Source organism: Gastrolobium bilobum, unplaced genomic scaffold, assembly GCF_033153095.1.
Source record: "Gastrolobium bilobum isolate Gb01-03AN ecotype WA unplaced genomic scaffold, APGP_CSIRO_Gbil_v1 utg15312, whole genome shotgun sequence".
In the NCBI taxonomy this organism is placed as follows: domain Eukaryota; kingdom Viridiplantae; phylum Streptophyta; class Magnoliopsida; order Fabales; family Fabaceae; genus Gastrolobium; species Gastrolobium bilobum.
Genome location: NW_026900152.1, coordinates 40,977 through 113,065, shown reverse-complemented (window position 1 = coordinate 113,065; position 72,089 = coordinate 40,977). Strand labels below are relative to the sequence as shown.

Sequence of the window (72,089 nt, the reverse complement as noted above, 5' to 3'; positions counted from 1 at the left end):
TATACTTTCCCCAAGATCACACAAAGCTTTGCCAACATTTGTGTTACCAATGGCAATAGGAATATTAAAACTCCCTGGATCATGACGCTTAGGAGGAAACTTCTTCTATATTATCGCACTACACTCCTCAGTGAGTGTCACTGTTTGGCATTCTTGTAACTTGTGTTTTCTTGACAAAAGGTCCTTCATAAACTTGGCATAATTAGGCATATTAGCCAAGGCTTCAGGAAAGGGTATATTAACATGCAACTTTTTGAAGATATCAAGAAATCTGGCATATTGATGCTTCTGAGCATCTTTCTTGAATCTTTCAGGATAAGGTGCCATGGCTCTCACATATTCAGGACTCAACACAAATTTCTTCTTTTCAGCAACAAACGATTTCTCTTCTTCTTCACCTTTCTGAAGAGGCTTCTCAACAGTAGAAGGAATTACCAATTCTTTTTCTGGCTCCTTAACCTCCTTAAACTTCTCTTCAGCTCCTACATTTATGTTTGGCCTTTCTGGAGCTGCCACCACTTTACCACTTCGAGTTATGATAGCCATACAATCTTCTTTTGGATTAGTAATTGTATTACTAAGGAAGGTACCTGGAGTTCTATCAGCAATTTGCTTAGCCAGTTGGCCAATCTGATTCTCCAAATTTCTGATATATGCATTTGTATTTTTGGTATTGGCCCTAGTCTCTTCCATGAAGGCGTCGGAATGTTGAGCCATTTGTCCAACTAACCTCTCCAAATCAGAAGGTTCCTTGGTTTGGATTGGTGGAGGCTGCAGATAGTTGTTTGATGCGAAATCAAGACCAGTGCCTTGAATCCTCCGTTGATAATTACTACCTCCAGCAGAAAAATTCTGACCTCGTTGAACATTTTGTTGTTGAGGTCTCTGATCATACCAGATGCCATTCACTTGCATTTGTTGCGGAGAATCAGAAGCCATCAAAGAAGGACATTCATTAGACTTATGATTGTCCTTGCAATATTCATATACAACAGCAGCAGCTTGAGCCTGAATACTAGAAAGTTGCATCTTGTCAAGCCTTGAAGTCAAGTTTGCTATTTGCTGAGATAATAATTTGTTTTCAGCTAGCACCACATCATTACCTTCCAGCTGAAGGATACCTCTCTTAGGCTTGGATGACAAACCTTCATTTTCATTTGCAGCCATTCTTTCAATCAGCTCAAGAGTCTCATTTGCCCTCAACGATTTAATAGTGCCACATGTTGCACCATTCAACACCATCTGAACCTCAGGTTTACAGCCATTAAAGAAGATTTTCACTTGATTACCAGCAGACAAGTTATAATGAGGACACCTCCTCATTAAATCCTTGAATCTGTTCCATGCTGCACACATAGATTCACCCTCTGATTGAGTGAAATTGGTGATATCATTCACCATCTGATTGAATCTCTCCATCGAGAAGAACTCAGCAAAGAACGTCTGAGATAAATCAACCCATGTAGGAATGCTGAGTGCAGGATGTCTTTCCAACCAACTAAGAGCCTTTCCCTTAACAGCAAAGGGAAACAATCGCAACTGGATTGCATCATTGGACACTTGAGGATGTTTGGTTGAATCACAGATCATCAGGAATCTATCTATGAATCTGTGAGGATCTTCATTCTTCTCTCCTCCAAACTGAGCTCTCTCCACCAATTGAATGTTAGAAGACTTGAGCTCCCAAGTGTTGTTAGCAATAATAGGCTGAACAATGCTCGAGTTAGGCCTGTTAAATGCTGGAGTAAGGACAATATCCATGAATGGATTGTCTGCATCATTATTTTCGGCCATGATTTGTGGTTCTTCAGGAAGAGTCTTTAACTCGTTGAATGCAAGCTTCTTCCGAGCGAGTTTTCTATTTCTCTTTTCATTCTTTGTAATCTCAGAATCAAATGGGAATTCTGCAGTTTTGCCTCGCATACAACTCAGAAAAGAGATTAGTAGCACTTTTCAAATAAAAATAAAAATAAAATAAAATAAAAGTATTCACAAAATCCAATCTTAAAGATCAAGATTATATGATATAAGAAACGCCATTCCCCAGCAACGGCACCACAAACTTGATGCTCACCGGCAAATGTACCGATCACACAAGTAATACAGTGATAAGAAAAGTATCGTCTCCACAGGGATTGAGATCAAATATCAAATAAATGTTCCTTTTAAGATGGGAAAAGTTCAAATAGGTGTGACAAATATTGTTGATGTGATTAAAAATAGAAATAAAAGCAAGAACGTATTTTTGGAATTTTTGTGATGAATAATAAAAATAAAAATAAGGATTGATTTGTAAAAGTATGAGAAAACATTGTAGCTAGAGTGCACTTGTAACGCTCGGCCGCTTCAAGAATAAATGACTATCCTCACATACCAACACGAGACTTTTAAGTGTGTTTTTTCCTCACTCGCACACTTCCCGGGAAAACTTTCCAGGAGGTCACCCATCCCAGAATTGCCCCAAGTCAAGCACGCTTAACTATGGAGTTCTTCCATTCCGGGCTACCGAAAAGTAGATGCATCTTGTTAGTATAGGTAGTACCAATTAATTCTTATAAACTATTCTCAATTGTACTGTCCCATACCAGCACAGTCTCTGGAATCCCTCTCTTTCGGGTGTTGATTCGATTCATTCATGTACCCCCGGCGCTGGAAGCCTGCCAGGAGCCGCTCTTTGTCCATGCCCTTTCGCACCAGCGATCATTCTCCGTCCTCGTTAGCGCCCGAGATGTTACATGCCCACCAGTTTCCGCCTAGTTCATCCTCGAACCACACCGTACTGGAAGAGATGCCCTGCTCTGATACCACTTGGAGTTCTTCCATTCCGGGCTACCGAAAAGTAGATGCATCTTGTTAGTATAGGTAGTACCAATTAATTCTTATAAGCTATTCCCAACTGTATCGTCCCATACCAGCACAGTCTCTAGAATCCCTCTCTTTCGGGTGTTGACTCGATTCATTCATGTACCCCCGTCGCTGGAAACCTGCAAGGAGCCGCTCCTTGTCCATGCCCTTTCGCACCGGCGATCACTCTCCTCCCTCGTCAACACCCGGGATGTTATATGCCCACCAGCTTCCGCCTGGTTCGTCCTCGAACCACACCGTACTGGAAGAGAGGCACTGCTCTGATACCACTTGTAACGCTCGGCCGCTTCAAGAATCAATGACTATTCTCACATACTAACACGAGACTTTTAAGTGTGTTTTTTCCTCACTCACACACTTCCCGGGAAAACTTCCCAAGAGGTCACCCATCCCAGAATTGCCCCAAGTCAAGCACGCTTAACTATGGAGTTCTTCCATTCTGGGCTACCGAAAAGTAGATGCATCTTGTTAGTATAGGTAGTACCAATTAATTCTTATAAGTTATTCCCAACTGTACCGTCCCATACCAGCACAGTCTCTGGAATCCCTCTTTTTCGGGTGTTGATTCGATTCATTCATGTACCCCCGTCGCTAGAAGCCTGCCAGGAGCTGCTCCTTGTCCATGCCTTTTCGCACCGGCGATCACTCTCCGCCCTCGTCAGCACCTAGGATGTTACAGCACTCACCAAATGATTCCCGCTTCTTAATTTGGATTGATTTACAATACTCATTTATATAATTACTCAGATAAATTATTATCTAAAAATATTAAGTAGTTAACCCTCAATTCCTTGCAAGATTAACCCTTTAACCCCAATTGGAACCCTAATTTCTTGCAATGTTCCTCATGGCATTAAGCAATGAACCCAATAATTTAAGCATCTACAATCAAAAAAACATATATTCCTAGCATGCATATACATTGTTATCCTACCCCCTTTCAAGATCAAAACCCCAATATTCCTATCTAGGGTTCTAACCCTCAAACTATCATCAACTATTAGATTGATCAGTTCTAACAACGAAGACAGAAATTACGCACAGGGTAGAGATAAAGATAATTATATAAACGAATAATTATAAACCAATCTGTTGTAACAAGGGTTCACATAAGGTTCGTGACCCTAACTACAATAAAAAGAACCTAGCCAACCATGATCATGGCTGAAATATCAATATTCAACATAAACTGATAAATGGAATTGGAAGAACAAGATGAACAAAATCTCCACCGGAATCCCTCTCCGAGCGCGACGGCTGATCTCTTTCCAGGCATGGAATCGTATCGTTCTGTCAAAAACAGCCTTTAAATAGCCATCCTTTTATTCTCCCGAAACTGCCCTTTTAAAAACACGGTACTGCAATTCCCGCAAACTGGCGCGGGTCCACGCCATTGTGGCGCAAGACTGCGCCAGATCTCTGGAAAAATGGCCTAGCGAACTTTGATGCATCTCAGGAGCATCAATACGGCGCAAAATCGCGCCATTGCAGCACAAAACCTCGCCGTTTCTCTGGTATTTGGCCTATGCACGCGACGCTAACTTGGGCCAGTGTGGCGCTAAGTTGCGCCACTTCTTTGGAATTTTTCACTTCTTTTACCTATTTAATCATAACAAATAGGTGAGAAATATCATTGAAATGAAAAAGTCAATATAGTAAGCAAATATGTATATAAACTGCTCTTTTATGACTTAATTCTTATCATTTTCAGCTTAGAAAACTACATCTGTCAGAGTCACATCATGCATCTATGGCAGTCCAACCTGTTCAGCAAAAGAAAGGACTTCTACAACTGGAGAACAATGATGCGTCATTAGCTGAGCAGAAGGTGATTTCTTAACAGCTAGCCAATATGAATGCCAAGCTAGATAAGATGCAAGTCTCAACAGCTCAAGTTAATTCAGTTAACTGTGAGTACTGAAAATGGGAGCATGAGACTAATGAGTGCCCAAAACTCATGGGAGCAGAACCATTTCAAGTCAATGGAGTTTGGTATGATCCAAGGCCACCACAGAATACCCAAAATTTTCAAAGGAATCAGAATAATGCTCAAGGGAGCAATTTTCAAAGGAGAGCTCAAGGTGGCGGCTTGGATTACAAAGCCAACAACTATTTGTAACCTCCACCAATTCTGCAGAGCCAGACTTCTGATTGGAAAAAGCATTAATGCAATTGACAAAGACTACCACAGATTACATGCAGGGCATTGATGCCTTCAGGAGTGATACAAGTGCATTCTTTCATAAAGCAAGAACGTCCTTCAAAAATCAAGATGCTTCAATCAGAAATTTGGAGACTCAAATTGGACAACTCTTAAAGCAACTAGCCGGGAGAAATCAATGTCAATTCCCAAGTAACACCATAGTTAATCCAAAGGAAGACTGTAAGTCAATTGTTATAAGAAGCGGAATTTTGATTACTCCTCAAGAAAAGCCAAAGGCGGCTCAGAAAAAGAAAGTTGATGATCAAGTTCTCGAACCTGAGCACGAAAAAGAGGTGGAAACACTTGCAAATGAGAAAGAAGTGCCTGTGGAAAAAGGAAAAGAAGAGGCAAAGGAAAAACCTGCTGAAGCTCCAAAGAAATTGATGGATTATTCTCGTTTTGAGAAACCTTCTTATCCTATGAAGCTCAAGTAACAAGCACAAAAGAAACAATATGCCAGGTTCTTAGATATGTTTATAAAGTTGCATGTTAATATTCCTTTTGCTGAAGCTTTAGCTAATATGTCTAACTATGCTAAATTCATGAAAGATTTATTGTCTAGAAAGCATAAATTGCAGGATTGTGAGACAGTAGCACTTACTGAGGAGTGTAGTGCCATTATTCACAAACCACAATTATCCTTAAATCATTTTTTTTAATCCAACAAGAGAAGAATAGTTATAATAAATTCGGTGCATCAATCCTCGTGGAGACGATACTCTACTTACCCTTTTATTACTTGGACCGATCGGTACACTTGTCGATTGCACAACAAAGCCCTAATCACTTAATGGAACCATGGGAAATGATTATTGATGATTAATTATTGCATAAACAGACTGTGATTGTGCTGTTTGGTGACATTGAGCTTGTGTGGACTTGGCTTGGATTGATTGCTTAAAAGGTAAGCTTTCATGTCCTCGGTTTAGCCATTGTTGGTTCCACCATACCCCATAGGGGATGGTTTATTTGCATGATGTGTTTTCATGTAATGATTTTGAAATGCTATTGAGCTGTTATATGCAAGTGCTTATAATATGCATGTGTTATTCCACCTAGACGGTAAGCCTGTGTACGTAGGAGACATGCCATAGGGTGATTCTGTGGGTGGGTGCAAGTGGTGACTTGCACTGATTGTAGGTAATAGACGTATGTAAATCTTGCATTTCTCTGGCCAGTAGAATAGTTGACACACATGACATGATTATTCTGCTGCATTGTACTGATTTTGGAACTTATATTGTTTCACTGCTTTTAGAACTTATATTGCACATGTAAGTGAGCTTGGGGTGGAGAGATCCTTGAGGACCCCTTGTCTTACTGAGATTTCTTTTTAAAGATCTCACCCCACATTTGGGGCACATTTTCAGGTTCAGGTAACTCGGGGGTTGATACCTCAGGCGGCAGGAGGCCGGAGCTGAGTTGAGATTTATGTTTTATGACGATATGCTTGGATGCTGACTTGCTTTATATTTATTATCATGTTGTTGTTGTTGTTGAGACTCTGTTGGGCTTGTTGCCTTATTTGGTGAGCATGAGGGTTGTCCATGCCATATTGATTAACTCTGTTTTATTTTAGTATTGGGTTGTATAATTGTATCAGGATTATGGTCCGGACTACGTGTTGTAGTTCCGTGACTTAGATACTCACTTGTTTATATATTGAGGTTATTCAGTGTAGATAGATGTCTATTTTCAATTTACATACAGGCATTGTTTTTGAAAAAGGATTAAGTAATTAACTTGATAATGATAATGACGTCATAATTGAAAAGAAAAAGTTAGTTTCGCATTTTTATTAAGCGCAGCTTAATACGATGATATGATAACAAACCAGGTATACACGGGGTGTTACATAAGTCTTCAATCAAAGTTATTGAAACAACTTCTAATTTTATGTTGATTGATGAAAATTCTAGTGAGGAGTGTAAAGGAACTGATAGTGCAGGGTTATATAGAAATGAAGTTACAAATGAGGTTGTTAAAAATAAAAACCTGAGTCCTCCTAGTCATATTGCAGTGGATGAACAACATTTACAGAAGGAAGGCATTGTAGTTGTTTATCAAGGAGTTTATGGAAGTGAAAAAGGAGAGGTCTGTTCAATCCAAAATAATAGCTCATCTTTAACAGTAAGTAAGTATCCATAACAGGGACATCAGATACTTGATTAGTTAAAGATGCCAGCGCCTAAACCTCTTGATGCTACATCTAGCAAAAGAAAGCATCAAGATGGGAAAGGAAATAATGTTGCTATGGCTCGGAATCAGCAGGTTTCAAGTACAGAGAGAAAAGTTCAGCAGGTGCAATCTAAACCTGCTCCTTCCCCTAAGAAGTTTTAATGTCATTGATTTTCTAGAATTATAGAGGAGCGGTTAAGTCCAATTTAGGTTGTACTCTAAAGACTATAGTGGATAAAAACAAGGTTTGTGTGGTTGTTCTTATGGAGACTAGAACTAGTAGTGTGATTAGTAGTAAACTTTTGAAGAGGATTAATTTTGATAAGGTTATTGTTGAGGAAGCTATTAGGTTTGCAGGTGGAATTTGGGTTCGTTGGGACTTTAGGAAAGTTATAGTCCAGCTAATTAGCAGTACTACTCAATTCATTCACATGAAGATGGAGCTTGATGATAGTAAGAGTTTCTTATGTACTGCGGTTTATGCAAATCCCAATGAGGAGATTAGACACGTTATATGGGAGGAAATCATGCAGCTGAGCATATCAATTGATGAACCTTGGATATTGGGGGGTGACTTCAATGATATAAGGTGCAGTAGTGAGCAGAAAAGGGGATCTAAGCCTGATTTAGCGAAGTGCAGTAGATTCTAGCATTTCTTAGATACATGCTGAGTTGAGGAAGTTGGTGGCTTGGGATCTAAATTCATATGGCAGGGTCCTAAATGGCATAATTTAGACAGGGTCTTCAAGACTTTGGATAGAGTATGTGCCAATGTTAATTGGAGAATCTCTTTTGAGGATACTGATGTTAAGATTCTCCTTAGAATTTTGTCTAATCATAATCCACTGTTGTTGTCTACTTCAAATCCTGTGGCACATTGAACTAATAGACCTTTCAGATTTTTGGCCACTTGGTTGGACCATCCCTGTTTTGATAGCTTTATGGATGACAATTGATTTCTAATCTTTTAGTCAATAATATGATTTTGAATCTTATTTTCCCTCCTAAGAAATGGAATAGAGAGATCTTTGGTGATATTAATAATTGTAAGAGAGACTTGACTCAAAAAATTTCTAGCATTCAAGATCAAAGGGAGGAAATGGACAGTCCCAGGTTACAGGAAGTTGAGGATTATCTTCAAGGGCAATTAAATATTACTCTTGATCAAGAGGAGTTGATGTGGTATCAGAAGTCTAGGCACAAGTGGTTGATTGATGGGGATAAAAACATAAGGTTTTATCACCTTAAGACTGTCATTCGCAGGTCTCATAACAAGATTAATAGGCTTCGCAATAGTACAAATGGTTGGATTGATGACCCTACTAATTTAAAAGCTCATGTTTGCAATTTTTATAAGAAGTTGTTTGAGGATGAGGTGATTGATTGTAGATGGATTACTTTAGAAAATATGTAGCCGGTTTTATCACAAGATGATTTGAAGAGAATGGTTATTCCTCCTAATGACTATGAGATCAAACAGAATATTTTTTCAATGGGAGCTTATAAAGCCCCTGGTTTTTATGGTTACCTGCCATTTTCTTTCCAAGAAATTGGAATAGAGTGAAAGCTCAGGTTTGCTCTGCTATTAAGAAAATGTGGGCCAACCAATCTTCAATTGCAGAGGTCAATTCAACTCTTCTTGTTCTAATTCCAAAGGTAAAGAAACCTGAATTTATTTCTCAATTTCGTCTGATTTCCCTATGCTCGGTTGTCTACAAGCTCTTTTCTAAAATCATTGTGTGTCAGCTAAAGCATATAATGGAAAAGGTGGTGTCTCCATATAAGGTAAGTTTCGTTCCAAACAGACAAATTCAGGATAATATTACAATTGTTCAAGAGTTAATTCATTCTATGAGCAAGATGAGAGGATAGAAGGCATATATGGCAATTAAAATTGATCTTGTAAAGGCTTGATAGGGTGAGTTGGCAATTCATGCGCAAAACTTTATAAGAGCTTCACCTTCCTGAATCTTTTGTCAACATTATCATACAGTGCATCTCTTCTACTTGTATTAATGTACTTTGGAATGGGGTAAAATTGAAGAATTTATTCCTACAAGAGGTTTGAGGCAGGGGGGACCCTCTTTCACCATATCTATTTGTTCTGGCTATGGAGAAATTGACCCATATTATTATTGCAGCTGTAAATGGGGGATTGTGGAAGCCTATGTATGTTGGAAAAGGTGGTCCGGAGATATCTCTTCTTGGTTTTGCAGATGATCTAATGATGTTTATGGAAACTTCTGAAGATCAAATTCAAATTCTTCTTAAGTGCCTAAAGATTTTTGAGGAGATGTCTGGTCAAAAACTCAGTGTAGAAAAAGCACGTGTGTATTTTTCCAAAAATACTTCTATGGAGATAATGGAGAGAGTTGTTCAAATTAGTGGATTTCAGCGTGCTAATAATGTAGGAAGGTATCTTGGAGCTATGATGCGTCAAGGTAGAGTCTCTAAGAATTTATATGGAGGGCTGGTGGAAAAAGTTAAGAGCAAGCTTAGTAGTTGGGAGCAATAGTGCCTTTCACAAGCGGGAAGGATCACCCTTTCACAATCTGTTTTGGCTGCAATTCCATCTTATCAGATGCAAAGTTGTAAACTTCTTTTAATGGTGTGTGAGAACATAGAGAAGCTGCAAAGAAACTTTATTTGGGGAGATAAAGAAAATGCCCGTAGACATCATTCCATTAATTGGAATACAATCACATCTCCTAAACTTCATGGTGGCCTGGGGTTGAGACATTTAGCTCAGATGAATGATGCTTTTCTGGCAAAAAATGCATGGAAAATTTATACAGAGCCAAATTAGCTATGGGTGCAAGTACTTCAAGATAAATACAAGGCTGGTACTAGGAAAAATTCTCTTTTTGTTGCAAGAAATTACGATTCCAGTCTGTGGAAAAATGTGTGCAGAATGTGGCATGTTATGGAAGACAATATGGTCTAGGAACTTGGCAATGGTAAGGAGGTTAGATTTTGGAAGGACAATTGGCTTCCAGGTTCCTTTAGATTGTAAGAATTTGCTGAAGATGAGGACACAAGTTGCTCGAAAATTTAAAGGTTGTTGATGTAGTAAATCAATCAAGTGAGTGGGATTTTACTAAGCTGAATAGTTGGTTACCAATGAATATTGTTGATATTATCCGAAGTTTTTTGCCTCCCATGGTTGAAGATGAACCTGATAAAAAGAAATGGGGGATCCAGAACTCCCATTATGTTTCTATTAGTGCTTTATATGATTGTCTTTCTAACAATGAAGTCATTGATGATGCCATTAAGAAGACTTGGAGTAGGCTTTGGACTTGGAAGGGACCTCAAAGAATTAAAATTCTTATATGGAAGTTGCTTCATCAAAGACTATTAACGAATAGTAAGATGTCTGATTGGAATGGTGGAGAAGGAAAATGTACATGTGGTAATGGTGAGCTTGAAACTATTATTTATTCCTTAAGGGATTGCAACAGGGCTAAAATGGTATGGGATTTTATTATTCCATCTTCTCATGGTGCTGATTTTTATAATGCTACAATAGATCATTGGCTTGCAAACAATTTCAGCGATGATTTCATTGATAGTGGTCATGATAGGTGGTTGTCTACTTTTATGGTCACTTGCTGGAAAATTTGGAGTTGGAGGAACATGTTCAATCATGGAGAAGTGGTGCCATCGATTGGGAGTAAAGTAGAAACAATTAAAAACTTTGTTAGAGACATTGATATTGCCGTATCACATCAAAATACCTATAGATATAGTCCTCATATCAGCAACTTCACAGTAACTTGGATCTTTCATGAGGAAGGCTTTGTGAAGGTGAATACTGATGGAGCTTCCCGTGGTAATCCTGGCATGGAAGCTTGTGGAGGAGTAATTAGGAACTCTCAAGGTATTTGGTTGGATGGTTTTGCTTTTAGGTTGGGTTATTGTTCTTTTTTTAAAGCTGAATTGTGGGGTATTTTGAGAGGTTTGGAGAGGGCTTGGAGCATTGGATATAGGAAAATTATTTTAGAAAGTGATCTGCTTATGGCAATTATTGTGCTCACCAAATGTGGTGTAGCAGTCTATGAGGTGCATTTGGTTTCTCGGATACGGACGTGGCTTGAAAAGAATTTGCAGGTTCGTTTTCAACACAATTTCAGGGAAGGCAACACGTGTGCAGGTTGGTTAGCTAACTTTATGTTAGATTCTTTTGAGCAAGCTGATCATTGTTTTTTTAGTTAACATCTGTATGGTGTTCATCCCTTATATCTGGGTGATCTTGCTTCAGTAGGAAGGAACCATGTTGTGGCACTCCTGGGTAGTTTTCTTTTGTATTTTCCTTTCTTTGGTTTTTCTTGGGCTTTTAGTCCTTTTATTTATAAAAATAAAATTAATGATACAAAAAAAGAAACTATATGTAATTAGTTGAAAAAAAAACGAGAAAGAAGAAAAATAAAATAAAATGATTATATTTGAGACCGTTAATTTATATTTAATCTAACAATAACAAAAAGAAATAAAAAAAAGGGGAAGAATATTGTAACAACCAATTAGTGTTACTACCAATGTATTACCAGTCAATTTTATCGTTAGATCGATTATGTTGATCCAATGGTTATATTTATTTCCATCTTTATATGGTTATGATTCCCTATATTTAATACTTTATATTTATTTTTACTTTTGTATAGTTTTGATTTCTCATATTTAATGCTTTCACATTAAATATAGGGAATCATAACCATACAAAGATGGAAATAAATATAACCGTTGGATTAACATAATCGATCCAACGATGAAATTGATTGGTAGTAACATTTGTAGTAACAATAATTGACTGTTACAATATCCTACCCCTAACAAAAATAGGTAAGAAATATAACCGATCTCCTTATCTTGCATCGATAAATATTAAAAAAAAACCACCAACTGAGTATGCACATCTATTTAATAGTGGTGGTTTTCACCATTACCATTACCCTTTTATATCTGTTATTAAATCTAAAAATTTCTTGCTGTGTTGTAAAATATAGATGTCTTAAATCATACTTAAATCATGTTATTGTTACGTTACCGTTGGCAGTAGTAGTATAATTATAGATGACGTTACTGTTGGCAGTAACTAACTATCTCTCATTCATGATTATGTAACCACCGCATTAATCGATCATTACTCTACTTCTTGTTGTCTTCTCTCTTGCATTTCTCCTCCCTCTTGCATTTCTGCTTTTATTTTATAACACGCACGACGCTCTAACCAATTGAGCACGATTATCAGCACGACACTCTAACCAAATGAGCACGATAATCTCTACCGCCTCTCTCTATCTCTCTGTGTGCTAAGAATACCAAGAAGATGTAGTTAAACACATCCACCAATGCACAAACTGACCCTGTCAACAAGAAGCGTTCTTCTTCGTCTAAAAAAAAAAATTCGAAACCCTGTCACAAGAACACCTCCATAACGGATGCTCTCTTCGACGAACAGGACCGTCTCCACCGCCTGGCCGCCGGCGCCTCCTCCATGTCTGTCGATCATCTCTGCCGCTTCCTGACGAAGCACTGTCACCACCGATTCCCGTGGACTCACCCCTTGAAATCTTAGCAAGGTGAGTTCCCTGACTGTTTAACTTAATTTTGTGATTCATATTGTTGAATTTAATATATTCGCTTTACGAATGCATAATTTGATGGTTAGATCTGTTAGTGGTATTTAAAATCATTGGTGAATTGAAACTATAGTAGTGTAGCTACATAGGCGGTGGTTTCTGTTGCTTCTGGAATGAGATAGTTATTATTTAATCATGTTTGCAATTTGAGTTAAATTATTTATTATTTGCTTATAAAAAAAAATGTGAAGTAAAAAAAAAAAAAAACCAGAAACTACGTGAATGAGATCTGAAAAATTCGGATTGTCTTTCAGTAAATTCACATTAAGTTATTAATCAGATGTCTTTTATGATTAATTTTAAGATAATTATATTAAAAGTTGATTGATCAAATTTATATGAAGCTTTTTTTAAGGTCTAGAAGAGGATAAAAAGAGAGAGGAAGGTAGTCAACCTAGCTAGCATCATGGAGAAGAAACATGCGAAGAACTTGAGATGAGTGATGAAAAATCGCAGTGAGTAAAACTGTAGCTGAGTGATGGAAAACTTAAAGGCTATTGGATGAAATAAAACAGCACCGGTTATTATTATTTAGATTTTTTAAAAATTAGAATGAATAGAATGGGATGTGATAAATTTGCTCTATTTAATTCTATTTAGAATTATCATTTTTCTCCCTCTTGATTCGGAGGATGTAGGATGCAACTAACTCCAGTGAAGTTGTAACTCTTAATATTTTAATTTGTCCATTTTTAATATGATGAAATGAATATCTTATTTTATTCTATCATAAAATATTTAAATAATGCATTAGGAACTGGATATTTTGTCCTTTTAGAGATACACTAATTTTATCAAATGATATTTTATTCTATTTCATTTTTTTTTAATTTTACTTCAGTGATTATTAAATATTTCAGCACATGTAAAGAGTCTAATTGAAATAATCAGTGTCTACTATTGCCAAATAATTTCAACATTTAAAATGATCGGTGAAATCTCACATTAATTAAAAGTATATCGTATAAAAAACATATAAGTGGGAAGATTCATAAATTTAATAGCTTAATATTTTAGATTAAAATGAATTGTGTAAGCCACTAGGATTGATATATCAGTGGAAATGGATTTAGTTAAATTATAATAAATGTTTAATTTTGCGGATATGGGTGTTGATAAATTAAGTTCTAGAATCATCTTCATATAGAGGGTCCTCTGTGGGTTTTGCAACGTTATTGTGAAGCTTTGAGTTTTCATGTTGATCTAATGGTGGAACTGTGTTAATGTTATTGTACTTGGTCTCGAGAAAGCTGAACATTATATGAAAGGTATATATTCCTTTAAAAATGATATAGTCGAAAATATTTGCTAATTTTTGTTAGTGGCTGTTATATTCTATATATATATATATATATATATATATATATATATATATATATATATATATATATATATATATATATATATATATATATATATATATGCATTCTTCTCAGTATTTGTGAGTTCAAAGCATCCAGAAATTCTTGGATTTACTTCTTGGCAATGTCATGAGAGATTTCATGAAGTTATTTTCTGGAATCTGGGTTTTGATAAATATAATATGAAACTGCCTTGCAAAATTTGAAATGCTTTAGTTTATTGAGCTTTTCTCATGAGCTATTAGTGTGGTGTTTGTAAACTCATGCTTTCGAAGACTAGTTTACAATTTCTATGGGTTTGGCACTGTGTGTTAATTTTTGCAAGCAATTCTGTTATGTATAAAATAGTATATACTTATGTGAACTGTAAAGGCTTATAAACAAGGTTCATATATGCAACTTTATGTTGTCAAAGTTTATCTCTGATGGCATTTGATGGAAGATCTCTAGAAAGAAAACTAAGATTTAGTTTCCATGAATTCACAACGAATAAATCAAATCGAAATGGGAATACTAATTACTAAGCAAGTTGAATAGTATATTATCAATATTTTAAATATAAAGTATTAATTAGAATATATCCTTGTGGATTATTTAAATTCTCTTATATCCGTATATTCTAATATATTATTGAAAATTCTTTATTGGATATTTGATAAATTATATCATTTGATAAATTATAGCAATGAATGTTTTGACAACAATCCTTATTATTGATTTAAAGATTTTTCAATATAGTATTATATCAGACATTGGAAAAGCCATATTTTTCACATCCTTGAAGTGAGTGAAAATAATTATAATTTTATACCTGTTGGATAAAAAATATTGCCCGGAGCAAATGCCAAATTTATGAAAAACTAACTATTTTGAGGGCTATGAAGCACAAATAATGATATAACCCTGAAGGGACAATTGAAAATTCAACTTTGGGTCAAATCATGAAAAGGGAAGGAGCCAAACTAAAGTGGCTAATGAAATGAATATGGCTGATTGAATACAGGCAAGAATGGTGAATCTCATGCCATTAAAAATATGCCTACATTATATACGCCTACCATTGAATATAGTTATATGCTAATTGATTATGAACCTGATGTTCACTAGCTCATATGCTTTTAAGCATGCTCCCCTCTTGAACTTGTATGTGGATATGAACATGATGTTTCCCATCTGCGCATTTTTGGTTGAATTATATATGTACTTATGTCATTAGAAGGTTTGACATTTATATGAGTTTTTTTTTTTTTGGAACTCAATACAGAATCAAGTATTTGGTGTCCCTGATGGGCGAATTGTTTAATACACAATTCACTTATTACATATTTACAGGGATATTTCTCGGCATTAGGGAGAGAAAGCCAGAAGCTTGAAGAATCCCGGGAAATTATTTTAAATGAAAAACCAAATGAATTATTATGGCTGATGTACAAGTACAATTGAACTTGAAGTTCAAAATATCATTAGCTTGCAATCATTAGCAAGAAAAATGTCATGTATATTTACTGATCACAAATGAGTGACTAAGTCTCATACCCTTGCAGAAAATGAGCCACCTATTGTGGAGAATTTAATGACATAAATTTTGTTTGAGTCTAGACAACGTCGAAAGCGTGAATGGGACTAAATACATAAATCCGCGAAAAATGAAAATAAGTCACTCATCGCGCCTCTTGAAGAGGTTAATCCTGAAGAAAGCGAACCCGCTAAAATAAATGCAGCGCTGGTAACCGCAATAATCCCGGGAATACGGAACACCCAAATCTAAATGTCATGGGAAACGACAAGGATTTGGTTGAGGTTGAGATAAAAGTTAAAATACACTATAGTGGTATGGGAGAAAATATGATAATATCATCCGTCACTGGTGATATTAGCTAACCGCAATAATCCCGGGAATACGAAACACCCAAATCTAAATGTCATGGGAAACGACAAGGATTTGGTTGAGGTTGAGATAAAAGTTAAAATACACTATAGTGGTATGGGAGAAAATATGATAATATCATCTGTCACTGGTGATATTATTGTCTTCTCCGTAAGTCTTGCTGTCTCAAGAGATAATCTGGATTCAGAACCGTAAACCATTCAAGAATGCCAGAAGCATTCAAATGGGAATGAATGGAAGGAGGCAATTAAGAATGAACAAAGGTTTTCGCAGAGACCCTACATCAATTGTGATGTTTATTCTCCCGTAATGAATTCTATTATGTTTCGTTACCTGATCAATATGGCAACTACAAAGCATATTAAGATGCATTTAATGGACGTTGTGACTGCAGTGTCACTTGATGATAATATTTATATCCCAAAATATCCCTAAAGGATTCTCTATAACTTGAATGCCTAATAATGTAAAGTCTGTTGGATATAAAAGGGTATTTGTCCGAAAATGAAATAAGAAAATTAGGTTGCGAAATATAAAGTCTGACTTATTACCCAAAGATTCTCTCAGAGTCTCGAGATTGATTATGATGAGACATATTCACCTATGACGATATAATTACAATTTGTTTTTCTAATTTTCCTAATAGTCTTTGAAAGATTGGAAACACGTATTATGAACGTTTTGACAACATATATATGGCTCATTTGATGTGATATTTATCCCAGAAGGATTTCCTATATTACATGTGGAAAAGAATGAAAGTCACATGTTTAGCATCGAGCTCAAAGATCATTATATGTCTCGACCTGCAGATCGAGCATCTTCCAAAATGGTTATTTCACCAATGTTAATATATAATTGACCCAATGATGGCTCATTCAATAAAAGTGAATACAGATCCATTTAGACCAAAAACAAATTAATGAGAAAATATTAGGACCTGAAGTTCCTAATCTTAAGCATCACAAGGAACTCTACTATACTCTGCAAATTGCAATCAGACTTGATATTACATTTGCAGTTAAAGTTCTAGCTAGACATAATGTTTCTCCTTATGACATTAGAATAAAGTTAATAATATTTTTGAGGATATATCCATGATATGAAGATTTTACATTGGTGAAATACTTTGGTGTTGACTATATAATCACAAAGTAGAGATGCATTTCTCTGTGGAAGCACTACAATGTTATGGAAGGCTGTAAAGTTAAGCTTAGTCGCTACTTCCTTGATAGATTATTTTCATCGGGACGAGCGAATTAATTATGATTATCCCTAAAGGATGGAGCCCTGAAGCGTATGACATGTACTCTTTTTCCTTCGCTAGTTTTTCCCACTGATATTAGCACAACGATATCCATATGAAATGTTATAAATGGACATAATTACAATATACTATGGGAGAAGATTACGAGATTGCTATTATTGAAAGTTGTAACTGTTACTCTATTGCTTTAGCTCCAATAGTAGCCATACGACTTAATTGAGGGGGAGTTATACGCACTGTACTCTTTTTCCCTTTGCCAAATTTTTATCCCATTGGATTTTTCTTGGAAAGGTTTTTAATGAGGCAGTCTATGTTAGCATATAACAAAAGTTTGTATATTAATATTATATACTCTTTTTCTTTCACTAAGCTTTTATTCCACTGGGTTTTTCTTAGCAAGGTTTTAATGAGGCATATTCAAAGTGTTTAGTCATCCAAAGGGGAGTGTTGTAAAATATAGATGACTTAAATCATACTTAAATCATGTTATCATTATGTTACCGTTGGCAGTAACGGTACAATTATGGATGACGTTACCGTTGGCAGTAACAGTGTAATTATCTCTCATTCATGATTATATAACCACTGCACTAATGGAACATTACTCCCTTATTCATGTTGTAATCTTATATATTGACATTGTTTGTATTGGAATATATAGTTGAATGAGAATGCCCTACTTCTTGTTGTCTTCTCTCTTGCATTTCTCCATTTATTTTATAACATTGCGGAAGTAATTTCTTATATGCAATCCACAACCTCAATCAATCACTTATAGATAATTCTGTTGAGATTTTCTTTTATGGGTTCATTTTTTCTGCAATTACTGCAGATAAGTTATATGCAGTAAGTCCAATACGACATCGTTTTGGAACAGAAATCATGGTACTTTGTAATTTTAATTTATTTCAGGATTATTATAGTCTTTATAATTATAATTTTCTAATCTTTCAATCCAAAACGACGTCGTTTTGGAAGTAAATGCAGAAATATTTTTCTGTTCTTTTATTTATAAAATCGGTCAAGTTGTTAGTTATGATTATTTTATATGAGGACGGTTATACTTACCACCAGGTAAGTTTACCACTAGGTAAGTTTACCACCCTTACAACTAATCTAATCACCGTTAGATTGGAATTAAATCTAATGGTTCATAATTACCCCTTATAATCCTAATTTTCATTCTCTCATCCTCTCTTTGTCTCTTTCTAGGTTTGAGATCTGCACATCTCTTTCTCTCTCATCCTCTCTTTGTCTCTCTCTAAGTTTGAGATCTGCACATCTCTTCCTCCAAAAAAAAAATTTTCAAGTTTCTGTTCCTTTAGTCCATCTGTGTTTGTGAGTTAGCGCTCGCCCATATATAATTTCTGTGGAACTAAAGTTGTTTTGTTTATCAGCAGGTTCAAGATAATCCTGATTCTAATCATGATCAAGATCCATTGGAAGAATTGTTTATAAAGTAATGAAATTTTAATAACGAATGAATTACTAAAGTAATGGAAGAATTGTATATAAAAAAAAATTAGGAAGAATTGCGAATCAACGTACATACAAATTATGGCTTTTTGATTCCGTTAAGAAATTAGTTGTAAGGGTGGTAAACTTACCTGGTGTTAAGTATAACCATCTTCATTTTATATTTATCCATAATTATAAGTTGTTAGTTCCTGTTGAGATTTTATATATTCTCTAATTAAGAAGAGAGTGAAAATAGAATATAAAAAATATTAATTATGTACCAAAACGTTTCATTTAATATTTAATTATAGGTGTACTACGATAATCGGATAATGAATGAAAAATTTTGAACTCGTAGACTACATTTTATATTTATCCATAATTATAAGTTGTTAGTTTCTGTTGAGATTTTATAAATTCTCTAATTAAGAAGAGAGAAAAAATAGAATATAAAAAATATTAATTATGTACCAAAACGTTTCATTTAATATTTAATTATAGGTGTACTACGATAATCGGATAATGAATGAAAAATTTTGAACTCGTAGACTCGTAGTAATTACATTATATAATAATAAGATAAGAGAAAAATATTTTTGCAGTTAATGCAGATAAGTTATCTGCATTTACTTCCAAAACGACGTCGTTTTGGGATTAAAAGATTAGAAAATTATAATTATAAAAACTATAATAACTTTGAAACAAATTAAAATTACAAAAACACCATGATTTTCGTCACAAAACGACGTCATATTGAACTTACTGCATATTATTTATCCGCAGTAACGGCAGAAAAAACGAAAATGATTAGGAATGAGTGACTATATTTTGAAATAGAATAACGAACGCATTAATAACCAAAATATATATATATATATATATATATATATATATATATATATATTTGATTTTTCTGCCGAGAAAAATGGGATAGTTGTTAGTATTTCATCTCGTAAAATTGATATATATTATAGGATACTATTTGGATTAGATTAGATTACAGCATTGAATAACTTTTTATCCAAGTTAGCGTAAGTTTAGAAGGCTTATCGGTAAAAAAATCTATATGTTCGGGTTTGATTCAAGGGTTATGGTTCTCAACCAAATCGTAAGCAGAGACCATTTTTCTCGAGAAGATAACAAAAAAGGAGTTGAAGGGTGAGTACAAGAACCGCAAGGAATCATCATCATGGGCATGGCCAAAGTGTTTTCATCACGGTAGTGGAAGAATTACTTGTATGGGAAATTCACAACAATGCAATAATGTTGTTGACTTGTCTAATCTGTTCATTGGGCACAAGTTTTCTCAAGGTGCTTATAGTAAGCTTCATCATGGTATATATAATGAGGAACCTGTTGCTGTTAAAATTGTGAGGGTACCTGATGATGAAGAAATGGGAACCTTGGCTTCAAATTTAGAGACGCAGTTCATCAGAGAAGTCACGTTTTTATCTCATCTCCACCATCAAAATGTTACAAAGTTCATAGGAGCATGCAAAGAAACAAATGTTTATTGCATTCTCACGGAGTATCTAAACAACGGTTCTTTAAGGGCATATTTGAACAAGTTAGAGTCCAAACCAATTTGTGTGAAGGAGGTAATAGGTTTTGCTTTGGATATTGCACGTGGAATGGAATATATACATGCACAAGGTATCATTCATAGAGACCTTAAACCGGAGAATGTGCTTGTTGATGGGGACTTACATCTCAAAATTGCTGATTTTGGGGCTTCATGTGAGGCTTCAAAGTGTGACAACTCATTGAGTGGTACCTACCGTTGGATGGCACCAGAGATGATCAAAGGCAAACAGTATGGGAGAAAGTTTGATGTCTACAGTTTTGGGCTTATTCTTTGGGAAATGGTTAGTGGGAAAATGCCATTTGAGGATATGACTCCAATACAGGTTGCTATTGCTGTGGAAAATAAGGATTTAAGGCCTGTTATTCCTTCAACATGTCCACCTGTTATCAGAGATTTGATTCAGCAATGTTGGGCCTTGAAACCAAAAAAGAGGCCCGAATTTTGCAAGATTGTTCAGGTTTTGGAGCAGTTTGATCAATCTTTACTTGGCATTGATGGTGCCCTGAGTATGATGCAGAATCCTTGTAGTCGGGATAGTCATCATCGTCTTAAGATCTTCATGTGCATTGAATAGTGACCTAGCTTTTGTAATTTTTCCATTGTAATTTGTTATTAGAAATGAAGAGTATTTGTCATTATGTCAATATATTTCATTCTTTCTATTCATATATTTTGGATTGTGGGGATGGGGTTCAATTTATTTAACAGCTCATGTATTATGGTATATTTATGAAAAGTAAAATGGAGAAAAGGAATGGATACAGTAATTGAAGGTTAAGCTAATGGATGGCTTTCTAGGCATTAAAACGCAACACAATAAGGCCAATAACAAACAACCTCTTTGCGAAAAAGTAAGGATAAGTTTGAGAGCTCATTCATGTGTATATATATATATATATATATATATATATATATATATATATATATATATTGGTATCTCTTTGTTTACATGTGTGTCAATCAATTGTAAAGAAGAACCTTTTGAGGCCAACAATTATCATAGATATTCATGAAATTATGGTTTAAGAGGAAAAAAAAATGAGCATGTGAGAACAAAGGGCATCACACATACATACAGGTGCAATATATACAGACTTTCATTTTCTTTTCTCCCAATAAGAAGAATCAATGTGGACAGGGTAGAGGTCGACAGCTGATGAAGATGAAGCAGTCCATGGTCCATCATCAATTGATAAATTCTGACTTCCTGTTTGTGTCTCACTAAACTTATTTTCTTCTATCTCATAGTAATACTGTCTCATTGCCTCCAACTTCATTTCATCCATTACCTCACTTGAATCTGAAACAAATTCTGGAACCACTGTTCTGCCTTCAAGCATGCTTAGAACTGAAGACATGGTTGGCCTAAGGTTTGAAGTGGAATTGGTGCATAGGAGAGCCAATTTGATCATCACCATTGCCTCCTCTACATTGATATCTGAACCTAACCTTTTATCAACTAGTTCCATTAGGTTACCTTTCTCTTTCAACAGATGTGCCTGTTGAAACAACATGCAGAAATAAGTTTGATTGGAGAGTCATTTACAAGTGAAATCCCTACATCTAAGCAAGACGTGTATAAAACTATAGGTTCATAGTTTGAAGATTCTTTAGAGTAGGAGGACATTGGTCTTATTAGTATGTGCAGAAATTAGGATTTCAGAAAACAAGACTATGATGTCAGTGTAATGTCTTCATGTTGGTAAATTTTATGAAAATCACGTAAAATGTGATGCAATATTACACTTTCTAGAGTGATAGTAGATGAAAATTGAATGACCCTACTTGTTTAACACAATACACATTGTTTAATCAAGTAGAGTGTATCATTAACAAATGGAGAACGTGAGAATAAAAGTTACCCAATCAAGAATATACAATGCTCCTTCCTTTGACCGGTGCATGGTGTTATTCTTTCCACTAACAATTTCCAATGCAACAATTCCAAAACTATAGACATCAGCTTTGTCAGTCAAATAACCGTGCATTGCATATTCAGGAGCCATATATCCACTGCATCATTGAAACACATCATCACATCAACTTCAAATACATAATTCTCAGACCTTTATATTTGATATATCTCTTCTGGAAAATACTTTCAATTAAATTCAGACAACACATAAAACATGAGAACTTAAACTCACTAGGTCCCAGCTATTCGGGTGCTTATGTGAGTATTGTCCTCCTCATCAAGCTTGGCCAAACCAAAATCAGATATCTTTGGGTTCAAGTCTTTGTCTAGCAACACATTAGTGGCCTTAATGTCCCTGTGAACAATTTTCAATCTTGATTCTTCATGCAGGAAAGCTAAGCCTCTAGCAATACCAACGCAAATCTTGTGTCTTGTTGGCCAATTCAATTTTAAACGGGATTCTTCACGGCCTTTGCGAATTTGACAGAAATTAGACAGCAATATCATTTAGTCATATTAAGACTGGAATGTCACATAAAAAGAAACCAAATTTGAGCATATAAGGCAATTATTTACCAAATAAAGCCCGTGCAAGGCTATTGTTTTCCATATACTCATATACCAGCAACAACTGATCTCCCTCAACACAACAGCCATAAAGTTTAACAAGACAAGGGTGTTGCAAAGCTGAGATCATGCCTATCTCATTTACAAACTCACGGTTTCCTTGTTTCGATTTTGCTGAAAGTTGCTTGACTGCTATTATTGTGCCATCCGGCAAAGTGCCCTGCATTTAGTAACGGTATACAAATTTTGTGATTTTTTTTTATAAGTAATTTAACATTTAATATCCACAATTACAATAGATCACTCACAATAATCATGAATTATTATATTATATCTTGAAGGATACCTTATAAACAGGACCAAAGCCTCCTTCCCCAATCTTATTGGAAATGTCAAAGTTATTTGTTGCTGCTTTGATTTGCCTTAAGGTAAATAAACCAGTTTGTAGATCTAAATCCTTTAGCTCTGCTAATTGAAGGAAACCAAAATGAGATATCTATCATCCAGAGAAAATCCCATATCATTAAAACTATTGGAAAAGTAGACATTAATTTTTTTATATAAAAATAGACATTATTTAATTTCCCCAAAAAGAGAAAACATAGTAGTATTTTAGTCACCATTGTTTTTTTTTTTTTTTTTTTATAACAAGTCACCATTGTTTTAATTATACTAAGTGGGAATCAAATCTTTTATCTTCTTTACTTATTCCCTAGCTTCTTTATCCTATAGTTAGATGATGCCAATAAATAATTTTTTCAAAAACTGAATTATCAAAATTTATTTGAAAAGATAGGCAATGAGTAAGAAACTGAAACAGATTTCACCATCCATAGTCAGTTACTTTATTCTATAGAATTAGGAAGATAATGAACAAGCATCAAAAGTCAAGTATCTGAAGGAAGAAAAATTTTGGTTAGGAAAAAAAGGTCCACCAAAGTATTATAGCAACAAAATTCACCTTTCGCTAATGATTTTTTTTTTCCTATACAACCTCTCCACCACAGTACAATTAGGATGACAACAAAAACTGCTGCAGCCACTATTCCAACCACAGCCCCTGCAGATATGCTACTACCTGTAGAGTCTGCTTCATTATTGCACAAGAGCCATACATGTCAGATTATATCATCATGGAAACAACAGAAGAATTAAAACAGAGAAGTCAACCCACCACGACTGACAGATATAGCTGATATAAGAGGTCCATATACTGATTTATATGGGATAGCAGTTGTCCCCTTCCCAGCCCAATAGAATCGGATCTCTAAAGCATTATTACCCACATAAGCAGGAAATGGTAATATTATTTCCTTTCCAACTCCTTGTGCTTTATTTGCAATGTTGAAATCCTTCAGTACCAGCTCTCCCTGCAATACTCCAAACTCAGACCTAAATGGCTTTTGATATTTACAGTTTTAAACATGCAGTCTAGGATCTGATGAAAATGTTGTAGTAACTGATTCTACAGAAATGAAAAGTACTGTATGCAGCCAATTCTACATATATTATGTGACATTCTATATATTTAAATGTAGCAAATTAAACTAAATAAAAAATGCTTACGATAAGGATCTAAACAATGGTTGACGATGACCCAAAAAGGAAAACTATTGACCCCAGTTGGTTAAAACTTAAAAGCCTTTATTCTCTATCAAACATTCTGTAGATAAAATTAGAAAAATAATTAAACCATGCACCTGTATGTAGACATCAAATATACGCCTCCCTAAGCTGCTATATGTGTTATCATCAGTGAACATTATCTCCGCAAAGTGGAGCTTTACAGTGTAGTCTCCATTTTCCAGGCAAAATCCATAATAAGTCAGGGAAATGGGGGAAACACGTGCGGTCTTATACAGATCAGAATCAGTCATCAAAAGCCTAGTTTTATTTTGTTGGATATAGGACTGTACTATAGTGCTATTACTATCCAAGAAATGACCAGTGTTGCTAAATGCCCAGTTTTGTCCGTGCTCTTTAGATGTTGCTGGTCCTGCTGGATCTAAATCATCATCATATGTTATGCCTTCACTGTTTATCTCACTTCCACCACAGTTTATATGGAGAGAGTTAAATGCTGTTAGAAGAAGAAAAAGGTCAGAAATCAGAAACCATTATAAGGAGTCAAATTATATATATTGTTCCATTCTCCAAGTCTTTTTCTACTTGGTTTTGTTTCTTGAATGGAGAATGGAGGGAGTCAAAAGGACTTATTTAAGGAAATTCACTTTCTTACCTGTTTAACTCACTCTTGCACATTAGAGCTTGTTATGGTAAACAAATATGTCTACATGTTAAGTGGTTCTAATGACTTATTTATACCATCATGACATGCACGGTTATATGATTAACACTTCATATGATGTTTTGTTGAGTTTACCAAAGTCAAGTTCTCGGTTCTAGGTCTTACAACAAACTCTTATATTCAAGTATGACACTTCCCCAGGAGGACAATTCCTCCCTTTCCCTTTGTACCTCGGAAGATTTATGGGTTAACAGGTTCAATTGCATAAAAACAACAATTCTGTTTTAACAGTTCAGTTTACAGAAATAAATTCAACTTACTTTTAGAACAACCGTTGCTTGCCCTCGGACAATAAATGGGTCCCCTGGGGGAAAATATATTGAGGGAACATCAGAACTAGTCAGAACAATCAAAACATACACAACATAAAACATACAAGAGAAAGGAAATGGAAATGATATATATATTCATGTGTCATGTGTGTGTGTGAGAAAGAGATATAAGCGTTAGTTCTCGAAATATAAAACTTACTTATTCCCCGTTGGAAAGCTTGCAAACAAGTTCCTATGGCATATAAGATATGGTTAACAATCACACTGATACATGAAATTACCAAAAAAAAAAAAAAAAAGCTGCATGAATTCTTACACTTTTGTTTCTGTCGCCTGGCATGTCAATTGCTGGGGGTTTTCATTGCTGAAGTTGTTATATGAAAGATCTCTGTGCATAAATGTCAAATTCAATTCAAAAAGTAAGAGAAATCAAAGAGTCATTGAAAAAGTCAAGAAGATAATTGTAAAACAGAAAAGCTTTTCTTTCTTTTCTTTTTTCTTTTTTTGCGTTGTATTCCAAACTAAAACCTGTGTTGAAAATTCAAGTGCCAGTGAAGTTTCATGTTGGTTAATGAATTAAGTACCAACCATATATGTCGAAGACCATGAATTTATTGCTTTTAAGGTTTTGGATTAAGATATAATGTAATTTCCACTAATTGTAGTTTGCCCTGCATCTCCTCCTAATTAATGAAATAATAACTTATTTCATATGTTGGTAGGTATACAATGCTAAGTTGCTGACATCACCTTAACTCCATAAATTGTATGACAATTTAAAACAGAGAAATAGAACCAGTTGGTTGTTGTATTTCCATTGCCTCCAATAAAGTTTGTTATTTGATGATGTTCACGAGTTCAAAATTAGGCCTTATTGAATATTCATCTCCTTCCATGGGATCAATAGATAGAATTCATTAAACTTATCCTGTTGTAACTTTTATTTAATGTGAATCGCACATACTTGAACAAGTCACCAAAGAAAAAACAATATAAATTTTCTTCGGACGAGAAATTCAACATAATCAACAAGAATCATTAAGAGAGCTATTATAGAAGCCAAAGAACCAAGAACAATCTATATTATTTAATTCAAGGAAGCATAAAATTATCATTTGAAATTTTGAAAATATAATACTCACATGTTTTTTTTAGCTTTCTCTATCCACTTGGGCACTGGTCCAGTTAGTAAATTTCCTGTTAAATATCTAGAGAAATAATAAAAAGACCAATGCAAAAGAGGTGTCAATCAAACAAAATGATAAGTAAGCTACTCTTAGGCTGGACTAAATACGCAGAAAAGTTGAAATTCTCTTACAAGTAAGTCACTCCTAATAGCTGTTCAAAGTTCTCTGAAATGTTTCCACTTAATTTGTTATAGCTCAAGTCTCTGAAAGAGAAATATTATCCGGAATAAGTTAGGAAATGCTAAAGAAAAGAAACAATAAAACTTTTAAGAATATTTTTTAACATAAATGAACTGTAGAAAATTTTACAAATTGAAGCAAACTGAACATATTGGAAACAAAAGCAAATAAGCGCTTACAAGACTTGAAGTTCGTTGAAGTTTGTCTTGTTTTGAAGATACTGAGGTAGTGTGTCATTAATAAGGCAACTCCTTAATATCCTGTGAAACAATCAAATTTGTGAATTCTGCAACAAAACTAGGTCAATATCTCTTCATTTGGATATTGCACTTCTTAAATCAGTGCCATATTGAGGCACTGACACGCAAAGAAAAAATAAAATGAGAGCAACTAACTCACAATACATTCAATTTTGTCATGTTATCAACTCGAGGAAAAGTAGAATCAGGTCCATTCAAATCACTAATTCTCCTGCATTTAACATTATAAAGATGGAAGAATACAATAAGAAAGCAATTTAATTTTAAAATTATGGTTAACAAAGAAACTTTATACTTACAAGTCGGTTAAGTTTTGCAGAAATGAAACACCAGAAGGAATTGGTCCACTAAAACCACTCCCTTGAATTGCTCTGTCAAAATAACAAATTAACAATACATTTGCCACAGATGTAAAGATGAACAATATAGATATAATACAATTACATTTCAACCCCAAAACAAAATGGTTCTTACAGTATATTGAGATTTGTCCATTTTTGAATAAAATCAGGTATCTTTCCAGAGAATTGATTGTCACCAAGTCGGCTACATCATTTGAGAATAAACATGAAATAGTTACAATTAATTTAGAGCTAAAATAAATAACAGCAAAATTTAAAGCAACTAATGACAATAAAAATAGGAAGCTTACAGTTCTGTCAATGTTGTAAGTCTTGCAAAAGTTTCTGGTATCTCTCCAGTAAAGTTGTTGGAGGTAAGATGCCTATAGCAGCAAGAAATATTGAATATAAAGTGCAAATGAGTCTGTCAACAGTGATATTTAGACTATGCTTGTGTGTACCTAAAAATTAGGAAAATAATTTTTTGGTTCAACCAAATAAATATACAATCTCTTACCACCTCTTTTAGAATTTTGTGGGGTTTTAGAATCTCTTAGAAAGAACAGAGGAAAACGCCAAAAGACTGTGTTTGAATTGGGGTTTTCGCGGTGAACGACTCTGGCATGGCCAAAGATTGAATACCCACAACTCAAAATTGAAACTTTCTACTCTAATTTGAATGCCCATGATTCGATTTCTGGGTTTCGGGTTCTGTAAATTGGAAGACAAAGAAAACAAAGGAAACTCTGTTCTTTAATTTGAGTGTCCATGTCTCAAGTCTGTTCTTTATACATATAATGTTGCATCACATTTTGACTCTTATGTTACTCTCACATAACAAATGGATCCACTTTTTTTTCTTTTTAAATGAAACTCACATCAAATATATTATAATAATATGATATTAAAAATATCTTACAACATAACATATATAAAATTCATAGAAAAATATACTCTTATGTTATAGGAAAGTGTTTTTATCTCCTATACATACATCAATTTTCGTATTACTTTTTTATCTTTTTTTTTCTTCTATAAATGGGTAGGTCTCACACATAATTATCTTTATAACATGAGAGAACTCTCTCCTATTGTATGAAATTAATAAAGCCCAAAACCCATATACTAATATAGTATTTACATGCACCCAATAAAAACACAGCATATGTACTGTATCTATACTTACATAATTACCGTCCTCAATTTAGTACAATGAAAATGTGAAATTATTGATTTGGTGGATTATAACTCATTTATGTTATTCGTAAACTTTTTTTTAACTACTTTTACACTACAAAATTGAGTTGAAAGTAAATAAATAAATAAATAAATTCTATCAAACAACAATAAATAACAAATCATTTTTTATATTTTCACTCTCTTAGTACTTTGATGTTTCAACAGAAAAACTTAATCAAATGAATCAATAAAATACAGGGCTTACAGTCTTTGAATGTGAGAAAGGTTTCCCAGTTCTGGAGGAAGATTTCCAGAGAATTGATTGAACTCAAGGACCCTGTTCATTTTCAATTTAATTTATGATGAATATATCATAAAATTGAAAAGGGAAAATTCTCAATCTATGTGGATAACATAATACTCACAAACTTTCCAGTGTAGTGATATTTCCTATCTCTTTTGGAATTTGACCAGTTAGTCTATTTCCATAAAGAGAACTGTCATAATAATAGAAAATATATATTAGATTCATGTTTCATGGAATAAACATTTAAAAAAACATAAAAATCATACAAGCATAAAAGTTATTTGAGCAAAGAAAAAAGGTGGAGAAAGAAAGAACACATTTTGCGAAGATTGGAGGATCCCCATTCTTTAGGAATTGTACCGTTAAGATAGTTGCGAGTGAGGTCACTGTACCACATTAATAAAATCAAATAAATGAATCATAACTTCATAATTAGTGACACAGTTGAAGAAAAGAAACAAATTTATTGTCATACAAAGAAGATTAATTATTACATACATTTCTTCGAGGTAAGGCAACCTTATCAGTTCTGGGGGAAGCTTCCCTTGAAGATTTTCAGATTTCAGCAATCTGACCATTTATTTACCATAAAAAAAATTAGAAAAATTATTAGTTAAATTAAGTGAAACATATTTGTTATTCTAAATGACATAAATTTGTGTTATTTTAAATAAAATGAGCTTTGATATATATATATTTATTAATTTTTTATATTTTTTTCTCCTCCACAATATTCTCTTTTTTATTTCTTCTCCTACTTTTGTGGAGAAAAGAAAATATAAAAAGCTAACAAATACATACTAAAGCACATCATTTCATTTAAAAGAACACAAGTTATGTATTTAAAATAACAAATATTTTTTCCCTTAAATTAAAGTGTTTTCATCAGGGAATTTTTATACAAATTAAAGTGTTTTTAAAATAATTACTCACAAGTTTTTATGTAAAAAAAAAAAATAATGATAATAATTACAATGTCACAAACTTACTCACACAAGTAAAAGAGACATACATTATAATAACACGGCAAAAGTTTTCACCGGGTATACTGCAATTGCAGGTGACATTGTTCTGTACTGCAGTGTTCACCGAGGGAGTAATCCAGTTCCGTTGTCCGCTGCATGGATCTGCGTTGTTGAAGTCCCAATCCTTCTTACCAAGTGTGTTAGCTATATCTTTCAGAGCTTGCACTAAATATACAAATTTGAGGACAATCAGACAAGTACTCGTTTATCTTCAAAACTACACACGCATATATATCTTGATATAGAGTGTTTTAGTAGGAATTATGAGAGAGGAAAAATATTTACATTAAGATGAAATATTTGTAAAATAACAAATTCAACTCAAAAAGATAGATAAATGATTTTTATAGTTTATATTATATTTCTAACATACTCCTTTCGTGCCAAAAGCTTTATATGATTGAAGCATTGACAATAATGTAAGCCATGATATATTTTGAAGGGGAAAAATCCGTTTACAAAAATTTTTAAATTTTTTGTACAAATTACACTGTCTTCTTCTCGGAGAACATAGTGAAATTAGTGTTCTACCAGAAGAAAATAGTATAATTTGTAAAAATTTGTAAACAAAAAAGTTTATAAATATAAGTGCCCCTAATTTTAAAGCAAATATCGGTGGCTTTCTTTTGCAATCAGTAAGTTCACAATTTCCTCGTGCTCTTATTTTACTGTTGCAATCACGAGAAGTTGCAAAAAAAAAAAAAGAAATCAATTGGGAGATACTTAGCAGTATCCTATGGCTATAAATAGGATGCTTGTTAATGGTTTCTATCATCTCAAAAATTGAGAAGCAAATAATTCAGTGTCCAATTTGACAATACATACAAGCCCACCACATCAAGAGTCTTTTTAGAAATGGAAACATGGATAATTTTCATCCTTATCATGCCAAGAGCCTTTTTTTTAGTATTGAAGCATGGCAAACAATTCAACCAAAAATTTAGAGTAGTGGCTCAAACAAAACAGATTTGGATTATATGCATCATACCTTCGTCAGGATGAGTAGTGGCTCCAAAAGCAAGCGATGTGAACCAAATAGCAAGGAGTGAAAGGAAGAGAAATTGAGAGGATCTAGTCATTATCTTCATGCTAATTGAATATTGGAATGGAAAGGAAGTTCATATCAATTGGAAAGGAATAAAAAATATATCGATCCGTAGAAAGTGGTGAGTATCTACCGTGAGTTTGGAATTTGACATGTGAAACCTTCAGATTTTGGCAATCAAAGAAGACTAAGACAAAGTTGCTGACACAGATATTAGAGGAAGAGAACTATGGACAGGGTCCAATCCAATGAGATAAGGGATAGCGGATTTGAATAAATGCTCATTAAGACCTCAAACAAAACAGAGTCAACCATGCCGGCAAAGGTGGTTCTCATTTTAGGTGTAGGTCATGCATGACTTTTCTATGGTGGGACTAAACCAGGTTTAAGATAAACTAATCAAGCAATGACTTTTCTAGAATGCAATTGTTGGGGCTATAAAGCAATGAATGAGAAGACTAGTAAAGCGATCAAAATTAGAAAAAGTAAATAATAGTGGAAAGGGAAAAAAGAGAGGAAAAAGGGAAAAGTTGTACTTAAATATAAAATTTTGGAGTGACACATCATAACTATGAAAGTGATGCATGGACTTGTTCGTACCTCATGGCCAAACTTAGGAAAGTTCCATGCATCTTTACCAAGCTGAAGAGTCAACCAGAGTTGCATTCATGCATTATCTGTCATTCATCTGTCTTAATCATGTGAACCTTTCTATTCTACGGAAAATAATTCTGTTGTCCTTTTCTCTCTCTCTCTCCTCTCTCTTCTTTTTTCTTTTTTGTTTGATCGCAGAATAATTGCTCCTATTCTACAAATTAAAGAATTTTCAAAGACTACTGGTAATTAAAACTGCACGTCGAATAAAATAAAACTTGTCTATAGAATTGGTTTTTGGACCTTACTCATTCAACTGTATAAAACATGTCTATAGAATTGGTTTTTGGCTCTTATTCATTCAACTGTTTTATTCAACTATGTTATAATAGCTTCTCTATTAAAAAAATATAATATAAAAATTATTAATGGTCTTTCACTTTTCTTTTCTTTTTTATATTACTTATCTCCAATATACCCACTCACCCAAGAGTTTTTTGATTTTGAGCATAGATATTGCACATGTTCATTTTTTAGATTCTACCTTGTGCTGATTTTTTTTTATATACATATCTTGTGCTGATTTAATTCCACTAGAAAAGTGAGGACGGTGAGGATCGAACTTATGATCTCATAATCACGTTGATTCTTATATACTGATAAACAATCAATTCAACACAAAAGCTTAAAATTAGAAGTTAAGGCCCATTCATGGAATTTATATAATATTTCTTTAACAGATCCTTCTGTTTCGTCTCATTTTGACATCAAATATTAACCATTGATTTTCGTCAATCTAACGGTTATAATTTACTGAAAATTAATAATTAATTAATAAGTGTTACCCATTGAATTATACTAGTAAGAATCACAAAAATTACCAGTTAAGATTTAGCGTTAAATTTTTTATTAACAGTTAAAGGTGGTTAATGGCCGGAAATGGGTTTAACTACTTGACTAGTTCAGTAATTTTGCTCTGACTGGTTGAGTATGTCGCCGTTGAGATGTGCTTTCATTTTTTTATCAGATTTCAGTCTAGATTACAGATTTTATAGTATGTTTTTGTTTACCACTTGATGGTTGGTTTGTTCCTGTTCCGGATGGCTTAACCACATCCGAAGCCCAAGGGCCTGTTAACATGGATGGCCCAGTTTCGCAGAGCCCCAAACAGCCTAGGCCCAAAACCCCAAGTTACACACACGTCAGCCCTACCGGTTGGCCCTAGACGCCTGTCCCAAGGCAGCTCACCTCCCAAGGTAAGACACCAAAATGTTTTACCTTGGAACCCCATATGCTCTGCGGATCGCCCAGAGACCATAAGTGAAAACCGCCCTGTTGTCGCATGCTGACACCGCCCAAGAGCAGACTCTGTATCACAACAGTACCAGGCGTGTCAGCTCCTCACAACGAATCCCAAGGAGCGTTGACCTCCAATACGTAAGCCCTAACGGATCAGCCTCCAGGACTCCTATAAATACCACCCTTGGACACAAGGGAAGGGTATCTTTTTATGTACTGTTATTATGCCCATTTACTTCTAAGTCATACTCTTATTGTTTATCTGCCATTAGTATCTGCTTGCATGCTCTTGGAATAATACATTTTAGCCTGGTCTTTACCTCAGCTAGGGGTATTATCCATATAATAACATTACCCTCAAAGGGTACATAGTGGGCTCACAGAACTGAACGGTACATTGTGAGAATCTATAAACTTCTATTCTCATTCTCCTACCACTAAATACACCAGACACTTACCGTTTTCAAACTAACATGGTCGTCACAACAAGGCGAGCAGAACAAGTAAGGGCAGTAACTCCAGAAGGACACGTGCAAACTGTGCACTCCAACTCCCCCTTCTATGCACTCAATCTCAGCCAGGCGAGAAGCTGCTGAAGCCTTCCCCCCAGTGCTACAACCTGTAGACCTCCAGGTACCAGCGGACGATCGTGGAGCAGCACTCCTGAATCATCAAGTTACAGTACAGGAAATGCAAGGAGAAAACATAGTTGAAAACCAACCCCCACCCCCTGGTGTCCAATTTGGAATGTCTTTCCCTACCCCCCATCGTGTCCAACCGGCACAAAGCCAACCCGTAGCACTATATAATGACCATCGGGTCCCAACATACCCTCCCAGGCCTTATATGAATAATGTGGCCGCTCCTTTTCCCCCACCTTTTCCAAATGGCTACCCGTTTCATGGATACCCCTTCCACACTCATAACGCGGCCATCCCCCAACCACAGGGATCGGTCGCGAACCTTGGTCAACCCGCTGTCGAGGCCCACCAAGCCCCAGTTATCTCATACTCAGTCGAGGCCCCTCACGTACTTCGCCCTCCACCAGATTTACAGGCCCGTAACCCAGGCTTACTAACACCCCCTCCAAACACCTCAGGGCGTAATAAACCCCTGACTGATAGCCTACGCCTCACTCCTATTCCCCTTGGATTTAAGGGACCATCCAATATCGTTACGTACGTGGGTGACGCTGATCCATTCGAATGGGTACAGAAGTTTGAAGCGGCAATGACCCTTCATGGTGAAACAGACCTCCTGATGTGCAGAACCTTCCCAACGCTATTGGGCGGGAGAGCGTTAACTTGGTATACCACCTTACCAACAGGTAGTGTATCATCCTGGGATGATGTGGCAAGAAAGTTCCAGACCCACTTTGCCACCAGTCGCCCCGTACCAAAGTCTGTCCATACCTTGGAAAAAGTACGTCAACAATCCGGGGAAACTCTTAAGTCCTTTCTGGATCGCTTTGACAAAGAAGCCCTGCAGGTACAAGGGCTAGACCCAAAGGTGCAGTTACACATACTTTTATCTGGATTGCGTGAAGGAGCATTTGCCTACGAGCTTGCTCGTCACGAGGTTATAGACCTTGAAGAAGTCAAGCGTAAAGCTCAAGAGTTTATGCGAATCGAGGAGTACAAAGGAAGTCAAGCAGGCGAAAGCCACTACCAAGAAAACAGAGAGACTAAAAATCGTGACCTCCCAAGTATGTCAGTCGCCAACAAGGGCGAGACATGGCTGGACGTCATACGCATAGTGTCCTTCAGACAGAGTACAAGGAGGAGCGCAAAGATAGCCCAAGGCGTCAGCAGCAATCTCAGGGAAATGCTGTATACTGCAAATTCCACCGCAGTAACGGCCACAGTACCGAGGAGTGCAGGCATCTCAAGGACGAGATCGACGAGCTGATCAACAGCAGAGGTCAAAGAAAGGCGGGAAGCAATGCCCGAATCCCTGGAAACAATAGGCGATATCGAGAGCGTAGCTGGTCGCCAGATCGAAGAAGGAGCACCCAGCCTAGTTATCAAACTCATCGCGGGAGAGATCGCAGGGAAAGGTCTCCCCCAATCCGCAAGGCACGTGATAACCAAAGCAATAGAGAAAGGCCTGATGGAGGAGACGAAGATTCAGCAGCCATAAAACATGGAGTGATAAATATGATCTCCGGAGGGCTGGGAGGTGGTGGAGTAACAGTTAATGCCCGAAAGAGACACTTGAAACAGTTCCTAGCAGTGGCAGGAAATACCATCAGCAAAACAAATGCAGGTCAGGCCAAACCAAAAATCGTCTGGGACTTCAACGAGTTGGGCGACGTCCTACCTGGCCATGACGACCCCTTGGTCATCCAAGCAATCATCGTCAACTGGAGCGTCAACCGCGTATTTGTAGATCATGGCAGTTCTGCTGACATTTTGTTTTTTCCCTGTCTTAAGGCTTTGGGTTTTACTGTTAATGACTTAACACCAGTAGCAGGTGAACTTGCAGGTTTTAATGGCACAACCACCAAACCTTTGGGATTAATAAACTTACGATTATCTCTGGGAACACCACCTACGTCAAAGTCAGCCGACATTCAGTTCCTAGTGCTAGACACCCAGTCGACTTACAACGTAATCCTCGGCAAGCGAATGTTCGCCGCCTTTGAAGCAAGTGTATCCCACCCACACTTGGCAATGAAGTTTGTGGCAAGAGACAACAAGGTGGCGACGGTTAGAGGCGATCAAATGGTAGCAAGGAGCTGCTACAACATATCCATGAAACTTGCACCTAAAGTCACTCTCAAAGCCCAGCCAGCACCCCATATGACGACAGCCCAGGTAACAATTGATACCCTCACTGAGAAGGGTAAAGAGCTTGACCAGTGTCTCCTTGTAGAATTTGATGCGCGGGATGACCCTCGGATGGAGCATTCCAGGCCCACACCAGATAGAGCTCTAGAACACATAGTACTGGGCGAGAAGGACCAAACCACAACTATTGGGGCGTTCACCAACCCGGAGTTGAAAAGCAAGTTGATCAAACTCCTACGAGACAACAAGGATTTGTTCGCATGGAAACCATCGGACATGCCCGGCATAGACCCGGAAGTATGTTGCCACAGGTTGTCAGTAGACCCAAAAGCAAAGCCCGTTTCGCAGAAGAAGAGGAAGTTTGACCCTGATCGCCAAAAGATCATTGATGAAGAGGTAAAGAGACTCTGGGATGCCGGTTTCATCCGAGAAATTAAGTATACTACGTGGCTATCAAATCCGGCACTAGTCAAGAAACCTAGTGGGGCGTGGAGAATGTGCGTTGATTATACCGACCTCAACAAGATGTGCCCTAAGGATGCCTATCCTTTCCCAAGCATTGACCAGCTTGTGGATAACTCCTCAGGGTTCAAGGTGCTTTCATTTATGGATGCATATTCAGGCTATAATCAAATCTCATTGCTAGAAGAAGATCAGGACAAAACGGCGTTCGTTACACAGACTGCCAATTACTGTTACACTATGATGTCGTTTGGGTTGAAAAACGCGGGTGCCACGTACCAACGAATGATGAATAAGGTATTCAAAGACCTGATTGGTGACAGCATTGAAGTCTATATAGATGATATGATCGCTAAGTCACAAACTCCAGAACAACATTTGTCACATCTCCAAGGTGTGTTTGACAGGCTGAGAAAGTACAACATGCGACTCAACCCAAGCATATGCGCTTTCGGAGTTCCAGCAGGGAAGTTCTTAGGCTTTATGCTGACTGAAAGAGGCATTGAAGTTAATCCAGACAAATGCAAGGCAGTCATTGATATGAGAAGCCCCCAGACGGTTAAGGAGGTACAACAGTTGACCGGGAGGATAGTCGCACTCACTCGTTTCTTAGCGAATTCTGCCTGTAAGTCCCTTCCATTGTTTGGCCTGCTCAAGAAGGGTTGCTCCTTTCAATGGTCTGATGATTGTGAGAAAGCTTTCCAGGAATTCAAGAGAGCGCTGTCTTTCCCGCCACTCTTAACAAAGCCGGACAATGGAGAGACCCTTTATTTATATCTCGTCGTTGGTGTAGAAGCCATCAGTGCCGCCCTGGTCAGAGAACCAAACGGTGAAGCTCAGAAACCGGTGTATTTCATCAGCAAAGTCCTGCAAGGCGCAGAGCTCAGGTATCAGCAGGTTGAAAAGGTTATTCTCACACTCATCTTTGCTGCAAGAAGACTTCGACCATACTTCCAGTGCCACCCAATCACGGTTAGAACCAATCAACCCATTCGCCAAGTATTGCAAAAGCCTGATCTGGCGGGACGAATGATGTCTTGGGCGATTGAACTGTCAGAGTACCAAATCAATTACGAACCAAGAACAGCCATCAAAGCACAAGCCCTCACAGATTTCATTGCAGAGATGACTCATGCCGGTGCAAGCGGCAATCAATTGGAGGAAACACCGGCGACATGGAAGCTGTTCGTGGATGGATCAACCAACGCCAAAGGATCAGGTGCCGGATTGATCGTTGAAAATCCTGATGGGGTGGCGATGGAGCATTCTTTGACTTTCGACTTCAATACAACAAACAACCAAGCAGAATATGAGGCTTTGATAGCCGGTTTACTTCAAGCCAGAGAACTGGAAGCCCAACATCTCAAGGTTTTTAGTGACTCACAGCTAGTGACCTGTCAAATTTCAGGCGAATATCAAGCAAAAGGTCCCCTGATGTGCAGATACTTAGAAAGAGTCAAAGAGAAAATGGAGACGTTCGTGACAGTCAAGGTGGAACACATTAGGCGTGGCGAGAACACTCGGGCCGACATACTCGCCAAACTGGCCAGTACGAAGAGTCCAAGTAATAACCGTTCTGTCATCCAGCATCATCTACCTGCGCCATGTGTGGTGATGAGTATTACGGTAGAGACAGATGAAATCGCAGGAGACACCTGGATAACTTCAATCGTAAACTACCTTTCAGAAGGTACCCTCCCGCCAGACGAGAAAGAAGCAAAGAAGATTGCGCGAAGGAGTGCTCATTTCTGCCTAGTGCATGGCCGGTTATACAAAAGAGGTTTCTCAACCCCGCTGTTGAAATGTTTGAATCCAGAAGACGTAGAGTACGTGTTGGAAGAAATCCACGAAGGAATTAACGGCCACCACATAGGTGGGCATTCTTTGGCAAGGAAAGCACTAAGAGCTGGGTTCTACTGGCCGACCATGGAGCGAGACGCTTATAACCACGTTAAGAAGTGCGATAAGTGCCAACGTTTCGCGGACGTGCATAGGGCCCCACCAGAGGAGTTGAACTCGATAACATCGCCCTGGCCCTTTCACAAATGGGGAATGGACATTCTTGGACCTTCTCCAAAAGCCACGGGGCGTATACAGTGGCTGATCGTTGCCATAGATTACTTCACCAAATGGGTAGAAGCCGAGGCAGTCGCCACCATCACTTCTCAGAAGGTCAGGAAGTTTTTTTGGAGAAACATTCTCTATCGTTTTGGCATCCCGGGAGAGGTTATTACAGATAATGGCACCCAGTTTACCGATTCTAAGTTCAGAGAATTGATGACAAACCTCCAAATTCGGCACCACTTTGCATCCGTAGAACATCCTCAATCTAATGGGTTAGTCGAATCAGCCAACAAGATGTTGTCCAAAGGAATAAAAAAGAAGTTAACCTCCCATAAAGGAGCTTGGCTTGAAAACCTTCACGGCGTGTTGTGGGGATATCGGACAACCGCCCAATCCAGTACTGGAGAGACCCCCTTCCGTCTGACATATGGTACAGAGGCTATGATACCAGTAGAGATCGGTGAACCTTCTTGGAGAAAGGAGCAAGTAACAGAGGTAACCAACAGTCAAGGTCTCAAAGAAACACTTGACCTACTTGAAGAGATCCGGGAACGTGCAGCGCAGTCTGATCGCCAGTCGAAAAAAAGGTCAGCCAGCAGATACAATAAAAGGGTCATCCTCAAAAAGTTTCAAACTTCTGACCTCGTTCTCAGGCGAGCTGACGTAGGAAACAAGAACGCTCACGACGGAAAGCTCGCCCCGAATTGGGAAGGACCATATCGAATAGCAAATGCTTTGGGCGGCGGGTCATACGCCTTGGAAACGTTAGGCGGGAAAGCCATTCCAAGGGCCTAGAATGCAGACAAACTCACTAAATATTACAGTTGAGTCACAATGTAACAGTCACACTGCACTCTTTTCCTCTCCAAGATTTTAGCCTATTAGGTTTTTGCTTCGAGAGGTTTTTAATGAGGCAGGTAGCCTTTGATTAATAAAATGACAGTTGGTCACTCCGCTTGTTTGTTTGAAGTTTTAAAACATAAAAATTGCAGGCCGGTTCAACCCCGCCCAAGAGCTAGCCGAGGATGTTTCTCGCCCTCGCCAATGTACAAAGTTTCGGGACGGTTCTCACCCCCGCCCAAGAGTTGGACTGGGACAGTCCTCACCCCCAGCCAACATACAAGTCGTGGGACGGTTCTCACCCCCGCCCAAGAGTTGGACTGGGACGGTCCTCACCCCCAGCCAACGCATACAAGTCGCGGGACGGTTCTCAACCCCGCCCAAGAGTTGACTGGGACGGTCCTCACCCCCAGCCAACGTACACAGTCGCGGGACGGTTCTCACCCCCGTCCAAGAGTTGGACTGGGACGGTCCTCACCCCCAGCCAATATACAAGTCGCGGGACGGTTCTCACCCCCGCCCAAGAGTTGGACTGGGACGGTCCTCACCCCCAGCCAACGCATACAAGTCGCGGGACGGTTCTCACCCCCGCCCAAGAGTTGGATTGGGACGGTCCTCACCCCTAGCCAACGTACAAAGTCGTGGGACGGTTCTCACCCCCGCCCAAAAGTTGGACTGGGACGGTCCTCACCCCCAGCCAACGTACACAGTTTCGGGATGGTTCTCACCCCCGCCCAAGAGTTGGACTGGGACGGTCCTCACCCCCAGCCAACGTTCACAGTGTCGGGACGGTTCTCACTCCCGCCCAGGCATTGGACTGGGACGGTCCTCACCCCCAGCCAACATACAAGTCGCGGGACGTTCTCACCCCCGCCCAAGAGTTGGAGTGGACGGTCCTCACCTCCGTTCGTAGCACACTTAATTGACAATTAAATAATGGGGTCAACAGACGATCAGAAAAAAACGACTAGAGTCAATTAATTATCAAGCGTTAAACAACGTAGTTGAGACGGGCTACAGACAATGTTTAAAACAAAAGGTTACAGAAAAAAGCACACTATGTTTAAACAAACGTAGTTGCTGATCGCCAGCTAAGCTACATCCTCGGTAACTACTTCCCCCTCAGTGGTCCTTCCTCCAGGAGCATCCACAGCCTCAAACGGTGATGACGAATGACGTTCCCCATTACCTTCGAGAATTTTATCAAAGCCAACTTGTTCAACAGCACGCTCAGCATCACCACCGATTGAGAACTCCGTGACGCCAGCAAATTCTCCATCAATAGCTTGCCCGCCGCTCAACAGTCGGTCATCACTTATTGAAGGATCCCCAGACTTATTCATCTCCGTTTCTTCCTCGCCAGCTACTTCTTCAGCATCGGACCATTCCTCTATCACAGTTTCTTCGCCATTGGATTGCTTGTGCAGTAGACGCTTCCCCTCCACTACATAAGTGGCACTCAGACCAGAAACGTCCACCTCAGGGTACCGAAACTGAATCTGTTTCAAGGCATTATTGAAGGAGTCATAAAAAACATTGGCCAAGGCTACCTCCAATTCTTCCACTCGCTCTGAAGCTTTTTGGTGGTCTTCATGGGCGGCATGTAAGTTGCCGTTTGCAGTGAACAGTTCAGCAGATAGCTCTTCCTTTTCCGATTGGAGAGCCGCCTTCTCGGCAGTTAACGAGGCATTCGCCAACGAAAGTTTCTCCTTCTCTTTCGAAGTTGCTTCCAATAGTTTGGCCAAATCATCCTTCTCTCGTGACAGGCGTAGCACCTCGTCACTCGCTCCTTTCAGCTTTTGGTTTTCTTCGGACAAAGACTGGTTGGCGGCTTTAAGGTCGCCAATTTCTTTACCCGAACGCCCATTTGGGCAGTCAATGACTTAATTTTACGGATTTTTTGCTGCAGGTCATGTCTTTGGGCGGAGCAAAGGCTGTCCACAGCTACAGCAGCCTCCCTCTTGCCCACAATCCTACCAATCATCACTTGAGCACTGTCGATTATATCTTGCCGGTCAATTCGGTCAGGCACTACCACTTGTAGCTCAGGATGAGGAAAGGCAATTTTCAAATCGGCCTCCGATAACTTCAAAATTTGTTGAAGAGAAACAGAAGGTGTTAATGGGACACTTTCTAAGCTCGCCGCCGCGGACTGCCCAGCCCCAGTCAGAATATTAGCTGTCGCCATGGTGTCGCTATCAGGAGCACCTGAAAAACTCTCCATGCCAATGGAGAAACCATCGCCTGACTGACCAGAGTCAGTCCGCTCAACCCTAGCCGCTTTGTGACTTTGTAACGAGTTTAAGTCCCCTTCAGCAACCCGTTTCTGTCCAGACTTTCGCGGCCCAGTAGGATCGTTATCACCTGAACAAGGATTGGCCACCGCACAAGAAGCCTTCATCTGCTTCCCCCCGGGAGCGGATTCTTTGGGCGGTTGAGGATCCCTTATAACTATACCACCACTCCTTTGGGCCAACACCTCGGCGGGAATGTCAGATGCAGAACGCAGTTTGGTCTTAGCAACCTGCACTAACTTTCGCTTGCCTCTATCTCCTCCCTTTGCTTGGGCGGGTGACGCAGCGACTGGAACACGCCCACCACTCCCGCCTCGAACCTTTTCGGCCGCCGCACGAGCAATAGCCAGCGCATCCATAGGCAAACTCTCGACTGCAGAGTCAAATTGGAAGTTACATGTTAGTATATAAAGAAAAGTTGAAGGTAACCATGAAGATTAAAACAGAAAATGGAATAAAGAAACGTCAGGTTCTCGCCCACCTCCATAACACAAAACTCTCTTAGTAGGCCAAGGGCTAAAAGATTCTTTCGTTCTATGTTCAATAAACCAGTTAACTACTAGCTTGTCCTCAGGAGACAAAGCCCCATAGTTATACGAGTAATGGTTAGCAGGGAGCTCGTAATGCTGCTTAGACCAGTACAGCGGAAAGCGACTTGTACCGGTTTCCCGGTCCACAAAAAATGGAACCTCACCCTCCTCAAGGCTAGGTTGCACCCAAAAAAATGTTGATCGCCACTTCTTGTAAGAATCTGCGTATGTGGTGAACATCACGCCCACCGATGTCGCTGCCTTTATTGAGACCCAACCCAGTTTCTTTTTGGAAGAAGACACCTGGAAACAGTAAAAAAAACAACCGCACCGAATTCACCCACCCAAAGTGTTGGCAAACTTTGGCAAACACGCGCATGAACCCCCAGGCATTGGGGTGCAACTGCGAAGGCGCAACCCTTAGATGAGATAGCACTCCTATCTCAAAATCAGTAAAGGGAAACCTAACTTTCTGGTCTGTGAAATGAGTCTTATAAGTTAGAAAACGCCATTGAGAAATCTCCTTGGGGCCAGGTTTGTCACAAACTCGAGTGTCTGAACTCACAGACTTAAAATCCCACTTGTGGTCATCAATTCCCCCCTCGGTAAAGTAAAAATTCCTCTCATTTTCGTAATCTTTGACCAAAGCAGCACCCTCAACATACCAAGATTCCGCCTCCAAAACTTCATCATCCACCCAGTTACGAGCCAAATAGCGCTCGTTAGTTTCCACAATCGCCATGCGCCGTTAGAATCTCGGCTATTAGCAGACCTGGGATGAGGGTTAAACACAGTCAAACGCCAAACACGATAGTCGGCATCAAAGAAGATTACAAGCTTACAATTGACAAATTACTCGTGGCTCACATCTCACCCTCATGCCTCACACACAGCCTCATAACTCGCGCAATGCTTAGTTCACTCTCTACGCCGTTAACGCGTGCCCTACAATAGAATAAACCTAGCATCGCTACATATTCAAAGTGGAAAGTTACCTGGAGAGTCTGAAGTTTCGGACTCAGATGTGTAAAAATCTGAGTGTGTAAGTGGAGAGGGCCACCAGGCGGGTGGAATTTTGTACAATCCTATGTCATCAAAGATGGCATCCCACACGCCATAGCGAGTGAGCCGAGCATCTTCTGGATGAAATCTACCCAATCGATTGTCGGTTGACTCATCGTACATGCGGCGATGAAAAGAATTGGATATCGGAGGAATATAACTATTTGAGGTGCGTAAGGCGACATGTGGGTTAACCCTGGAATAGTATGTATGTAGCGATTGAGTTTGGATACGCATTTCCATTGGGCGATATCGGGGATCACAGTTGATAGAAGATACTGGGCGAATAAGTCGTCCAGCACCGAAGGACGAACGCGCGACGAACGACGGTAAGGACGGGACCTGCGACCACCAGATGAACGATTGGAGGACCTCATAAACCTATCCTGGGGAATGAGAGAAGAAGGCTCGCGCTGATCCCCCTCAGAGGGGAAACTACTAACCCTTCCGGCACGGTTACTAGTCCCAGAAGCTTCACCAGAATAGGGAACGACAGCCCCCAGAGCTCTTTCCGGCAGAAGGTCTAAAATCTCACTCTCACTGAAACCTAACAACTCAGGTACCCTACCGTAGGGTAGAGAACTAACCCCAGGAACTAAAGGGGTAGGAGAGAGAATGCTACCACCACTCCAAAGAGGGCGGTTGGCAAGATACCTACGCATAGCAGGTCCTACCTCAATGCTGTCAAGTGAGTCAAGCACCTCATCAAACTCCTCCTCTTTAATAGTTTCTCCTAACCCAAGTAACTCTTCAGCCGACATCTCACTAAACTTAACCATAACTGAGGAAAGAAAGCAGAAGCAAGAAATAAAATCTCAAGGTAAAGAGAAAGGAGCGAAGAACAACGTACCTGTAACTAAAGAGTTTCTGAAAGAAGGAAGAAAAGAAGGAGTCCTAACCACCAGAAGTCCTTACACAGGAACAACAGAACCAGAGAATGTGCAGCAATAAGTAAAACCTTAAAGCCCAATGGAAAGTTGCGAAGATTAATGCAGGTGAAAAAGGAGAAAGCTGAGTATGAACAACACCAGAGGTTGACGAAGGTTGCAGAGAAAGCTTATAAGATTTTGAAAGAAGTGGGTAAGAACAAGGTTAACGTTCTTATAAGAGAAGAAGGTCTATTCATCAACGTACACGTGGAGGGTCAATAAAGGGTAACCGCCAGATCGTGACAACCGTCAAGCGACAAGTGGCCCTGATGGAGGACCCTTAGGTAATTTTGGGGTGACAAGACGAGGCTCACGTCGAAATTAATGCGCCGTACTGCGCAACGAAGGGTTTCGTGCAGTTATTGCAATGGCGAAACTGCCATCATTACAACTCTTTGAAAACCGTAAAAGTTAATCGTCACTTTTGACAAGTGTACAACCCATACCAAGCGACACGAACCAAGTATCCCACTGCACTCCCACGATTAAGGACGCCTCATCAACCGTAAGCTCATTCTGATAATTACCTGACGCCCAAAGAACAATCGTGACATCAAACCGGTCAGACAGCCTATTAACTGGCCATAACCTAGTCCAGCTGATGCCTTAAGGTTAGCCCTATAAACAGTCTCGCCTTGGTCAGGTGTTCATGACAACCTATCTTGGCACCAAGCAATGCTTGCTACCAAGCTGGGGGGCTCCTGTTCCGGATGGCTTAACCACATCCGAAGCCCAAAGGCCTTGTAACATGGATGGCCCAGTTTCACAGAGCCCCAAACAGCCTAAGCCCGAAACCCCAAGTTATATACACGTCAGCCCTACCGGTTGGCCATAGACGCATGCCCCAAGGCAGCTCGCCTCCCAAGGTAAGAAACCAAAATGTCTTACCTTGGAACCCCATATGCTCTGCGGGTCGCCCAGAGACCATAAGTGGAAACCGCCCTGCTGCCGCATGCTGACATCGCCCGAGAGCAGACTCTGCATCGTAGCAGCGCCTGGCGTGTCAGCCCCTCATAACAAATCCCAAGGAGCGTTGACCTCCAATACGTAAGCCCTAACGGATCAGACTCCTGGACTCCTATAAATACCACCCTTGAGCACAAAGAAAGGACTACCTTTTATGTACTGTTATTATGCCCATTTACTTCCAAGTTATACTCTTACATTTGTCTGCCATTAATATCAGCTTACTACCCCTTGGAATACTACATTCTAGCCTGGTCTTTACCTCAGCTAGGGGTATAATCCATATAGTAACATTACCCTCAAGGGTACATAGTGGGCTCATAGTATCGAACGGTACACCACCCAATTTTTATTGGTAACGTCAATCAAGGTTATCAAACTCGAACCAGCAATTGCAGTGGCAGATTAATGATTTTTTATAATAAGAGATGAAAATAAATTTTAAATATTATCAAGATTAATAAAAATTAATATTTTTTAGAGAGAAAATAACTATTAGTATTAATAGCCTATTATTATTAAAAAATATTATTTTATATAAAAAATAATAAAAAATTAAAATTTAGGGAGAGGCAGCCGTCAATCTAGCCCTTCCCTCGGTCCACCCATAGGTCATCGATTAGGTCGAAATATTAGGTCAATTGGTCACCGTTCAACTAAAGGGCAATGGTTCAACTGCTTGAAATAAATATATATAATAAAATTTAATAATATAAAATTAGAGGAATTATAACTAATAAATAGGATTGATTTAGTGGTAATGTAGTAAGTTATACAGGTTTAGCAGCAGTTGAATCCACTTATAACACCGCTGCAAGTAGGGGTGTAAATGGGTTAGGCCAGCTTACAGGGGCCTACGACCTAGCCTATATTAGGCCAGACTTGGCCTATTATAAATAGTAAAATAGAACAGGCCTAGGCTTTTAAAAAAACCTATATAGAAAACAGGTCATAGACTTTTTTGTCCATATCGAGCCTATAAGCCTACAGGCCGGCCTATATTATATTATTTATTTTAAATAAAATAAATAAAATTATTATTTTAATAATTTTGAATAAGAAAATAATATTATTTTAATTATTATTTTAATTGTTGAATGTTTAATAAGCTTAAACAAGCTAACAGACTAAGCCAAGGCTTTTATTTTTTAAATATAGGTCATGCTAGACTTATAATTGGGGCCTACACAGGCTAACAGAACAGGCCAGACACAACATTTTTTACACAGACCTAACCAATTTAAGTCAAAGCCTAGCCTAGCCCAGCCTATTTACACCCCTAGTTGCAAGCATATTTTTTATTTTTTTAAATTCCACATAATCAGTTTTTTTTTTTTAAAAAAAATGATGCCAGTTTAACAGCGGTTGAACCCGATTCAGAACCGGTTCACTAGTTTTATATAGGGTCAAATGTATAATCAATCCAATACCTGAATCGAACCAGTTAGGAGTCTGGTTTACAGGTCAATGAGTCAAACCAGCAGGGTCGGGTCAATTTTTATAACTATGATATCAATTATTTTTTTCTTATTTTTTTTAAGGATTGCTTGCATTACCAGCTTGTAACTCAAGTGTTTAGAATGAGTCATTCAATTAGATCGCGGTGGAAATTTTAACGTGAGTTAAGTAAAATGAATTATTAATTTAATTTGATCACATTAATTAAAGATAACTTATATAAGAAAGGTGTCGAATTAATAATTATAATTTGCCAATTTAATCTATTGATAAAAGTCTTCCATTACTTAACCTCATGAATAGTTACCAATGTGTTAAAGTTAAAGTTGTATTAAAGCTTTTGATATAATCCATTTTCATCAATGCATTGATTGAACAAAATTAAGAATGATGGGAACACTGCTTGTACCGTTAGTGTCACAGCCAAATTCATAGTTCAGAATATTAGCGGTTAATTTTTGTTCAGCTAACGGTGATAAACTACAACAATTGATAGAAATTAACAATTGAAATGATGAATAAAACTTTTTAATATATTGTACGAGTCAAAAAATTCCTGCTTTATTAGAAATCATCGGAAAGTTAAACTCATGATTTACCTGGCAGTAGAAATGATTACTTGCAAAATCATGATGACTTTTTTTTTTTTCTCTTCAAAATTTGTTCTGTCATGTTCGGGTAAAGGGCAGAAAATTATAGAATCATCCAATGCTTCTTATTTCTCAATGCATCATCCAAACAAAAATGAGTATTTTCAAGCATAACAAAGAACAATACCCACCAAAATTCAAAATGCTTCATTTCATATTTCTATTCTATTCTCAAGTAATTGAAATTTGAAACTACTTCATTGATATGTAGTAGTACAATACATACTCCTACATCAAATAAAAAGAAGAAAAAAAAAGTTGTCATTGTTTCCATTGAGAGATCGTCAACAAAACACACTACTCTATTAAACTATTCTCTGGAATGCTTTCCAAAGCTGGCCTCCAAGAATTTATGTCCCCATCATATTCACAAGCCTCAGAAATTCTTCCTCCTCTCAACTTCATAACACCAAGTAATTGCTCCAATGAAGTGTGTTGAGCATCATCCTTACATCTCAACATCCTTTTCAACTCTTGCTGAGTCATCACCATTCTAATCCTCACAGTCCCACTTTTAGAATTACCATTACTTCCTCTGTCACCTTCATCATCTTTTTCTATCTTGAACCTTATCTTCTTCTTCATTCTTTGTCCCCGTCGTGGTGCTTCCAACTTGGACGATGGAGATGTCTTTATCTGATCAACTTTTGCTTCACTAGGCTCTAATGGGGTTTCATTAATGTTCTCATGATCTTGTGCTGATATTTTGTTGTTTTTCAAACAGTTGCCCATGTTAGTAATGAAGCATTTAACTCAACAAGAACAAGACAAGGGAGAGAGTCGACACAAAAAAGAGCCATAAATATATATAAAGTGGGGATGAGAAAGCACATGGAGTATCCGGTTGTTGCGCCGGGTATTTGAGATAAAAGAAGCTAAGTGGGGATTTTCTTGCTTGATATCATCATCACCATCAATTATATATATCGATCGTTTTTCCATTCCCATTGTTTTGTTTGTACATATGAATACTTTACTTGTATACCCGTCTGTTACCTTGAACATAAATTAATGTTTATAATAATTTCTATTTTATTTTTAATTAACTTGAGTTACCGGTAACTTTTCATTTGAAAATTCACAAAGTAAAAGTTTATTTGATTTTAAATAGAAATCATTTGTGTTATATGTAACAATTTAAGCTTTTTTTTTTTTTTGGGAAGTTAGTTCATGAGATGAATCATCAAGTGGTCTAGATTTTGATTTTTGTCATCTTATTATTCTAATAGAAAATTAAATTTCTATATAAGATAGGTGAACATATATATTGCTTACGCTGCAAACTATTAGATAAATATAAAACTATTAATTTAGTCTCATCCAACAGTTCAAGTTTTTGGATTGAATTGTTTCTTTGCATGGTATCAAAGGTAATGTGACTAGGTGGTTAATAATTTGATTCCCATCACCTCTATTCTTTTAATAAAAAATAATTAAAAATTGTAAAGTTTTTTGGCACAAGTAGGATGGGCCTGATGTATCGTCCACTCTTCAAGCCTAATGACTCCCGTGTGAGAGGAGATATGTTAAAGAAATATAAAACTATTAATGTAGTTTCACCTAACAATTTAAATTTTTGGATTGAATTAATTCTTTACACAAACAAGCATTAGAAATTTAATGGAATTGGTACACTTTGTTTCAAAATTATGAAATAGGAACTTGATTTAGATATTGAATTATTTATTGGTATGTAATAAGAAAGAGTTGATTCGATTTGGGTTAGAAATTAAATCATTTATTTTTACGTAATAAAAAAGATTTGATTTGATTCGATTTAGGTTTTGTTTTGATTTTAGTTATGTACATATAGAAATCTGCCTGAATCTTTTTAAATTAATTTTTTTGAATGAATTTAATTTATAAATTAACTGTTTAATTTAAATCAAATCAATTAGAAGCATGGATTATTATTCATAGGAAAGTATCATTTGAACTTTATTATGTCATTTTATCTATGTAACACAATATGAGGATTAGCCGTTATAAACGAGTTGAGCTAAATTGAGCACTTAAAGTTCAGTTTTTATTTGTGAAAAAAAGATAAAATTTAAGTTTGACTAAATTTAAGTTTGGACTTGGTTTGCTTAAAAATATGTTTAATTTAAAGTTTGGCTCATACATTTAAAAATAATTTGTGATGGGTTTGTTTAATGGGAAATGATCTGTTTATAATTTTTTTTTATAAATTTATACAAATTGCATTATGTTCTCCTGAGAGAAGATAGTGTGATTAGTGTTCTCCCGGGAGAAGATAATGTAGTTTGTAAGAGTTTGTACACAAAAAAGTTTGTAAATATAACATGTCTAATTCATTTATTTAACTATTCTATGTTTTTCATTAAATATCTTCTTGAAGCGTTTGACCATATGTCCATATCCCTGTTCGTAAGAGATTTTCACGCTAGAAAATAAAATAAAAGAATACTTAAACATGAAAGTAAAGATGTTTGATTGAGAAATATAAAATTATTAACATAACCTCACCCGACAGTTTAAACTTTTGGGTTAGAATGATTCTTTATATCGATCAGATCCAATTTGACTAAGTGATTATGAGTTCAATCCTCACTGCTCATTTTATTAATAAAAATAATTAAATAATATGAAGTTTTTTTTTTTTTTTTGAGATAGTACCGGGGAGGATCGAATACATGCTCTCACCCCCACCTAATGTTGGGTATGGCTCATACTTCGCCGGCTGATGAGGGCCCTAGTTATCGGGTCACCAGAAAGGCAACTGGTGTGGGCCTCTGTTTTATTGTAATTTTCTTAACAGTTTGGGCTTGGGCCCATGAATAGCTGTTGTTAGGGTTTTCTAATCCTATTTGTATTTTTCTTGTAAATCGAGTGACTTGTAACGAGTGGCGGTGAGGTGAATATAGTACAGACAAGCTGGACGTAGCCTATATTGGGTGAACCAGAATAAATCGTTGTGTCTATTATCTCTCTCTTTCTTTTTCGTTTTCGATTTGTGTGATTGTCGATTTTCAACACCTAATACATTATCCACCCTTCAAGCTCAATGAACTCTTGCGTTAAGGGGCATATTATTAGAGGATTATAAAATGATTAGTAGCTTCACCCAAAAGCTTAAGTTTTTGTGTTAAAATATTTCTTCACATAATTATATCTTTCTAAATAAAAATAAAATTTAATAAATATACCTCTTTGGCTCTTTTCTTATTTAAACCTATAAAGCATAAATTAGCTTATTTATATATAATTAAATTTAAAACAAAGCTTGTATTTGTTCGTTTAGTAAAACAAACATACTTAATGGAACATTTAACAAGTTAAATAATACCCAAATAAATCAACTAATTTACACGCGTAAGACAAATTATATTTAGCTTTATGCGTAGTTTCAAATAAAGGGTTACAAGCTCGAAGTTGATGTCCTCAAATCACTGCTCAAAAAGCGGTATATCTCATTGAGCATGAAGGTTGATGGCACATTAGCACCTCGCCGCAACTTAAATATCAATCTGACAACTCTGTTCACCACTTTAATATTGGTCTCCCCTTCTTTTTTAGTTTGGTGGTCAATGTGTTGCAACCATTTTAAAATAGTCAATGTTTTCAATAACTGTATATAACAATGGGTTTTATAAGCGTTATAATGTAAGAAAAATGATTGTGTAATGTTATAGAGATTTGTTTTGCGTGCCGTAATTTTTCTTTTTTCTTCAAACAGTGTGAGCCCCACAAAATGTTGTGTGTGTAGAAAAGTTTGTTGTGTTATGTTAAATGACAAATGCAAATTCCTATAACAATTGTATTTCTTTTTAGGGGTGGTAATTTGGGTTGACCCGCCCCGCCCCGCCACCAACCCGCCAAAAACGGACGGGACGGGTTGACCCGCCAAAAAATATGAGTTGAAAAAATGAACCCACTCCGTTTTATGGTGGATTGGCGGGTTGCGGGTCAACCCACCAATCCGCCAATTAAAAAAAAATAATTAAAATTCAAAAATAAATTATATTTTATGAATTTTTCTAATATTATTTTATTTTATTTCACACTTCTCTATATTAATTTAGACTTTTAGTCTCAATCTTAAATGTATACTAATATTTGTCAAACATTCTTTAGGAATTTATATATAGATAACATTTATCATAAATAAATTTGATATTCTTTATTTTTTTCTAGGAAGTACTAAAATAAAAAAAAAATTGGATATCACAAAAATTTAAGGACTAATCTACCTAATTGTAAAAAAAAAAAAAAAATTATAACCCGGCGGGTCAACCCGTCCCTCGACGGGCTGAACCCGTTTTGACCCACTTCTAGGTGAGACGAGTTGAGGTGAGTTGACGGGTTGGCGGGTTGGCGAGTTGACCCGCCGAGCTCAACCCATATTGCCACCTCTATTTCTTTTATCCAATCCAATTTAATTCGGTTCGAATATTATGAGAGGAAAAATTAATTGGGTGGTTCCTCTCTCTCTCCTTCTTCTTTCTCTCTCTCTCCTCTCTTTTCTTTTTTCTCTTTGCTCGACTCACGTGAGCCGGGTTCACCCAATATTTGCTCTATGAGAGGGAGGACATTTTTAGTGAACCGGGAGCACATGGGTCTCCCTTTCAACTCATGACACTTGGATCAAAAGTTTTACTTTCTCTCTCTTTCGTACAAATTTTTAGAAAATACAAGTTATTTATTGGCTTGTCCCGCTAAATTTTTTATGCATCGGGTGCATATTAAATATTTTCTATGAGAGGAAAATTTTTTCCAATGCTATTTTTTATGGATTATATTTATCTCATTCAATATAAGATAACCCATCTTCCTACACACATAACAAAGATGGGGTCGTACTTTTTTTTCTCTCCAATTATTTGTGAGTCTCTTTTATTATTTTGTTTCACTAACATAAGATAACTTATCTATATCGACGACATAAAAAAAAGATTTCCATTTTTTATTCCGAGAACTTAAACTCAACAGCTCTCATTAAGGAGAACAAGTTACTTGTTATTTAAACTCATAACAGTTATTAACTATTGTATTCCAATTCCAACAAAAACATAACAAAGAAAAAAATAAAATAAACTATTGTCTTTGGATATTGTATAGCAATTTTCAATCCACTTTGAATAATCAATCATATACCTTTTCAATGAACATGCCTTAAATCAAACTGTATTTTATTTTAATCCATCTGCAGCTGACTTTACAACGAGGAGTAGCTTATTCTTTTATGCAAAATCAAACCCAATTGTCATTTGCTTTTTTAACTTGGAACGAATTTAGAGCCTCCAAGTTGTGAAATTAATGCTTAACTTTTAAATATTTTGATTAAAATAACTGGAACTTGCGTAAAGAGAACTAAAAGTAGTCAAACCATTGAAACTTATGGTTACCTACAATGATAACCAAAACAAATGTTGAAGGAAATTCATTTATGGTTACGTACAATGAATGTAGCACAATTTAAGAGTCAAAGCAAATTTATGAGAGTTGGATATGTGAAATGAAACCTCACGTGAAGCAAGGAGGAGATTTGTAGCACAAGATATCTTCAGCTTGAGGACACCATTTATTCTACGCATACTGTATTTGGTCCCATTAAAAATGCCAGCGAGATGGGGCATCTCTTCACATGGGAGATACCTAACGGTTCATTCATCTGTGTTTTCTTACATATATTGTTTCATACAAGATGTTGGAACTTAACCTTGTAGCTTGATTTGCAGTAATTGAGAGACAAATACTATGCTTCCAACTTGAGATTGTTTCATGTTTGGCAAGGTGAGATTTGAGTTATGAGTTCGAGTTATGAGATTCATAATTTTTGAAGAAAGTGTAGAGGTACGAACCCAAAATCAAATTAGTCAAATCCATTAGAGCTTTGTATCACCGGGTGATGTCTATAAAAAAAAAAAAAGAGAGACTAACAATATTGTGCTGCCCATTAAAACTTCGTACGACGGTTGGTATTTATATAAAAAAAAAGTATCACAACTCTAACTAGAATTAATTAAAGAGAAACTAACAATGTTTTGTTGTCCATGTGATCCTACATGACTCAAATCGAAATTTAGTAAAATAATTAATGAACCAATGGATAATATTAAAAAAAATATTAAAAATATCACATGGGACATTCTTAAATTTAAGTAATATCGAAATAATATATATCCTAAAATGTAAAAATAAATAATAAGAGAAAAAATATTTAAAATTATAAGACAAATACCCAACTAATATGTAAAATTTTAAAATGTATAATTAAAAGAAAAATATTTAAAATTGTAAAAAAATACATAATTAATTCAATAAATTTTAAATTTAAATAAAAAAATATAATAAAAAACCTTTTAAAAAGAAAATAAACTAAAAAAGTAAACTATTTGAAAAACTCTAATTTAATATATATATATATATATATATATATATATATATATATATATATATATATATATATTAAAAATATGATGAAGGTTATACTTACGACTTCTTTTTTTACAACCTCTTACAAGATTTTCGTCAATCAATAGTTATCATTTTCGCAAATTAAACTCATTAATTAATTATTAATTCACAATAAATAATTACCTATTTTAACATTCTCTCTCTTTTCCTTTATTACTATTGATCCACCTTTATATGATTATAATTCTCCACATGACATGTGTTGGGAACTCGGTTCCCTCATATCGGCTCAGGGGCCTTTGCGGAAGTCAGTCAATGAGATCCTCGATCTCAGATCTCAGCAATACCTCGGCCTGAATTTCACCAGGTCGGGCAGCGCAGCGAAAAAATCAAAATGTAATCACGAGAGAGAAGGAGAGATAGAACAAACAATTTTAATGTGGGAAAACCTTCTCTAATGAAAAAGTAAAAACTCACAGGACCTAGTTTAGATCAAAAATATACTATGAAAATAATGGTTACAAATAATCAGAATCACCAATGTGGTGGTTAACTCAACCTCTCCAACAATGGTGATAATCAAACTATCCTAGAGATGTTTCACTCAAACTCTCTCTAGAGATCTCTCAAATGCAAAGCATAAAGCTTTGCTCAAACAATCAAATAATTTTCTCAAATTTTTTTCTCTCATTCACTTAACCTAATCTCTACCCACAATTAATGAATATATAGAGGAGGTGAGATCTAAGGTTAGGGTTTTTAAGAAACTCCTCACCGAACTTAGACTTAGCATTAAAAGAATAAGCCAACAACATGATCATGTGAATTTTCAGACGAGAGGATGGAGATCCATAAATTATTGGTGCCGATGCCAATATTAGTTTTCACGTATGTTAAGAAAAGAGTGCAAATTAAACCTTAACGAAAGAGAGAATGAAGGTTCTGCTTGTAATGATTGTTTACATACTGAAAACAAAACTCACATCTCTATCACAAATTATCTGATTATTTTTTAATTTTATATTATATTAGTTTAAAAGTTTTTTCTTTGTATAAATTCACATATAATATTTTTTTAATTTATGATTGCTACCCTGTTTCGTTTTGTTGGCATTGGTTCCTTCAATCCAACGGTTCCTGCATGCTCAGATTGCCATCGGACGACTCAAAAAGACAACGTGTAAATGCTGGGATAGGAGGTAACATGGGATTAACTAACAAAGCTACCTCCGCACATGACATTGAATCCATCACGTGCTTTGCACGTGATCATCCCTGATAATGTGGCTGGCATGGCAAGTTGCAATGCCATGTCTTTCTCCCTCATCTCTTTCTGTAAATGACTGAACTGAACTTTGAGTGTTTGGATGAGTGAAGAGGTGAAAAGGGGTTTGTTAGAATACTAAGAATTATATGTTAGAAATAATTTATAGTATCTTAACTTTTCCATATTCCTTTGTGTTTCATGATTTTGTTTTCTTGTTTTTGCAGTTACAATTTTTAACCTTAATATTATTGTTATTCACCTAAATCCCTGTATTATTCTCTGCAGTCCTTTTCTGCACATTGCAATTTGTTTTTTTTTTTTTTCTCTCTCTCCCCCTTCCTTTTTTGTTCTTTTTGGGGGTTGCATTGAAGCTTTTTCTTTGAGATTCTGAAGTCAAGAACGTGTGAACCAACTTCTTAATGTTCACTTTGGGGTTCATTGTCTTGGTCGGTGACAAGCTGCAAATATGAAAGGAGTACACTCTCGCAGTCTCGTTCTTCAAATTACCGTGTTTCTTCTTCTGTGTATGTGTTATTTCAGATATCTTCATGACCCATAACTGCTAGTTTAACTTTTATTATTTAAATTGTCACTTAGCATTTCATGTCTGCATCTTTGTGGTTTGGTCCTTAAATTTCTGATAGATATAACAATGAAATTGCTATAAGCATTGGAATTGTGTTTTTTTTTTTTTTGGATAAACCACGTGTATCCTTCACCGGAGGCAATTCTATTTGGAAAAGGTTCAATATTAAGGCTTTAAATCCCTTCCAAAGATGGTACTGGGGAGGATCGAACACATGCTCTTATCTCCGGCTGCTTAGCTTCCATGCGCCCTGAGCTACCATCATTTGGTGTATTGGAATTGTGTTTGCATCTTAAGTAGAATAACGTATATTATTGATGTTATATGCTATAGGTTCAAACCATGATGTAAAGGGTAAACATGATCCAATTTTCCAAGGCAGTGTGCATCTTTTTTCACACTGTAGATTGTCAATGAGCTACCAGAAATAACAGCCAAACGCTAAGAAATGTTGACTTTTTCCCCAATTAAACTCATTTACAAGAACTGAATGTGTCATTCAAGTTGACATGCTGTATGATAGTATTGCATGCACTTAATAAAATTAAGCAGAGTGCCAGATATCTGAATGCTGAACATGAGTCTATTTATTTTGGGGCCTTGGGCAATGTATGAGTATTACATTTTCATCTAGAAATATCACTCCTTGAGCTGGAAAAATTGCCTCTATGCAGTTATGAGCAAGTCCCAGGGCTCCCTAATCAGTGGTGCAAAATATTCCCTTCCTATCACAACTAAGGTTGATGCACAGCCTCCTGATATCTCTCCAAGTTCACAGCCACAGCCCTTTATTCCTCTTGTAGCTCCTTCCCCATTGAGACCTTTCACGAATAATTCTGTGCCTAAGTTATCAGGTATGGTTTACTTTTCCTTTTCAGTTTGTCCATGTGAGACCTTATAATGTGAATTTTTGTTTCCTAAATTATTTTCTTCACAAATATTGCTCCCCCTTTGGCACATTATAGCTGTGGGTGAATAAAGGGGAGCAGAGACTAATCCTAGGGAGGCCAAGACTCAAAACTAGATTAATATATGTCGTCAAATATTTATGTCAAAGAGAAACTATATTATACAATATAGGCTTGAAGAATGAGGAGTTGTGAAGGGTGCAAAGTGAAATTAGAGTGCAGTAGCAGAAGTGAAAGTGCAGCACTATTGAGTTTGGTGCTGTGTTAAGTTGAGAAACAGTATGTTTTTGTATTGGGCTGCGGTGCGTGAAGACTGGTGCTATTTTTGCTATGAGTAAAAGATGAAGTGCAGGTGCAATGAAGTCAAGATTCGGAGGCATTGGTACTGTGCATGGATTCGTGTGAGTGCTGTGGTGGTTGGTTCATCCACTTTAGTGGCGTGTAACTGTGTATTGCAGTATTAGTGAGTTCAATTTGTTGTGTTAATGTTGATCATGGATCTGTGATGAAGGTGCTGCGACATGGGAAGATGGTGCAGGCAGTTTGAATCCTTTCGGTGGGGTGAGATGCAGGACAAGGGTGACCAATAACCTACATATGTTAAGTATATAATAAAAAATGTGGAAGTTGGGCTCCCACCGCCGAATAAATCTTTGGTGCTACTGTTGCACCAAGATACAGTACATCCCATTAATGAGAGCATTACACATCATAGGAGAGAGAAAAAATTTGGCAGAGAAAAGAAAACTTTAGCTGACATGTAATATTTTTATTGGTGGGATGTACTGAATCTTTGGTGCAACAGTAGCACCAAAGATTTATTCCCCACCGCCTAAGGAGAAAAGCATATCTGGATAAATGAAGAGTGAGAGTCTCTTGTGACAAAGTTATGTCTCAGAAATGTTTTGGGTATCCGTGAGCAATGGGGTACCTCTACAATTATTCCTAGCTTCATTATATGATTAAATTCACCATTGTGGATGAGACTATACAAGGCGTCTTGCTAGAAAACTGTGAAATCACTTCATTTTTCCTTTAAAATGCTACTGCACTTGCATTCCTAGTACACATGCTTTGAGAATCTTTAATTTCAAAGGACCCCCCCCCCCCCAAAAAAAAAATAAAAAAAATAACAACAACAACAACTCTCTCACACACAAAAAACACCACAAAGAAAAATAAAGAATAACACTCTTTAAGTGCTTGTCTTGAAATGCTTTGAATTGCAAATCCTTCTGGTTGCTGAGACGACCTAGAATTCCTTTTTACTTCCAGGCCTATGTTCATTGAATTTCTCAGCTGCTCAAGATGTAATGAGCACAACTGCTACTGATTGCTGGACTTCCTTTGCCCCATATTTGGCAAATGTTGTATGTTGTCCTCAATTTGATGCCATGCTGGTGACCCTCATAGGGCAGTCAAGCAAATACTCTGGAGTGCTAGCTTTGAACACAACTCATGCTAGTTACTGCCTCTCTGATGTTCAGAAGGTCTTAGTCAGTCAAGGAGCAAATGAGGACCTAAAAACTATATGTTCAGTCCATCCTGCAAATCTCACTGAAGCCTCTTGTCCTATTGTATTTGTTGATGAATTTGAGAGCATTATAGACTCTTCACGACTTCTGACTGCTTGTAGAAAAATTGATCCAGTAAATGAGTGTTGTGACCAAGTTTGCCAAAATGCTATATATTCTGCTGCAAGAAAAATTGCCTTGAATTATATGTCTAATTCAAATGGAAACCATAGCTTTCCTGGGCTGACAACTAGGATCAATGATTGTAAGAATATCGTCCTTCGCTGGCTGGCTAGTAAACTCGATCCATCCACTGCAAATAGTGTTTTTAGAGGACTTTCAAACTGCAACCTAAACAAAGGTGAGCAAGAGGAAAAAAGGAGAAAAGAAAAGGAAAATAAATTCTCATACATCATATTTGATTATTACACTTTTGGCTAATTTATTGGAATATAAAGCATAAATCTGACATGTTGATGTTCAATGTTATTATAATACTTCATTCAGTATGCCCGTTGGTTTTTCCAAATGTCACAAGTGTTGTGAAAGAATGTGGAAATCTGATAAGTAACCAAACATCTTGCTGCAAAGCCATCAAAAATTATGTGTCCTATTTACAAGAACAGAGCTTTGTAACCAATCTGCAAGCCTTGAAATGTGCTGCATCACTTGGAAAGAAGTTGCAGAAAGCAAATATCTCCAATAATGTTTATAATCTTTGTCATATAAGCCTGAAGGACTTTTCTCTTCAAGGTTGGCATTGTTATATTTCCATTGCTTAGGAAGTTTTACCCTTTCTCCACTTACTGAGACTGATCCTTGTCCTGTTCTGCAATTTATTGTTAATGGTCGTTGGATGTTCTCATGGATGAATCAGTTGGATCACAAGGTAACATTTATAGAACGAAATTTTTATTGACATATTGCTTTACCATGCTGCTGAAATGAGAATAGAATTTTTACACGTTCTCCTTTCTCATCATAATTACAGTGGTTATCTGAAATGAATACTTTCCATTTTTTAAATATTTTAATTTCACTTAGGAATGAATCTTAATTGGAGTCAAATGTTTTAAATAAAATGTAAACTAACTTCATTTAAGCACTGCAATGAATAAATTTTCAATTTTTCGCACCATTACTTAAACCGAGATACTTTAAGTGAAATGACAGTGTATATTTATGCAGTTTACACATAAGATTCTTGTGGATACTGCGTCTAATTTTCATTAGTGTTGTATTATCTAAAACTCAATCATTTTGATTTCATCTAGAATCTGGCTGTCTTTTGCCGAGTCTGCCGTCAGATGCAGTGTTTGATGGAATTTCAGGGATTGGATTCATTTGTGACCTTAATGACAACATTGTAGCTCCATGGCCTTCAACATCATACCCGCTTTCCTCATCATGCAATAGAAGTATGTCTATGCTCCCCACATATATCACCCTTTCCCCTTCTACAGCATTGAATTGTCTTTTCCTTGTAATATTTCTACTGTGACCAAGGCCATAAATGAATATATCTTCACTCTTTGTGCTACGGCTAATCCATTTGTTCCTTGAATTTATGGCATTGCAGCTACAAAACTTCCATCCCTTCCTACAGCTACATCTTCACAAAATGGTAAGAACCATCGTCCACACCATTGTATTGGTACGAACTAGTTTTTCAGGTCTGATCTTTTCTTCATTTTCAAAGCAATGATAATTGTAAGATATATAAGGTGCATTGTCTCTTCTTGCCTCTATGATTTTTTTAATCATTAAAGAGGTAGATGTCTAGAGCAGTGATAAAGTTGTTTCTCTGTGACTCAAAGGTCACGGGTTCGAATTTGGGAAACCGTCTTTTTACAATTATGTAAGGATAAGGATAAGGCTGTATACAAAAATTTCCCTCACCTCACCCTTGCTAGTCAGAGTTTATTGGGGAGTGGTTTTTTCAAAGAGGTAGATGTCTAATATAAGGGCTAAGAAACCAGTTTGTATTTTGATTTAATGTGATGGAGATGAGTGATGACTCACTTTATAAGTGACAGCAGGGGAATGAAGGGGTGGAATCAATAAAAATCTATCTTGACTGTACCAAAAAAAAAAAAAAATCTCGAGAGAATGTAGAAGTTGACACGTGTGTGCTTTCTTATGGTGGTGTTTAACATATGTATGATGTGGTGTATTGAGTAACACAAATTTATAAGGGAATTGTAAGCTAATTGAGAGGATCATGATTAATGTTGGATCTGTAAGTTAGCAGAGTCTATAGAAGAGACAATCACACGGGATGACATATCATTTACACACAAAGAGAAGACAATGAGAGCGGTGAGTGTACAGTGACAATAAAAGAGGCTAGGGTTCCCCCAGTTACCCTTGGATGGATTGCTATGCATTCACATTGATGAGTGTCTAATTTGAATTTCCATTTGTTGCAGGTCTTTTCATAAATACCTTGGTTTTGCCTCTCCTCTTCACCTCTGTCTTATTTCTCAAGAGACTTCTTTAACCTTGGAGTTCTCTATATTTGAGTTCTTTTGGCTACAGGGTTTTTTCAGGTAAGTTGGCTATTCTTTGAGGCTTTAGGGAAGGACTAAAAGTCCTTATTCCTATCCAATCATCCAATATATTTATATTGTCAATCGTTAATGAGTACAGAAATACAACCTTGAGATAGTTTTTCTGGTTGATTCTTGATTGTATTATTACCGTATCATTGTTTCAATATTCTTTGGAATTGTAATAAGTTTTATTTTTTATAAAGAAATGATATAAATATAAAAAAAAAAAAAAAAAAATTATCTTAAGTTCTTTCTGTGTTTTATTTTTCCTTTTTCACTAGATAACGATAGTGTTGCACAATTAGCTGCTTACAAAAACGAATTGGAATTCCCTTACACGAGATTGTCATACATGGTCATTTGATGGAGACAGAGTGAGACAAAAAAATCCCTATGAGACTGTCATGCATTAGTCCTTGAACAAAAGTCCCACGAATCAAATGATGTTGTCATACGTGGGTCTCACGTGAGAGATCTGATTCCAATTTTGCGGTTCAGCTTATAGGATTGATTTTGTGTGGTGCTGCGGTTGAGGTTCTCGCCCCTTTCTACATCAAAAACATTGGTTAGCACTTAGCACTATATATGCTGTGACTCCGAAAATGTAGAAATTGAATTTGTGATTTATTCAATGCGGTGTTATCATTTTAAATACGGGGGTGCTTTTATTTTGCCACGCCGAAAATTCTAAAACATCTTGCACTTACGTACTTACCATGACATTTCCGTTCTTTCATTTTACTATTATTATTTTTTCTGTTGAAATTTGAATAGCACAGATGTCGTGAACGAGAACAATAACTTCAATTCATTTTCTAACACAAATATCAATTTTGGTTACGGTTAGAAGAGTTAAAAAAATCGTCATCGATTTCGTCATAGTAGCAATTTTATGAATGACATGTTGAGGAGTTAGCGGGTATTTTTTAATATGATCCAGGACCACCAGGGTCATTCCATTAAGAAAGTGAATTTTTTTCATTTTCTCTCTCCTCTCTCCTCAATCTTTTCTCTCTTTCTCTCACCTCCGTCTCACCAATTATTCCCTGGGTTGGAGCACACAAAACCAGCTCAGAGTTAGTGGCACCAAATTCACACCTAGTCTGAATTTGATTATAATTTGAATTGGCTGCACACACACACATATATATATATAGGGTTTTATAAGAGTTATGTTGTAGAAAAAATAATTGTGTAATGTTATAGAGATTCGTTTTGCGTGCTTTAGTTTTTTTTTTTTTTTTACTTAAAAAAGTGTGGGCAATATTGTGTGTGTAGGAAATTTTATTATGTCATGTTAAAAGACAAACTAGAACCCCATATATATATATATATATATATATATATATATATATATATATATATATATAGAGTTTTATAAAAGTTACGTTATAGAAAAAGTGATTGTGTCATATTATAGAAATTTGTTTTCCGTGCTTTAATTTTTATTTTTATTTTTTGCTTCAAAAAATGCGGGCCCCACAAAATGTGTGTGTAAGAAAAGTGATTATATCATGTTGCATGATGAATATAAACTCCATATATATAATAAGTATTTATATTTTTTATGCATCGAAAAAAAAATTCTTGCACATGGGATCCATCATGAGAGAAGAAAAAAAAAGAGTAAAGTATTTTTTTGGGTCTTAAATAAATATTATGGGCCAATTTAATTCCTTAAAAAAAAACTTGTGTTCCTTTAAAATTTAAAATAAATTTATGTTAGTTATTTTGAGGGACTAACATGAGTCTCTTTCGAATTTCAGAAGAATCACAATTTCAACTAATTACATCTATTTTGAAATTTAGAAGTCCATAAGTTAATTTTTTTTTTTTTTAAGAATTAAAATGAGTCTGTAATTTTTGTGGGGATCCAAAAATTTCTGTACTAAAAAAAAAAAAGTTGCAGCGCGGGTTTCGTTAAGTGTGCCGGAAAAAATTTGTTGTTCCGCATAAGAAACATAAAAACATATAGGACTTTGTCTTAGACTTCAACAATAGAGACGTGTAACTCTTAGATTCATAATCTAAGCATCTCCATAGTCCAAAAATGTGTATAAACAATGAGAATGATGTTCCATGAACAGCCAGCTACGAAGAAACATAAGATAAAATAAAACACCACAGTTGATCTTACGTGTAATTTCGGCGGCTAGAAATTTTTAAGCAAATCATCTCTTTTAAACACAAATAATTTGCTAAATAAAGTTTAAAATTTTCAATACAAATATGATAACTTGTCTTTTACTGCTTGAATTACGTAAATTACCAAATAAAAAATAAAAAATAAAAAGTTGTGACACACAATTTTATTTCTCACTAGTAGAAGAAATATTTCTCCTATAACATGAGAATTCTTTCCCCTAAAACTTAAATCTGATATATCAGATATACATGTTAATATGGTTATTGAGTCAAGTGATGTTAAGTTCTCTGAAGATGTATTTTCGTATAACAAGATATGTGAATCAAGTGGTAATAATGAGAATAACGTTGTGAGACCTCGAGATGCTACAACTAGTGTTGATCTGCAGAGGATGAACTAGACGTAGTAAGAGGCAAATGACCGTCACACCCTTTGGACTTGATTTTTTGACATATCTGTTAGAAAATAAGCCTCGAACGATAAAGAGGCTATAACATCCCCAGAAGCATCATTCTAGGAAGAGGCTATCAATAGTGAAATTGAAACTATCCTGTCAAATCATACTTGGGAACTGGTAAACCTACCTCCTGGCAATAAACCTCTAGGAAGTAAGTGGGTCTTCAAAAGGAAGATGAAGGAATATGGCACTATTGATAAGTATAAAGCTAGGCTTGTGGTAAAAGGCTACAGACAGCGTGAAGGTCTCAATTACTTCGATACTTATTCACTTGTTACAAGAATTACGTCCATTAGGATGTTGATCGCAGTAGCTGTGTTGAATGGGTTAGAAATACATCAAATGAATGTTAATACCACCTTCTTAATTTATGACCTAGATGAAGAGATCTATTTAGAACAACCTGAAGTTTTCGCTGTCCCAAGACAAAAACGGAAAGTTTTTCGCTTAATAAAATCCCTTTACGGGTTAAAACAAGCTCCAAAGCAATGGCATGCGAAATTTGATAAAATTATGTTATCAAATGGTTTCCGTATAAATGAATGTGACAAGTGTGTCTATATTCGGAATACTGAGAAAATATTTGCCATAGTTTGTGTTTATGTGGACGATATGTTGATAATGAGTAGCAATAATCAAATGATTGAAGCTACTAAACAATTACTTACAAGTAAATTTGACATGAAAGATATAGGGATATCAGACGTTATCTTGGGTATTAAAATCCATAGAACATCTGAAGGGTTGGCTTTGTCACAGGCTCATTACATTACTAAAATTCTTGATAAATTCAAAAGTTTGAATATAGCTCCTGTGAAGAACCCCATAGATTTTAATCTTAAATTATCAAAGAACATTGGTAAAGCTGAAGCACAAAAGGAATATGCTCAAGTGTTAGGCTGTCTTATGTATATTATGAACTGTACCAGACCTGATATTGCTTATGCAGTGAATCTGTTAAGTCGCTTCACTAGTAATCTAAATGAGTTTCATTGGAAAGCTATGGTAAGATTTTTGGGATACTTGAAACACACTCAAAGCTTTGCTTTGCATTACAAAAAGTACCCTGCAGTTATAGAAGGGTATTGTGATGCAAACTGGATCACTGGCTCCAGTGACACTAAGTCCACAAGTAGATTTGTGTTCACCCTTGGTGGGGGTGCTGTGTCTTGAAAATTGTCCAAGCAGACTTGCATTGCAAGGTCAACCATGGAAGCAGAATTTATTGCTTTAGATAAAGCCGATGTGGAAGCCGAACGACTTCGTAATTTTATTGAGGATGTTCCTAATTGGCCAAAGCTGGTACCAGCCGTATGCATACATTATGATAGCCAAGCTGTTATTGGAAAGGCAAGAACGTCATGTATAACGGTAAGTCTAGACATATACGTCGTAGACATGATACTATGAGACAACTACTCTCGAGTGGAATCATTACAATTGACTATGTGAAGTCTAAAGAGAACATAGCGGATTCGTTGACCAAAGGGATTCCTAGAGAGTTGGTTGAGAATTTATCGAAAGGAATGAGTTTAAGGCCTATCAATTGTTGATCATTGCGGTAACTCTACCTTGATGAGTGAAGATCCCACGAACTAGGTTCAAAGAAACAAATAAGTGATGATCGATTGTTAACACTGTAGAGTTTCTAAAACTCATACTCATTCCTATGAAAAGACAGTGTATATATAAAGGTAAGCATTTAGAATTTTAATGGTTTCTTAATTTGATGTGATTAAATGATGTAAGGTAAGTTACATCACAAGGAATCACCTATGTGAGTGTGAAGTGAGGGCCGCTTCTATGAGAATTTATAAAGGTCGATTCTTTTGAACACTGACAGAACCAGACAGGTGTCCAGGGCTAAAATGGGTACAACAATGAGGACCAATAATGTTAGAGAAGAAATTGCGTTACTCCTATTGTCTTGGTATACACTTAAAGTTGACGGTTCAAGTCGTCATGACCACCGAATGACCAAGTATACCCGATAGGTTTCACTAGAGAAGGTTCAAAGGTGACCCCTACCTATCTCGATGCAATTGTTTCTCGCTAAGGAATCGCACCTTGCATTCATGTTCATTTGCATATAGTCATTATGAATTGACTTCTTATCCATGTGGGGGATTATTGGATTTTGTATCTAATTCCTGTGGGTTATGAATAAGAAGTGGGTTAAGGAAGGAAAGAAAGAAGTAAGGTGAAAGGGAAGTCCCACATTGGACAAGTGGTGAGAGATGGAAAGGTCTATAAACCTCCACATCACTCCTGTTATATGCTAGTACCTTTATGATATGCATGTGGTGTTTCACCTATACGGTAAGTCTGAGTATATGGTACATACAACATGGTGAGGCTGTGGGTGAGGTACAAGCGGTGTTCCTTGTACTACATGTGGGTGATAGACATATTCCTGTATTTCTCTGGCCAGTAGAATAGTTTAAACACACATGACATAAATATCTGTTGCACTGCATAGTTTTGGAACTTATATTGCACATGTAAGTGAGCTTGGGGTGGAAGATCCTTGAGGACCCCTTGTCTTACTGAGATTTCTAGTTTAGAGATCTCACCCCACGTTTGAGGAATGCTTATTTCAGGATCAGGTAATGTGGGGGTTGAGGCCCCAGGCGGCAGGAGGCCAGAGCTGAGTTAGATATTGATGATATTATATGCTGACATGTTGGATGCTGGATATGCTTGCTGATTTTATGCTTTTAGCTTCATTTTATGATTTTGGATTATCTTGTTGAAACTCTGTCGTTTATGCTGTTGATTTGGTGAGCATGGGGATTGTCCATGCCACGTAGACTTGTTATGTCTTGTTTTAATTAGAGTTGTATTAATGTATTAGGATATTGTCCGGATTACGTGATGTAATGCCGTGACTTAGATACTCACTTTATATTTATATATTGAGGTATTTCAGTAGATGTCTTATTGCAATTTACATACAGGCGATATTTTATGAAATTGATTAAGTAATCAACTTGGCTAAGTATAATGACGTCACAAGTGAGTAGAAAAAGATTTTCCGTATATTTAATTAAGCGCAGCTTAATACGATAGTATGATAACATTACCGGGTATACACGGGATGTTACATCAAGATCCTTCATCTCAAAAAATTTAGTGAGAAATGTCTTGGTTTCAAGCAATAACCTATATCACTGCTGGCAAGTAATATATCATCAACATATAATATTAGGAATATGAATTTACTCCCACTGAACTTGTGGTACACACAATCTTCTACCAAGTTCACCTCAAAGCAATATAAAATGATAACCTGATGAAATTTATGATACCATTGACGAGAAGCTTGCTTAAGGCCATAGATGGACTTTTTTAATTTGCAAACCATAGACTTTGAATCACCAAATACAAAGTTTTTTGGTTGCACCATATAAATGGTCTCATTAATGTTACCAATGAGAAACGTTATTTTTACATCCATCTGATGTAGCTCCAAATCCAAACGGGGCACAAGTGCCAATATGGTCTTAAAAGAGTCCTTCATAGAAACTGGAGAGAAGGTCTCTGCATAGGCTATGCCTTCCTTCTGAATGAAACCTCTAGCAGTTAGACGTGTCTTATATCTTTCGATGTTGCCCTTAGAATCCTTTTTGGTTTTAAATATCCATTTACAACTAATGGGTTTTGCACCTTTAGGTAACTCGACAAGATCCCAAACGTCATTATCTTTCATAACTTCATCTCATCTTTCATTGCATCAATCCATTTATGAGCATCAGAGCTTTCTAACACTTGTTGGAGTTGATTGGATCATCTTTCTTCAAGCCTAAAATATTTTCATGCTCTTGAAGAAACACAATATAATCATCTGGAATTGTGTTTCTCATTTCTCTAATGGATCTCCTAAATGGCACTTCTTGAGTTTGTTGAGTTTGTTCTTCATGTGGCATGGATGTGGTTCATTGTTGTCTTGACCCAAAGTAATGTCAGGAACCAAAGCCTGTTCCATAATAATGTCATGAACAGGTACCTGATCATTAATTGTTTGTACCAGATTTGCATATTGAATAACGACAATATTAGGAAGAGAAATATAATTTTCTTCATCATCAAAGGCAACATTTCTTACTTTATCTCCCCCCACCCCCAAACTCAACATCCTCAAGGAATCTGGCATTTTCCATCTCAAAAAAAGATTTTGTAGTGTTATTATAAAACTTAAAGCTCCGAGATCGTTCAGCATATCCAACAAAATAGTAGCTGATTGTTCTTGAGTCCAACTTCCTTTCATTTGACCTATAAGGCCTTGCTTCAGCTGGACAACCCCGAATGTTTAAACGTTTTATGCTAGTTTCTATCTAGTCCATAGCTCATAAGGGGTTTTTGCCACTGCTTTGCTTGGAACCCTGTGAAGGATATAAACTGCAGTCTTTAGTACTTCTCGCCAAAGTGATTATGGTAATGAAGAATGACTAAGCATACTCCTCACCATGTCTTTAAGAGTCCGGTTTTATCTTTCTGCAACACCATTCATGCCAGATTTTCCTGGCATTGTGTATTGTGTGACGATTCCACACTCCTTTAGGAAGACCGCAAAGGGCCTTGGACGTTGCTCACCTGATCCATCAAATCTACCATAGTATTCACCACCACAATCAGATCTTATGGCATTAATTTTCTTGCCTAGTTGAAGATCAACTTCAGCCTTAAATTCTTTGAACACGTCCAATGATTGTGATTTCTCACTAATCAAATATAGGTAGCCAAATCTTGAATAGTCGTCTATGAACGTGATAAAGTATTGTTGAACATTCCAAGAAGCTGTAGGGAATGGTCCATATATATCCGTATGAATCAGTTCTAAGACGTCTGATGCTCTGTTGGAACCTATTTTCCTTATGTTTGTCTGTTTCCCCTTTATGCATTCAATGCACACCTCAAAATCATCCAGATTAAGGGGTTCAAGAATTCCATCATTCACAAGCCTCTTAATTCTCTATTTACAAATATGACCTAAACGCTTGTGCCAGAGAATGCCAGAATTCTCATTTAATTTTTGCTTTGTACCTTGTGCATTTAAGTGCATTATTTCATTATCAGTAGCAACAATATCAAGCATGTAAAGATTATTAGTCAAAGAACCAGTACCAATAATATTTGAATTAAGAGAAAGACAAACTTTAGTATTTCCAAATGAACAAGAATAACCAAATTTGTCCAAACTTGAAATAGAAATTAAGTTCCGTCTAAATGATGGTACAACAAAGTCTCAATCAAATTCAAATAAACACCAGTCTTTAACAATAATCTAAATTTTCCTATAGCTTGAACTGCAACCTTCTTGCCATCACCCACAAAGATGTATCTCTCAAGATCACTTAGCGGTCAGCTCCACAGGAAACCCTGCATAGTCATACTTATGTGAGTAGTAGCACCAGAATCTACCCACCAAGTATCAATAGGCGCAAAAGCTAAACTAATTTCAGAACAAACAAAAGTGAGAGTAATACCTTTCTTTACTCGCCATGCCAGAGATTTGGAACACTCTTTCTTCATGTGTCCATATTTTCTACAAAAGAAGTAAGTGAAATCATGATCCTGCTTCTTTTGTTTCTTTTGCATGGGCAAAGCTTCCGCATTATCCTTAGCTTTCTTCTTTTTCTTTCCTTGAGAGGTTGATGCCAAGTGAGAACTATCAGTCTTTTCTCGTTGTAACCTCTCTTCCTCTTATACACAGTGAGCAATGAGCTCTTTAAGAGTCCATTTTCCCTTTGGGTGTTATATCTCACTACAAATTGACCGTATTGTGCAGGAAGAGAGATTATAACTAAGTACATGAGCAACTCAGATGGCAGCTCTAACTTTAATGCCTTTACTTTTTCAGCAAGGTTAGACATTTCCATAATATACTCCCTTATGTTTCCCTTTACATTATACCTCATATTAATGAGTTTGGACAAGGTTTGACCAATTTCGGCCTTTTCATTTCGAGCAAAGTATTGGTCGAGTTCCTTCAGAAACATCTTGGCATCAGTAATCTCAACTATTGAAACCCTAAACGCCTCTGGGATGGAGCATTTCATGATCATCAAACACATGCGATTTGAGCGTTCCCATTTCTCAACCTTATCCGTATTCGGATTTTCTGAAATAGAAATGGGTTTCTCAGTCCTTAGCACATTGTCTAAATCCATGCAGTTGAGAACTATTTCCACATGCTCTTTTCACAGCTTGAAATTCACCCCATTAAGCTTGGAAATCATATTCACTTGAGCAACAAAGTTAGCAGAAATAGCAGAAACTGTATAGAGAAAAAATAAGATAACATACTCATAACAATAATCTCATATATATATTTAAACACCATCATAATCATATTACATACATGATATTCACAAATAATCTGAAGTCAAATGAGTTTATTTACAAGATACCTAGCACAACATTGACATTCAGTCTTTGGACAAAAAAGTATCAACTTCCAAGTGATACTCTCAATGCAGTAATCAAACATTGACAATAAGTCATGTCAAACCATAGCCTTCCTTTGGGCCGACTATGACTCACATGACCTTCCTTTGGGCCTATAATTATTCGCATAAATAATATATATTTATATGATCAACCTATTTGAAATTAAATTAACCTTTATAAATTTGGCCACTTTTGCGGCTAACAAATCTATCATATTCAATTTCAAATAGAAACCGTTAGGGATAATAAACACATTTAAAAATAAAATAACAACAATAAAGAAAATTATTCTTTATCATTCCTCAATGTATATGCATACATACTGTATCATTCTATCAATAACAATAAATACCTTTTCATTATAAGGCTTAAAAATTAATGCACAATCGATTCACAAGTAAGTCTTTTCAAATGAAAGCTTAAAAACGATGCACAATACCCCAAAAAAAAAATTTAATTTGGCTTTTGATAAAGAATATCAAATCTAAGAAAAATTCAAAATCAAAGACCTTAAACAATTGATTTCTTTCAAACTATAAGTCCAGAATTTTCTAAGAGAATTCATTGTTCATTCAAATTCTCAATTCAAACAACAAACGCTCATCAATTATATAGCCAAAAAATTTCAAACATTACATCTTTACGCATATTCAAAAGTTTAAATAATAAACCCTTATTAAATTGCAAATCCTACATTTTCAAAAGATTGTAACTTTTGTTCCACAACCAAAAATTACCGTCAAGGAACAAAAATAACACTACATAGCTAATACGAAATACATGAGATGGACCCCCCGTTCGAAAAACAATAAACTTTATGCCAAAAAGACAACAAAGCAAAACTTTTCATGATTCAGCATATATAAAAATCACAAAACTTAATTCCCTCATGATTCAATATGATGATGGCTCTAATACCAATTGTTGGAATAATAATTCCTCTTAACCTTATGGTGATAACTATTACCAACAAACCAAGATCCATCATACCAAATCATAAAGGAATATTAACATAAAGGTGGAGGCATACCTGTCTCCATAGCAGCGGAATAACTTCGATCTTCTCCTTTGGGGTATGCGATCTTTCTTTGTCGAATAGCCTTAATCCTTATTCTTTTGTATGATTTTCTCTTTATGGGGTATGCGATCTTCCTCAGTAAAATAGCCCTAATCTTTTTTTCTTTAGTGTGTTGTCTCTCTCTTGATGGGGAAGAGAAACTAGGGTTGTTTTTTTTCTTGACATATTGGGGACCATAACCCTTTATAGTGTTTTTCTTTATTGTTGGGCCAATAAGCTCCAATTATACCTAGTTGGTCTAATACTGGTATCCACCCATTTGTCCCACACTTACTTAAGAATTTATTTGGACATATTTATTTGATCACTTTAATTTACCCAATATATATTAAACAACACAATATAATTATTTATACAATATGTAGCCCACAAACACATTACGAAATATATTTTCCTAACATATAAAACTATAAGGATATAATTGATATTATTATTAATTTAAATTTAAATAAATAATTTATATTTTTGGGTATATAATTTTAATTTATAATATTATAACAGTATAAGATAAAAGTTGAGAAAAATAAAAATATTTATGTATATATAAGACCACAAGGGATCTAAGTGATATATTTTTGTAACCACAATGATTGTAAGTGAAAATTTGAAACCACGGGGTGCAATGATAAATTATTTAAATATAATGCATATAAATGACAAGTTTAAAATCACAAGGAATCAAATGATAAATCATAAAATCTCACTTAGTGAAAATAAAAATTTTCCTTTATTCTATGTTGTGTTATCATTTTCATGGAAGGATCTTAAAAGAGATATAATATGAAATTATTATTTACCTGTTAAAGCATTCTTGCTTAAGTTTTTGAGTTACGAGTTCGATTCTTATTGTTCTCATTTTTTAGTGGAATTAAGTCAGCACAAAATATAACAAAAAAAAATGAACATGTATAATATTCATATTTCATGCCAAGATATTTTTGTTCTTTCATTTTATTATTATTATTATTGTTATTATTATTATTATTAGAAATTTAAATAGCACAAGATGCTGTGAACGAGAACAATAACTTCAATTTATTTTCTGAGACAAATATCAATTTTGGTTAACAATCGTCATTGATTTCGTCATAGTAGCAATTATATGAATGGCGTCTGGAGTAGTTAGTGGCATATGGACAATGATATTAAAAATCGGAAAGTACTATGGTTGTTTGCTTTCAACAAATCAAATCAATATTTTGTCGGTTAGAATTGTATGTGACCAGTGAAAGAAACACAACTTTGCACCAAGCTTGAATTTGATTATAATATGAATTGGCTGCTAATATAGATATACAGTACTTGGTCTTATAGACTTCCATAATAGAGTCGTGTTACTCTTAATAGTCCAAAAATGCGTATAAACAATGAGAACGATATTCCATGAACAGCCAGCTACATTCGACTCGAAGGAACATAAAGAAAAAGTAAAACTGGACAATTGATCTTACGTGTAATTTCAGCGGCTGAATTTTTTTAAGCAAACCATCTCTATTAAACATGATAATTTGTTAAATACAGTAAAAAGGCGGCATTCTTTTGGGGACATTGCATGCAGCCTGCAGGTGTGAGACTACGATATTAATAATTTGGTAGAATTCAAAAAATAAGGTCAGATACGCATCATCTCAACAACCAAAATCAAATAGAACACTAAAACACATTTAATTACATTAACTTTCTTTTCCATTTCCCTCTTTTATTAAAAAAAACTTTCCTGGTACATGATTCTAATATTTTATATGAGTTGTCAAATATATTTTTCTCATTAGAATCCATTAAA

At 36.3% G+C, this 72,089-nt stretch overlaps 3 protein-coding genes and 1 non-coding gene across 4 annotated transcripts; 2 read left to right on the top strand and 2 right to left on the bottom strand.

The window, feature by feature from the left end:
* Positions 1-1,297: 1,297 nt before the first annotated feature.
* LOC133295523 (small nucleolar RNA R71) lies at positions 1,298-1,403 on the top strand. The gene has a single exon (XR_009749354.1). It is a non-coding gene; the product is annotated as a small nucleolar RNA R71 (small nucleolar RNA).
* Positions 1,404-21,411: 20,008 nt separating this feature from the next.
* On the bottom strand, positions 21,412-31,136 carry LOC133295521 (probable leucine-rich repeat receptor-like serine/threonine-protein kinase At3g14840). Its single transcript, XM_061494360.1, has 24 exons — positions 30,977-31,136; positions 29,976-30,153; positions 29,462-29,533; positions 29,281-29,349; positions 29,082-29,153; positions 28,922-28,993; positions 27,789-27,860; positions 27,611-27,682; positions 27,436-27,507; positions 27,276-27,347; positions 27,056-27,136; positions 26,828-26,899; positions 26,652-26,717; positions 25,826-25,897; positions 25,709-25,741; positions 25,498-25,541; positions 24,630-25,009; positions 24,107-24,299; positions 23,891-24,019; positions 23,276-23,394; positions 22,939-23,149; positions 22,595-22,832; positions 22,310-22,460; positions 21,412-21,946 (listed from the first exon to the last, which is right to left on the bottom strand). Exons 1-24 carry the CDS (start codon positions 31,074-31,076, stop codon positions 21,545-21,547), a joined length of 3,042 nt encoding a protein of 1,013 aa, XP_061350344.1. The 5' UTR covers positions 31,077-31,136; the 3' UTR covers positions 21,412-21,544.
* Positions 31,137-47,267: 16,131 nt separating this feature from the next.
* On the bottom strand, positions 47,268-47,702 carry LOC133295518 (uncharacterized). The gene has a single exon (XM_061494356.1). The coding sequence runs from the start codon at positions 47,700-47,702 to the stop codon at positions 47,268-47,270; it is 435 nt and encodes a 144-aa protein (XP_061350340.1).
* Positions 47,703-54,583: 6,881 nt separating this feature from the next.
* LOC133295520 (uncharacterized GPI-anchored protein At1g61900-like) lies at positions 54,584-60,123 on the top strand. The gene is made up of 8 exons (XM_061494358.1): positions 54,584-54,683; positions 55,876-56,055; positions 57,385-57,984; positions 58,131-58,376; positions 58,501-58,512; positions 58,898-59,041; positions 59,203-59,247; positions 60,053-60,123. The coding sequence occupies exons 1-8, from the start codon at positions 54,584-54,586 to the stop codon at positions 60,121-60,123; spliced, it is 1,398 nt and encodes a 465-aa protein (XP_061350342.1).
* The last annotated feature ends 11,966 nt before the right edge of the window (positions 60,124-72,089 follow it).

What these genes read in the sequence shown, in the direction of transcription:
- LOC133295521 (XM_061494360.1), bottom strand. Translation starts at nt 31,076, where the DNA reads ATGAAGATAATGACTAGATCCTCTCAATTTCTCTTCCTTTCACTCCTT. An exon ending in AAGCAACGGTTGTTCTAAAA is followed by an intron (nt 25,010 to 25,497) that starts GTAAGTTGAATT and finishes TTCTTCTAACAG; the next exon opens with CATTTAACTCTCTCCATATA. An exon ending in ATCAGCTATATCTGTCAGTC is followed by an intron (nt 24,020 to 24,106) that starts GTGGTGGGTTGA and finishes GCAATAATGAAG; the next exon opens with CAGACTCTACAGGTAGTAGC.
- LOC133295518 (XM_061494356.1), bottom strand. Translation starts at nt 47,702, where the DNA reads ATGGGCAACTGTTTGAAAAACAACAAAATATCAGCACAAGATCATGAG.
- LOC133295520 (XM_061494358.1), top strand. Translation starts at nt 54,584, where the DNA reads ATGACATTGAATCCATCACGTGCTTTGCACGTGATCATCCCTGATAAT. An exon ending in AAACTGCAACCTAAACAAAG is followed by an intron (nt 57,985 to 58,130) that starts GTGAGCAAGAGG and finishes TACTTCATTCAG; the next exon opens with TATGCCCGTTGGTTTTTCCA. An exon ending in TTCCTCATCATGCAATAGAA is followed by an intron (nt 59,042 to 59,202) that starts GTATGTCTATGC and finishes ATGGCATTGCAG; the next exon opens with CTACAAAACTTCCATCCCTT.